At 52.4% G+C, this 59,936-nt stretch overlaps 2 long non-coding RNA genes across 2 annotated transcripts; one reads left to right on the top strand and one right to left on the bottom strand.

The window, feature by feature from the left end:
- Window positions 1-28,447: 28,447 nt before the first annotated feature.
- Window positions 28,448-32,108, bottom strand: LOC147649922 (uncharacterized). The gene is made up of 2 exons (XR_015277606.1): window positions 31,711-32,108; window positions 28,448-31,342 (listed from the first exon to the last, which is right to left on the bottom strand). It is a non-coding gene; the product is annotated as an uncharacterized LOC147649922 (long non-coding RNA).
- On the top strand, window positions 30,751-38,822 carry LOC147649923 (uncharacterized). The gene is made up of 2 exons (XR_015277605.1): window positions 30,751-30,846; window positions 33,838-38,822. It is a non-coding gene; the product is annotated as an uncharacterized LOC147649923 (long non-coding RNA).
- The last annotated feature ends 21,114 nt before the right edge of the window (window positions 38,823-59,936 follow it).

The raw sequence follows: 59,936 nt of genomic DNA on the forward strand, positions 1-59,936 counted from the left end.
TTACGTTCAGCTCCTCTTTTACAAGGCTGGGCTCGGGAATTTCAGCGCAGCCAAGAGCCATCTCCCCATCCATTAAGGCCCTGTGACAGCAGGTAACGGGATCACTTCAAAAGGACCACGTTCCCCATCTCCCCCTCCCCAAACCCAGCCCTGACAGCGGCACTCGAGCGCAGCCGAGGAAGGAGCAGCTGCCCCATCTCTTTGCGAGGCTCACCAGCTCCCAAACAGGTCCATTTTGGGGCTCCAGGGCGGGCTGAGCGCAGGATCCGCTGGTTTTTGGGAGGAATGCTGGGGCTGTTTGCCCAGAGCCCTCTGCAGGGCGCTCCGAGCCCCCAGGAGGGGCTGGGGATGCTGTGTTTTATCAGCTGCTGCTGACCTCTGCACCACGTCTGGGCTAATCGCAGAGCCCCGAGGGCTGCACCCACCCTGCCCTGCAGCAGCTCACTTTCTCAGCCGGCCTTCCCTTTTTTTGGGTTGTTTTATCCTTCTTTGTGTATTTTCCCTCCCCTGCTCCCCGCTCAGCCTCACGTTTCTCACAGCGCTCCCGGCTGTCCCCAGGCCGAGCATCCTCCGGTCCATCCCGGGATGGATTCAGGCTCGCTCCTGTGCTGCTCACCTGGGACAGCAGCGAGGCAGGGAGGGGACACCCGCCTGGAACTGGGGTGTGTGTGGGCTTGCATGATGCTGGGAGCCTGCGTGGGGAAAGAGGTGATTCCTTTCGTTCCAAAAACCTATTCATTCTGCTAAAAACAAAAACAAACCAAAAAAAAAAAAAAAAAAACAAAAAAAAACAAAAACAAAAAAACCCAAAACAACAACAAAAAAACCCCAAAAAAACAAAAAACCCAAAAACAACAAAAAACCAAACAAAAAAACAAACAAAAAACCCAAACAAAAAACAAAATGAAACAAAAAAACCACACAAAAAACCCAAAGCAAAACCCCCAAAACAACAAAAACAACAGCAAAATAAACAAAAACACACACAAAAAAAAAATCCCTGACAAATTATTTATTCATTTATTAGGTTATTTAACCTTGCTATTTTTTAAGTTACTGAGAAGTAGTTATAAAGATATCTGGAAATGTGAAGGTATGAACACACAGAAGATCCCAGGCTCTGCCTGCAATTTCTTTTAATTATTAGTTTTTCCCACAAATAATAATGTAAAACCCTCATCTTCCTCACAATCCTCTTGCCAAACCCATTTCGTCACAGAACTGGCTTCAGGTACTGCAAAGCCCCAACACAAACCCCTCACCTGGGTTCAACTTCAGCTCATTTGGTAAATTACCCCTCGATTTCCAGTGAAATCCTGTCCCAGGCGATGATGAGGAGCTGCAGAGCCTCGTGCCTGCCCAGGAATGCTCGGAGAGCCTTGCAGGGATGAGGGGCTCAGGTTTAATTTGCATTAATGAGTTACAGAGTGATTGGGACCGCAGAGTGCCAGCTCACCGTGGGGACTGGCGTGCCCAGGGCTGTGCCACTGCTCCCTCTGCAATTCCAGAGCTCACCTTTATGGCTTGGCCTTGTAAATCAGCACAAAAGCAGTCCCAAATGTCCAGGGAAACATTCCTGAAGGGCAGGAAAGGCCGGGCTGAGGGGTGGAGAGGCACCTGTGGTTGTGTTCTCATCCCAGCCCCTCTCCAGCTGCACCTGCTGGGGAGCTCCTGGGGACATCTCGTGGCTTCTGCTGAAGTCCCTCTGTCCTGGAGGACCCGACTGCTGGGAATTTCTCCTCCAGGAATAGCTCCTGTGGAATTGCTCTGGCAGGATGGCTCTTAATGTGGGAATAATTACAGCTTCTCAAAGGCAGAAAGAGATTTGGACCCGTGCAAGCCCCTGGGGAGCTCTTCCAATCTCCCCCTAGGTCTTCTTGTATCTTTTTTTTCTGTGCTTTTAAGGGGAATTATCCAAAGGAGGCCACTCTCAATTTATGGGATCAGCGTTTAAATACGGCTTGACTGATAATTCAATTAATTGATTCAGTTTGTGGCTGGTTTGAAAATGGCTCTTTCAGGGCTCTCCCCAAAGCTGTGACTTCTCCTCTGCACTGCCCCAGCACTGATGGCTCTGAGCACTCCGAAACACAGGACCCTACAGCACCCAGGCTTGTGTGGGGTGACAGGAGGAAAGCTGAGCAGCGCTCCCTGCTCCAAATCCCTCCCCCAGCACCTGCTGGATCTTTTTCACCCTGCTGATCCCCAAACACACGCCGTGGGATGTCAGTGGCAGCATCCTCCCTCTCCCCAAATCCTATTTTCAGGTGGGGAAACTGAGGCACTTGAGAATGAAATGAGCCTTTTTCACCACACCCAGGGCATTGCAGGCAAAGGCAGGATTTAGCCATTAAAATAACTCTGATTTCCAGTTTTTGGGATTTTGAAGACACAGATCCCTCCACAAAAATGAAATAACATTTCCAAGGAGATCCTTGGCAACATTCTTGCCAGCTAAACAGCAAGAAATCCCAATTTTGGCAATTAACCCCTCCAAAAACTGAACATTAAGGAGACAAAAAGGCAAAAATTGAGCCTTGGATCTCAGAGTGCTGAGGCTACATTTTGCTGAGCGGGGGCTGCTGCCACAGCAGCCATCCCAGAGAGCCCCTGTCCATCTCCATCTGCCCAGGAGTGACAGAGATGGATGATGGTGCTGCCCAGAACGTGCTCTCAGGCTGGGGCTGTCCTCCCAGGAGAAAGCTGGAGGCTTTAGGAGCCCCTGATGAAGATGTAAGAGCCGTGTTTGACACGCCAGCTCTTTTGTTGGGGCGCTGGTGGCTCGTGCCATGCGGCAGCCACCACGCTCCTGCCAAAAAGGGTCAGCGGGACTCGTGGCCCTTTTTTCTGCCTACAAAAAAAGCTGGGGCAATAGGAAATCTGCCCAGGGAAAAGCTTCAAGAAGCATTTTTTGAGGGGACATGGGTTAAAAAGACCAGAAAAGAGCCAGGATATGGAACAGCAGGGAAAGGTGAAGGGAGAAACGTTTGCTCGTCCCACCAAAGCGGGGAAGGATGAGCGAGGAGCAGATAAACCCCAGATGGGCAGAGCTGCTGCCCCTGAAGGAGTTAATTCCCCAAGGAGTGCACTAAGTGGTCAGCAGCCCAATAAATTATGGCCTGGAAAGACAAACCCCAATCATCATTAGTCACGGCTCATTGGCCTGTTAAGGCTCCTCAGCCACGTTTATCTCTTCCCTCCTGTCCAGCCGCAGCCATATTTCATGCTCCGAAAACAGCTGACCCCGGGGGTCAGCCGAATGAAAGCCCCATTCAACAGGTCCTCCCAGGCCTGGCCACGGAAAAAAACGGCCGAGGTCAAAATAACAGGGAGCTGCAGGCAGCCCTCGGGCCGCTGCCCGCCCGGGACAGACGCACACCACACGCTCAAGTGCCCAGGACATGTTAATCCGCCGCAGGATCACGCGGGGTCAGGCCGGGGCTGGGAGGAACAGTGGCATAATTAGGTGAGGGTGACCTCCATAAAACAGTAATGGGCTTCCAGGGGCCGGCACGGAGCGGCCCGCGGCGCTCTGCGCCCACGGCCCGGCTCCTCGGGAGCTGCCGTGGAGGGCGTCCCACAGGTAGGCCTCGCTCCTGCCGACGGCCATCGCAGCCCAGGGTTTCACCAGCCAGGGAAAGCTCAGTGAGAAGCATTTTAAAAGAAAGGAGTGAAGGGGAATGTCTTCATTTCCGTTAATTTCCATTTTAAACTAAAAACCGACAGGAAAATATTTGGAGCGCCCGCAGTCGGAAGCTGCAACAGGTGGTGTGGGAAGGCCCTGCCTGCACACAGCAGCAGGAAAAAGGTGTGCTGAGGAATAACAGGGGGTTGGAGGTGGTTTTGTAGGATGTTATTTTCCCAAAACCCTCTAAGTTCATGCATAGAGGCATGGGAAACTAGCTTGGAAGAGCTGGACAACTTGGAGTGGGATGGAGGAAAGGGAACTCCAGGCCAGCTTCCTCCACAGGATGGTTATAAAAGTTGGTACTGGAGGGCATGAGGTGGCTCAGGGTGAGCTCCTGGTTTTCATTCTGAAGCCATATGGCCAACTGAAAACTCCAAAAATGCTCTTAAAATAAAATGGAATGCTATGAAATGAAAATTCTGAAGATTAACATCAAGTGAGAATACTCACTCCTCACCAGCACAGCAGGGCAGGGTTTCAGTTCTAGTGAAGAGTTTCTCCCTGGTGGGAAGAGTAAGAAAGATGGTGAGGAAAACATCTCAAATTTTTACATTTTGGATATATTGGTTTTCAGCCAGAATGGTGTTCAGTTTTTGGCTACAAAAGGGCTTCTGACATTACAACACAAAGCTGTAAATATTTTGGAAATAACCCTCATTTAAATTGGTTGATGGAGACTCAAGGATTTGACTGAGGAACAACAGAGATCAAATCAAACTCGTGTTTTACGAGTTCCCTTTCCAAGGGAAGTCAAACTCCTGTTTTAGCAACCCTTTGGAAGTCAAATTCCTGCTTTCCAGCCCTTTGGCTGACAAAGCAAGATTGCTTTTAGGAATTTGAGGCTGTGCCCGTATCTCAGAGCAGGGAAAGCTCATGGAAAGCCAGGGTGTTTGTTTCTGGGCATTGCAGCTTTTCCTGCTGCAGCAGGAGGTGCTGGAATCCTCTTTATCCCACTTCCTGAGCAACCTGTGCACCTCCAGGTGCTAACAGGGATTTAGGCTCTGGGAGAAGATGTACCCTGGAATTTCATTTTCCTGGAGCTGGAGGTCAAATGTGGGGCTGAGCCCACTTTGCCACCCGTGTCTCTATTCAGGGAGGGTTTCAAACAGCTCCCCTATCACTGTGATCTCTGTCACTGAGCACCATAAATCAGGAGGTGCTGGCTCAGGGCTTTTCCTTTTCTTCCAGGGAAGCAGAGGGAGGGGTGAGTATCAGGGAGAGCTCTGCTGAGATAATTCCTGCCCAAAGCAGCTTGTGGGGATCACATTTTAACCCAGCTATTTGTCTGTCTATTTATTGCAGCGTGTCATGGGATGTTTTAGCACAAAGCAATAGAGATGATGTGATTTGGGACATCCAATCTCCCTGCTCTCCCTCCCTAATTACAGGGAGGATAATGATGGGAGGATGCCAGAGGCACGTGTGGAGCATCCCGGCCCTGGAGCTCTGCCACGGCTGCAGGAGAGCTCAGGCGGGGAAAAGGGAGCTGGAAAGGGGAGAGGAGGAGGAGGAAGGCTGTGTTTCCTCCTCTTCCTGGGCTGGAGATGGGGCAGCTCCTGGCTCTGAGCAGTGTTTGCAGCCAGGGCTGTGCAGGATTTGGGTTACCCCAGGCAGGAGTATGAGCTCTGCAGCCAGCAGTGGATGGTGAGCAGGGAGGGGAGGGAGAGGTGTCCCCCTGCTCTCCTGGCTCCTCTGGCTCCCAGGGGTGCAGGATGGGGTCCCTGGAGAGGGGGCAGCCTGGGAAGCTGTGCCTGTGGGATTTCACAGGGGGCTGAGGGAGGTGTTGGGGAGCTGGGGAAGGAGCACTTGTGGAAGGAACTCTGGAGTCTGTCTCTCCCCACTTTTATCCATCCAGGGTCCCCAAGCCCTGAACTCCTCTGCTGTGTGACTGGGGTGACTGAGCTGGGCAGTGTCACCCCCTTTCCTGGGTGGGTCCACCAGGAAAACTTCAAACAACCAAAAAAAAAAAGTCTGTTCTGGATAAAAAACGGTGGAGCCTTCCACAAGTTGTTTTTTTTTTTTTTTTTTCCCTTTACTTGGAGATTAAAATCTTTGCTGCAACAACACATTTTGGGGGAGTTTGCTGCAAAACCTGCATCCCACCTGGAGCTGCAGCCTCTATTCCCAACAGAGGAGCCTCTTTCTCCCATCCTGGATGCTGAGATGGCACTGAGCCTCCAGCCATGGGGCTGGGCTGTCACCCCAGGGATGCCATCCCCATCCTGGAGCAGCTCCCCACCTGCAACAGGAGTTTGTGGGAGCCCAGGGAACTGAGCTAGGATATCCCAAACCCTGAGCACTCCAGAGCTCCCTCCCCACTGGCCACCAGCGACTTCTGAGCACAAGGTGTGACCTGGGATGGGTTTGTGAGGTGGAAAGGGACAGCAAAGGAAGAGCTTGGAGCAGCAGGTAAGGCTTGGAATTCACATCCCTGCATTCACAAACTGGTGGAAAAGCAGCCCTGGGAGTGAGACAGAAGCTGGGACAGTGTGTGACACGTCTGGCTCTTTATTCCCTGCTATAGAATGCAGCCATTTGTTAAATTGAAATAATCAGCTGCCCCTGGTGGTGTTTCCCGTGCTGTTCCAAGCCAGAGGGGAGAGCTGCCAGGCTCTTCCCTCCTCTCTCTGCATCAAACATCCCTCCCTCCCTTTCTCTCGGGCAAAAGCAAAGACTATCCTATTTTCCCTGCCTTTCCCTTCACCTCGCCCTTGCCAGACTATCTGTGGGATTAAAGCTGGAGAAATCAGCTCCTTTGGAGCGCTGTGCTCAGCAAGGCGCGGTGACAGCACGGTCCCAGCGCTGGGAGCAGGCAGAGCAGGGGAGGGATGCAGGAGAAATGCCTGAGCAGGACGTCGGGCTCGGGGCTGGTGGAAAATTTACAGCCTCAGGCTTGGGCTCTGGGCCCCCTTTTTATTACATTTGACACCAAGCAAGTGAGATTGATTTACCCCCGTGTTTCCATCTGCTCCAGCAGGGCTTTTTCAGCTCCAAAGACCACAGGGTTGGGAAGAGGAGCCGTGGAGATGCCGGCTCTGGCCGTCAGCAAATCCAGCAGATCCAGGCATGAAGAGCAGGCGATATTTCATAAGCTTAGGATGGGATTTAGCTGTCCTGCAGAGCCCGGGAGAAAGGAGCACAGCCAGCATTTCCCCAGGACTGGGGGAGTTAGCTGGATCTCCACTTTTTTCCTGTCCCCAGGTAATAGAGGCATTTCTAAGCTGTGTTTGCTGGCTCCTCCATCATCCTGCCTCTACCAGCTTTGCCAGTATGGAATTATGGAATATCCTAAATGGGCAGGGACCCACGAGGATCTCTGAAATCCAGCTCCTGGCTCTGTAAAGGACAGCCCAACAATCCCACCATGTCCCTGGGGCTGTGGCCATTCCCTGGGCAGCCTGGACAGGGAGACTTGAGCAGCCGGCTTCCAGAACCACTCTGGAGCTTGGAAAGAGGATTAATCCTGGCTCAGGACTTGCTGTGGTGATGGAGAAATGAAGGTGCAGAAGAGAGGAGATATCCCTCTGAGCTCCTTGCAGGAGGATTTGCTCCTCCTAAGGCTCTCTGGGAGGATGAAATGGGGATGTTGGAAGCTGGCAGGACAAGCTGCCAGGTGCTGGACTGGAGATCTCCAGAGGTCCCTCCCAGCCAACATGCTTCCCCAGACGCTGGAATTAAATGTCCTGTGAGATGCAGCTGCCTGCAGCCACCAAGGCTGGTGTTGGGATGTTTCCTTTTGCTTGAATGATTTCACACCTGGCACTTCACCCCTGCCCTCTCTCCTGCTCTGCCCCTAACCCGGCCACTCTTCTCCCAGAGCACAACTGTGGGAAGTTTTGTTGCTCCCAGACTGCCTTCCCACCCCTTATCCTCTCTCCTAGGAAAAGCTTCCTCTTGTGTCTCATCCCCTCTCCCCTCCCCACGCTCGGGCTGTCACTCACTGTCCCATTTCAGTGCCACTATTCCCTTCCCGAGCACGCTCAGATTGGATATTAGGAAATATTTCTTCCCTGAAAGGGTGGTCAGGCACTGGCCAGGCTGCCCAGGGTAGTGGTGGATTTAAAAGGAAGGGAGGGATTTAAAAGCTGCGTGGATGTGGCACTTGAGGACAAGGATTAGTGGTGGCCTTAGTGCTGGGGGATGCTTGGATGTGATGATCTCTGAGGACTTTGGGATCACAAAAACCCTGGGATTCTGTGGGCCACGTGCAATGGTCCTTAGACCCTTTAGAAGCAGGATGGAGTTTACAATCCTCAGCTGGGCTCTGTGCTGTCCCTAGGCCCACCCTGGCAGTGCTGACAGTGAGAACTGCCTGGAGCATCCCTTCCCAACCTTCCCAAAGGTGGGAGCTCCACAGCCCCACCGTGATGCCCACCCTGCCCAACCAGGGAGCTTCTCCTGGGTCTTGCCTATTCCAGCTGGACTCTGCTGATGAAACCCTGTGATCTCAGTGTGGTTATACCCCAGATGCCAATGGAGGATCCAGAACATCCCCTCCCCAAGTCCTGTATTTAATCCCCAGCTCTCAGCTTTGAGTGGCAATATTTGCTTGGGCTCTGAGCCACCTGCTCTGCCCTCTCCACCGTGGGGCACGTGGAGGTGGCAGCTGGTTTAGCAGAGCTGCTGGGGCCCTTTCCTGCCCTGCATCCCGTAATTGGTCAAGTCTAATGTGGCTCCTCCACTTGCAATTTGTCAGGCCTTTATCTGAACATCTGCATCCCGGCCTCTTATTAAGCCCTTAGAAAAATAGAAGTGTCTGATGCCTGAATAGCTTTAAATTTGGAAGCAGAGTGGGAGTAGATGGGAGAAAATGCATTGCCCTTGATGTACTCATCAGAGGAGGACAGTTCTGAACAATGACCAGATCGTCCTCGCCCCACGATGACAGCAATTTCTGACTTATCACCCCCCAGCACTATATTAAGGCACTGAGATTACAGTGTTATTCATTAGCACCACATCTGCTGGAAATCAGCGTGGGGAAGGCTGCTGAGGGTGCTAAAAAGCTTCAGGATGGCACAGAGAGAATACTCCCCCAAAAGGGAGAATAATGTCCTTGCCCTGCTGGGCGTTGCTGATGAGCCATAAACACTTGGGGCAGCCTCGGACTGAGCTGCTGAGGACAGGGGCCACCAGAACTGCCCACCCATGGGGGCTTCCCTGAGGCTCTTCCTTTTTTCCTGCCTGTTCCAAGTGCTCTCCTCCCTTCCTGGCACAGCTCCTTGCATGGCACATCAGGTTTAAGCCATGTCACCACTTCCATGCCATGGGAGGAAGATCCTGTTTCCTGCATTTTGAGGTTCTCAAAGATCCTTGGTCTCAATGCAGTCATACAAAAAAAACCTTTGATTCATAACAAATCCAGAGTGATAAAGGAACTTTCTGCCATTTGTCCTGCCTTGCCCTAGCTGCCCCAAAAAAGCCCTCACCTTTCTCATATTCCCCATACAGGTGAACTAAACTCATGGATAACTTGAGGACTGACTTCCTGATTTTCTTTCCTGCCTGGCCTGCTGAGTAGCCAAACTCCACAGCCCTCCTGTTTTCTAGGTTGGAGAAAAACCTCCTTGCAGCAGAATTTGGTGATTCTGAGGTTCAGCAGCTGCAGAAAGACTTAAACCATTCTTTAGGACCGCTCCTTGACTTTTCCAAGCAATTTCAGTCACCCAGAGAACAAGGGATCAGGAACATTAGGGCTCCAAAGGTGCTTCATGGCCTTGTGGGTAAAAATGCAGAACAGGCTCTGAGGATCTCCTGAGGACCTGCCACGGTGGATTTTCTTCTATCCAAAGTCTGAAGGTGGTTTCTGAGCCCCCCCAGGCACCGCAATCCATGGCAGCCTCACCTTGATTTCCCAAGGATGATGTGGAGGATGAGGAGCATTGCTGGCAGGCATTGTGCTGATGTGTGGCTCTGCACGAGGGTTCAGAAATCCCACCCAGCCTTCCTGGAGCTGCCCTGCTTCCCTCAGGAGCCAGGGCCGCTGATCTGCAGAACCTCAGCTCAGGGAGCTTTCAAAGGACCGTTTCAGCAGCTGGTGTGAACCATCCATCAGCGCTCCTGTCTTCGCTCTAACCCGCTCCATTCTGGGCTGCCTTAATTCAGTTATGATGAAATTTCGAGCAACTGCTCCTGACAAATGAGACTTCCTCTAGTGGGTTGCTTCTTTAAACTGTTAACACATGCTTAAATATTGTCAGAGCTCAGAAGGAGAACGTTTAAGTTCCCAAAGATCCTTCATTATCAAAGGCAGCTGCTGGCGTGCAGTGGATCCCTGCTGCCCAACTGCGCATCCGTGGGAGAGTATCCTGGCAGGGATCCTTCGGTTATAGGAACAGAGGCTCCTGCCCTGGAAAAGGGGCTGGAGGTTATAATAGCAGGGGTGGGGAATTGTTCACAGGCAGAAGAGGAAAGTGGTGGAAATTCAGAGTGGACAATGCTGACTTCCAGGACTCAAAGGGAGCCTACAAAGGAAAGATGGGGAGGGACTTTTTACAAGAGCCTGGAGTGACAAGACAAGAGGGAATGGCTTCCCACTGCCAGAGGGCAGGGATAGATGGGATATTGGGAAGGTGTGAGGGTGGGCAGACCCTGGCACAGGGTGTCAGAGAAGCTGTGGCTGCCCCTGGATCCCTGGATGTGTCCAAGGCCAGGCTGGATGGGGCTGGGAGCCACCTGGGATGGTGGAAGGTGTCCCTGCCATGGCAGGGGGTGGGATGAGATGATCATTGAGATCCTTCCCCTCCCAAACCACTCTGGGGTTGTGTGACTTAGGACTTCTCCCCATTCCACACGGACCTCAAGGAGCTTCAGTTTCCAAGGTCCTACAATGAGAACAAAGGTTTTGTGGAACCCCTCTCCCAGCTCAGCTGCTCGACAGCCACGGCTGCTCAGCCTGTCCTGCCGAGAAAGGAGCTCCCAGGAGATTTCCCTGCTGCTCCTCCCAGCCTTCCCCGCCCCAATTTCCACTGGTGAAATGTGACAAGTCTCTCTGGAGGGCACCAGGAGCTCTGCTGGCAAATCCTCATTAATTGATTCAGCAGGACCAAGGAGGAATCCAATCCAATTAGAGATAAATAATTGATGCCGTTGAAGGCCGAGATCGGGGCGTTATTGATCAAGGGCACGAGCGGGGCCGACAGCTGTTCCTGGTGTCAGCGTCACGGAACCCGAACTGAGACAATGACCCCTCAGCAGCCCCTGGGAGTGCCAGGGGACACCAGCCCCACAGGAGCCACCTGAGGTCTCCACAGCACAGAGGAAACCACTTCAATTCTTTAATCCTTGGCCTCTGACCACACCAAGGGCCCGAAACCCCATAGAGCTCCCGAAGATTTCAAAGGATGGAACTTTTAGCCCCGGGACCTCAACTGTAGTTTTTAAACAGTGGTTGTTCATCCCACTCAAACCACCTGAGGTCTCCACAGCACAGAGGAAACCACTTCAATTCTTTAATCCTTGGCCTCTGACCACACCGAGGGCCCGAAACCCCATAGAGCTCCCGAAGATTTCAAAGGATGGAACTTTTAGCCCCGGGACCTCAACTGTAGTTTTTAAACAGTGGTTGTTCATCCCACTCAATCCCATATCAACACTTCATTCAGAGAAGTGAAATGTCCCCTCCAGAAGCTCCAGGGAGGAACTTGGTTGGACAAGTAGGACGGGATAAGAAATAATTCTGCTGCATCTTTGTGGTTTGGTGGCTCCAGACAACGTGGAAAGGAGCGAGAGGGAAAATCCCGATGAGAACGTGGCCCTAAAGGTACCCTGCCATGGGAGGAAGAGGAGGAAGAGGTTGGGGTGTGCAGGTGAGGATTGTTTCCCTGGGAATTGCTCCTCTGTGTCTTCCTAATGGAGGGGCATTTCAGGAACTGGGTCTGGAATGTGGGCAAGGACTTTTCTGAGGAGGATCAGAAAATTTGGGCTCTGCCCACCCCATCTTTTTCTGCATTTTAATGGCCAAAGAATTGTTGAAAGCTCATGAACCAGACAGAGATTTACCCCCAACTTTGGTGGAATTTGGATTAGGCCCAGCAGGTCCTTACAGAGCTCAGGGGGAAGAGGGGGAAGCTGTAAGTGGTCCAGAGAAGCGAGGATTGCTCACTGATATCCTCTTGCAATGAGCACATGGGGATTGCAGGCAAAGGAAATCTGCTATTTCCACTCTAGGACATTTATCTGGGTCAGGGTAGGGAAATTTGATTTACTTGCCAAGGTTCCACCAGGCTGGTAAAATTATAACTCCCACACATTATTCTGTGTGTATTCTGACTGTTTATTACACTTGGCCACTCAGGGAGTTTTCTCTCTGCCCCCTCCCCTAAATTCACTGGAGTGAGTTTGCCCTGCCTGCTGCCAGGACCTGTAAAACCACAGAGAGGGGCTGGGGCCAGAGGGATCCCCAGCTCCTTGCAGAGCTTCCCTGAGCACAGCCTGTGGAAGGGAAACACCTGAAGTTCTGTCCTCTCCTCAGGGACTCACTTCACACCTCACCTGCCATGGCTGGGAGCTGTTCACAGCATCCCAGAATCGTTTGGGAGGGACCTTAAGGCCCATCCAGTGCCACCCCCTGCCATGGGCGGGGACACCTTCCCCTGGCCCAGGTGGCTCCAAGCCCCATCCAGCCTGGCCTTGGGCACTTCCAGGGATCCAGGGGCAGCCACAGCTTCTCTGGGCACCCTGTGCCAGGGCCTGCCCACCCTCACAGGGAACAATTCCTTCCCAATATCCCACCTAAACCTATTCTCCATCAGTTTGAAGACATTCCCCCTTGTCCTGTCACTCCAGCTCCTGATGAACAGCTCCCCTCTGGCTTCCTTGCAGCCCCTTCAGATCCTGAAGGCTGTTCTGAGGTCTCCACTCAACCTTCTCTTCTCCAGCCCCAGCTGTCAGCCTGTCACCAGCCTCAGAGCCGTATCTCCGACAGAAGCAGGACATGGATTTCCCCCTGGCAGAGCTGAGTTTCCCCTGTGATGTTCCAAAAAGGTGGAGAGCAAAGAGGATGAGCATTATGAAGATGCCTTTCATTGGCAGGAGGACAAATTCATATTTCTCAGGCTGGGTGAGAGCAGAGCCAGTGGACTGGAGCCTGTCACCCAGGCGCTGATCTCTGCTCTCTGGTGACCACAAATACACAAAAGAATGTCTGCAGCGGTGTCAGGGCAGCTTTAGGTTGGACATCAGGAAAGGTTCTTCCCCCAGAGGGTGCTGGCACTGCCCAGGGAATGGGCACAGCCCCGAGGCTGCCAGAGCTCCAGGAGTGTTTGGACAGTGCTCCCAGGGACAGGGTGGGATTGCTGGGGTGTCTGTGCAGGAACAGTATCAGGATCAATGATCCCTGTGGGTCCCTTCCAACTCAGGATATTCTATAACCCAAACGGTGCTTTCCAGCCCTACATTCCCAACTCTGGACCACAGCCCTTCACCGTTGGCTTCCCAAGCCCAGAACAGCCTTGTAAGTTATTAATTTGAACCTGTGCCACCCCCTGCTCTCAATTACCACTGACTGAGGGCCCGAGGGTGTGTCAGCACCAGGGTGCTGGAGTTCAAGGCTCCTGCCTTACACTGGTTGAACTCTGCTGCCTCTGCATGTTAGGGTTGGCCTGGCTGGTTTTGTTTTTCCAGGCTGGAAAAAGGTTGTTCTGCTGCCCTGGGACCATCACTAACAACCCCCAAGAGTGCTGCTGGGTTAAAGCACCCGCACGAGCGCCTCTGAACACACCAGCTCCTAAGGAAGGAGAGAGTTTTCCTTTGTGTTTATTCCCCAAAGAAGCACCAGCCTGCTCCCTGTGCATTCTGCCAGCACAGCAGCCCCATGGCCAGCAGTCCAAGGGGAAAGAGGTGCTGGGATCCAAATGAAAATCCCGGCTCCCAGCATCCATCGCTGGCCGGTGGCTGCGTGCGAGCTCTGGGAGCCAAAAGCTGGTCCAAAGGCACTCCCTGCCCTGCCCGTGCTGGAGATGCTGCATTAACTCATGTTCAGGGCGCTCTACAAAGCTCTGAAAGGGATAAAAGCAGAGGGAAATCATCTCCCAGGCTGACCTGGGGCTCGCAGGACCCTGTGGACCTGCTCCCTTTTCTGCTGCAGCGGAGGCTGGCGTGCACGCTTCCAGGTTACAGCTTCTTCCAAGAAAACCCAGCACCTTTCGGAGGAGCAGGTGCTGTGCAAAGACAGCAGCAGAGCCCACAAATGGAAAACTCCCTCGCAGGCAGATGGAACACGGGTCCTGCTCCAAGGGAAAAGACCTGGGGGAGGTTTGGTCCCATCGAGGAGGTGCTGGCTGCAGAGATTTGCATGTTTAGTGACTTCATGCACATCCTCACCCACTTCCTTCCCCAGCCTCGAAGGGATTGCTCGTTATTTGTTTTCACAGCTAATTAAAGCCTCCCCGAGCTCAGCCCCCTGATGAGGGAGAGAAGGCTGAGCCTACAAGCAGCCACAGTGGAGGATGCCCCAGCCCACAGGCTGACCCCAGGCCACTCTGCAGACCCCACGCTGCAGTTGGGACATTATTTACCCTCATATTGCAGCGTTCTCTTAAAATATATTGAAGGAGAGATTGGGAAAATGAAGTGTATAAGATTTATCCTGCACTAGAGGATTTCAGCATCCAAGAAAGACAGAGAGTCCAGTCCCTCAGACTTAATAGAAACCTCCTGCTTTATTAATGTTGCCTGATTTTTTTTTTCCCCCTTGTCCACAGGTCCTGGGCAGAAAGTCAAAGCTGTATTTGAGGAGCTTTCCTGGAGGTTTTCATTAATAACAGGGCCAGGGAATCCACTGCAAATGTAAAAATAATAGATTTGAGAGCCCTAAAAGGATGGAGATTTACTCACTGTGGAAATATTAGGGAGAAAGTGGGAGTGGGAGGTTCCCAGGCTCGGCATTGCCTGGCTGTGAGCTCTGGGAGCTGCTGGGAATGGCAGAGGAGGGAAGGTTGCCTCCGAGCGGCTCAGGAAGGCAGCGGTGACTGCTCTGCCCAGCTCCCAGAGCTGGGGATATTCCTGAGAAATGGAGAATTTCCTTCTCAGGGTGACAGGAAAAGGAGGACGGAGAGCTTTCCTCAGCCAAGGTGCTCACCCCTTGGAGCTGGAGGTGCAGGGTGATGCTGAGCAGGCCAGGAGGGACACACAGCACTGGGGGTAGGAGAGAGGGATTGCTGCTTCCTGCTGTGCCTGGTTCTTGTGGGAATGCTGAAACCACGTCCCCTCCTTGTGAGGGACTGTCCCTGCACCCCACACACATCACCAGGATCACCAGCCCTGCTGACAAACCTCACTTCGCAGAGCCAGCCCAAGGAGCCCCATCAGCATTTCCAAACCTGAGTCCTCACACCTTCAGGTGGTGGCAGGTCCCATCCTGAGCCCATGCACAGGAGCTCCCACAAGGAAAGAGCCCCTTTGGCTGGAGGACAAGTGGCTTGAAGGGTTTGCCCTCCTCACTCCACTCCAAATTAGAGGAAGTAATCTTCCAAATCTTCTTGTGGTGGGTTGGTTTTACTGGAGGAAAATGGGTTTAAAATGGGTTTAGAATGGGTCTGGGTTACTCTGGAAGGAAGAGCACATCCTTTACCTCTGTGCCATCCTCCAGGTAGATGTGAAAACCCCCAGACAGAACTTCCAGCCAGCCAAGACCTCTGGGTACCAGAAGCCCGGGAGATGGAGGGAGGGAGAAGTGAGTTTTCCTTCCATCTGGGCAAAAAAAGGCAGCAAAGCCCGTGGATGCAGCTGGAACTGACTGCGAGGTCGGACACCAAACCAACCCTCCTAGGAATCCTGGGGAGCCCCTGCCAAGCCCTGCTTCCCTGGGAGGCAGCATCCAGCCTGCCCTGAAGCACTTCAGCTCCTCCACAGCTTTCAGCAGCCCCCCAGCCCCAGGCGGCTGCGCTGGTGGCCCGGGGGGCTGGAGGCATTTTCCCAGCGCTCTAATCTAACAGCACCAGTGGGAATGTTTACAGCACGCTGCCACTTGAGGGCTTATCAGCCTCGCTGCCTATCTCCCACCGCCCCAGGCTGATAAAGGGAGGGGCTGCTGGCACCCGGGGGAAGCGCCCGGAGCAGGGATGGGGCTGGGGACCGGCCAAGCAAAGCCAGCAGGGCTGCGGGACTGTTCCAGGGAGCCCCTCTGTGTCACCGAGGATGTGGTGGAGTGTCCCGTGGAGGGGTGAGGGGGCACGGAACTGCATCCCTGGGAAAATTCGGGACATGCCATGGAGCCACAGATAATTCCTGTGGGATCATCAAGTTATCCCAGCACTGCCAAGGCCACCACGAACCCGTGTCCCCAAATGCCACATCCACACGGCTTTTAAACCCCTCCGGGGACTCCACCACCACTGCCTGGGCTGGACAGCCCCCGGTGAAGCAATTTCCCCTTTTATCCGATCTAAACCTCCCCGTGTGCAGCCTGAGGATGTTCCCTCTTGTCCTGTTACTTGGGGGAAGGCTGAGCTCACCACGGCCGGCGATCAAGGACAGCAGCACTGGCACCTGCCTGCCTTAGGAGCAGCTTTTCAGCTTTTCCCTAAATGAACTTCATCAGCTGCGGCTACAGCGCAGCGCGGCTGGGGCTGCCCCCGCTGCTCGGTGTCGGGGCTGAGCTGCTGCAGCTCGTACCTGCACAGATCCCACAGATCCCCTTAGCCGCCTGCAGCGCCTAGAGCGAGCACAATCCGAAAATACTTTTTTTATTTAAGTTTCGGACTGACAGGTGCCCTGCCGTGTCCGTGTGGCCACGGGCAGCCCTTGTGGCCCCGCCGCGCATCCCTCGCTCCGGGCGTGGGACACTCCACGATTGCCCTCTAGTGGCCCCCGGCCCGGGGGCTGCGGGGTCCCGCTGCCCACCCCCCCATGTCCCCCCAGCCGGGACCCCCTCCCGGGCCAGCAGTGCCCAGTCCCTGTCCCTTCTGTGTCCTCTGGGCTGTGCCAGGGGCACACACCCGCTCCCTGTCCCCTGCGTGTCCCCTGGGCTGTGCCAGGAGCACACACCCGGTCCCTGTCCCCTGTGTGTCCCCTGGGCTGTGCCAGGAGCACACACCCGGTCCCTGTCCCCTGTGTGTCCCCTGGGCTGTGCCAGGAACACACACCTGGTCCCTGTCTCCTCTATGTCCCCTGGGCTGTGGCAGGAGCACACACCCGGTCCCTGTCCCCTGTGTGTCCCCTGGGCTGTGCCAGTGGCACACACCTGGTCCCTGTCCCCTGTGTGTCCCTGGCTGTGCCAGGAGCACACCCCTGGTCCCTGTCCCCTCTGTGTCCCCTGGGCTGTGCCAGGAGCACACACCTGGTCCCTGTCCCCTCTGTGTCCCCTGGGCTGTGCCAGGAGCACACCCCTGGTCCCTGTCCCTTCTGTGTCCCCTGGGCTGTGCCAGGAGCACACACCTGGTCCCTGTCCCCTGTGTGTCCCCTGGGCTGTGCCAGGGACACACACCCGGTCCCTGTCCCTTCTGTGTCCCCTGGGCTGTGCCAGGAGCACATACCCGGTCCCTGTCCCCTGTGTGTCCCCTGGGCTGTGCCAGGAGCACACACCTGGTCCCTGTCCCTTCTGTGTCCCCTGGGCTGTGCCAGTGGCACACACCTGGTCCCTGTCCCCTGTGTGTCCCCTGGGCTGTGCCATGGACACATACCCGGTCCCTGTCCCCTGTGTGTCCCCTGGGCTGTGCCAGTGGCACACACCTGGTCCCTGTCCCCTCTGTGTCCCCTGGGCTGTGGCAGGAGCAGCCTCTCTCGGGATCTGGGCTTTCCCAGGATTTGGTGTGCAGCACACCTGGCTGCAGCCCCAGCACGGCTGTTGTGCCGCTACCCCAACCTTTGGGAGGTTTCCCAGCCAGGGTTGTTCCCCCAAGCAGGGAATCTCAGAGTTGAGGCTTTGGAGGGTGGTTGGAATGGGGGATTCAGTTTGGAGTCCTCCCCAGCTGTATTTTAAATGCATTTTGTAGAATCACAGAATAGTTTAGGCTGGGAAAATCCGTTAGGATCGTTGAGCCCAACCATTCCCCCAGCACTGCCCAGGTCACCCCGACCCTCCAGGCACGGTGACTCCACAGCTTCCCTGGCCAGTGCTTGATAATCCTTCTGGTGAAGAAATTTCCCCTAATATCCAACCTGAACCTCCCCTGGCACAACCTGAGGCTGTTTCCTCTCCTCCTGATGGCTGTGAGAAGGGAGCAATATTTTAATTCATTTAAGACAAGAAAGCAGCTGCTGCTTCTGACAGCATGGCCAAGAGGGATCCCCAGTTCTCACATGGGATCCAACAGAGTCTCCCAGCACCAGAAAGAGAGGAAATGGACAGGTAAACTCAGGGAAGGAGGGAAGTTTGCAAAGGGAATGGACTCTGTGTAACTCCTGGGATTGATGGAGGGTCCTGTGAGTGCAGGGAGAGAGAGGCTGGAGAATCACCATTGATTTTCCAGAGGGCTGGAAGAGCCATGCACAGCACACTTTGCCCATATTCACTCTCCCCCTTTATCTTAATACATAAGGACCTTTTGGAGAGCAAAAATATCCTGCTCTTCCCAGAGTTCTGTTCCCAAAGTGTTGTTCTGAACTAATCCATCTTCTAGTGGAGCTGGATGTTGCTATTCTGGTCCCTGCAGTAACAGGAACCGTTTGCGTGACTTGTCAGGACCTGCTTCACCCCAGACATGAGATCACAGCCTCTTTTCTCATTTATAAATAAATACGGTCCTGGCAGGGCTGGAGACATGAGGGAAGCCTAAAGGAACGTTTCCTCCCTGGTGTGATCTCCACCAAAGGGCTGGGCAAGGGGAGAAGGTGCTGCAGGGAAGGGTGACGTGGTGTCATCCCATCCTCTGCAGATGTTTCTGGAGAGCTTTGAGGTTTTGGGCTCTTCCTCCAGCCCTGGTTTGTGTAGGACAGGGATGGGCAGCACTGGGATCACGATCCTGGTGTGTCCCACTGCCTGACATGGAGAAGGGAAAGGGCATTACATGAGATTTAAAAGTGTGTGGAATTTTTTAATGTGAAGCTGCCACCAAGATAAATCGTAGATAATGGTTTTTTTCTCCAAAACACAAGGGCAGAGAAGATGTGGGAGCACATCACCAATGCATGCAAACCACAGCCTAGACTGGGACACTGTGCACAAACTGCAGCCACAGGTGAGGGACAAATCAAACACTAGCTGTGGATTGCAGAGAAAAACACAAGGGCAGGGGAAAAAAACAAAAGGAGAGACTGAGAAAGTGATGTGGAAAGTCAGAAGACCATGTGGGGAAAAAAACCAACCCCAGAGCAATAATGGGGGAGAGGAAATAGTCAGGAGAAAGAAAAAGTGCAGCCATTGCAGAGGGTTTATTGTTCTCACCTGGTGTATTTTATGCCTTCCATTACCTGAATCTCTCCCTGGGTAACTGTAGGGTCCCATTAACTCACTGTGTGACCCCCTCAAGAGTTTTATGGCTCAGGACAGGCCTCAGTGGCCATCACCATTCAGAGCCCACAGATGTCCCCAAGCCACACCAGCATGGGCCCATCGTGTCTCTCCAGGCTGCAGGGCCAGAGCTGGGAGTGTTCAGGTGTCGCTGCAGGGTTCTGGGTGGTGTTTCCATTCCTCCCCTGGAAGCTGCTGCCCCATCAGAGCAGAATGAGAGCACAGGAACATCCCTTAAAGCTGATTTTGCCATGCAGGAATCTCTTGTGGCCCTTCCCACAGGCAGAGGGGAGGGAATGAGGAGCTGGGACAGGGACACCTCCAGCTGAGTCCTGTCCACACCCTGTGCCTGCACTGGAATTTTCTGTCCCAGGCAGAGCAGGGGTGAGGAAGTCTCATTTCTGAAGCTGCAGGCTCTGATTTTTGTCCCTCAGTCAGCCCAGTGACACTTGCTGCTGTGTTTTGTGCCTTCCAAACCAAAATCTGGATAACCCAGCTCCCCTCTCAGAGGCTGATCTCTCATTCCCTCACCAGCTCCATCCCCCCTGGAGGCTCCCAGCCCCCAAACCCTGATCCCCAGTGCTACCCAAGGCTCTGCCCTGCAGATCCCCCCTCCTCTGCAGCCCTGGGCTGGGTGAGGTGCCCTTTCCATGGACACCCAGCAGCAGCTGCTGCTCAAAGCCTGCTGTGATGCTGTGCCAGCCCTCCGAGCGTGGCTCAGGGCACCTCTCCTGCCCACCAGCCTGGGGGGGACCAGGAGCCAAGCCCTGGAGCACAAAAGGGGCTGTGTGGCTGCTGTTTGCCCTCCGAGGGCTGGAGGAAACTTGGCAGGGAGAAAAAAGCCTTTAGAAGCTCCTGGGATGGCCGGGATTTACGTTAAGCTGCTCTTAGGAATAAAGGGAATCTTGAGTGGGAGCAGGTATGGCAGAAGAGATGTGGGCAAAAGGGATTTGTCTCCATGTATCCAAGAGGAGCAATTCACTGTGCACAGCTGCAGTTTATGTCCTCCTGAACTGCCTTTGTCACCTGGGGGAGGCAGATCCTGCTCAACTGAGAGGGTTTCTGAGGGGGTCTGGAAAAATCCACCTCAGGCACGTCATTTTAACCTGAATATCTTTAACTTTGGGTCATGGAGAATGGTAAGAAGGATGAAAAATCCCAAAAAATCTCTGGGAAAGAGGGCATGGTGCATGTATCTGAGTTGCAGAGCTGGAGAACAAGAAGGTGGCTGTTTGGAAAGAGGGGCAGAAGCAGAGTGAGCTTAAAGGCACAGAATATGGAAAACCCTCTCCTTGGAGAAAGGAAGGCTCTATCCCTGTGACATTGTCCCAGGACTCAGGTAAGATGAACCTCCCTGGGGATGAAAAGCCTTGCTGTGAATTTATTCCGTGCAAAGGGCTGGGCTGTGGGCTCTTTTAGGCTTTGTGGTTAAGGGCAGGCTGTCCCCAGCCAAAGAACAAAATCAATCTCCACCCTGGCCTGACTGAGCGGGGCCTGAGCCTGCTGTGGGGCTGGGACATGGCCAGGAGGGTGGTGCTGTGTGCTGGCCAGGCTAGCACAGACCTGGCTTTGAGAGCCAGGAGCCTGCCAGGCAATCCCTGGATCTCAGCTGTCCTCTGGGGAGTGCCTGTCCTGGTGGTCCAGCTCTCACAGCCCCTCTGTGAGCGTTCCCAGGCAGAGAAAGGCACTTGCAGTGGGACAGAAGAGGCTGAGGAGGCTTTCCTGCAGCACAACTCCTCCAGCAGATCTATGTGAGGAGATTCTCCTGCTTGCTTAGGCTTTATACCGTTAAATTTGAACCTGTTTCGCCCTTAGAGTGTCTTTTTCTCCCAGTCCTGATCTCAACTCATGAGCCCCTCATTAATTTTTAAATTCTCCTCCGCCCAACTATAGCAGGAGAGGGTAAATGAGCAGCTCCCATGGGTGCCTGCTGTTTGGCCAATGTCACACCACAAGAGCCTCTCAAGATGAAGATCCCTTCTGTCCTGCTGTTCCTCCATAATCTTCAGCTTCATCCCAGTGGTTCTTCGAGGTGCTGGCTCAGGAGCCTCTGGTCTGAGGAGCATTTGTGTGTTGGAGCTGTACAAAAGTGCTCTTCTTCTGCCTCATTCCCTGCCTAGCTGAGTGCTGACGTTCTCCAGCTGTAACCTCAGCCCTGGGCTCCGTGGGGGGAAGGAATCCCAGCCTGTCCATCCTCAGCCCTGGGAGTGACACAACTCTGGGAGCCAGAGCCAGCCCAGCAGCTGGGAATGACGGGACCCCCATGAAAGGCCTCCTGTCTGAGTCCCTGGGAGCTCCAGGGAAAGCTTGGAACCACCAACTGTCCTGGCCATGGTGGAACAGCTCTGCTTCAACACCCTGGAGTGCTAGGGGTACCCTGTGGGGCTGCTCTGGATGTGGGTCCTGCCCAGCTCTCCAGCCTTGTTGGCCAAGAACATTCCCTGGGGGTCACCAGCTCCCCGCTGCTCTCCTGGCTCTTGCTGCTGCCCAAATTCCCTTTGCCCCCAAAACCCAGAGTGTCCCTTCTTGCTTTCAGACATTGCCAGCTGCCCAGACTGCCTGAAAGTGTAAAATAAACCCAGAATGACACCATTCCCTGGAAGAAAGCAGCTCATGCCCCACGTGCTCTCCCTTTTCCCTCCTCCGCCTCGCTGCTCTCCAGGAAATCTCGTGCCTGGTGATTTATGGGCAGTAAAAGGGAGAAGGAGCCTGACTTGGGACCTGCTTTTGCAAGGCCTCAGGGGAGTTCTGTGAGGCTCAGCTCGCCTGGAAGGTGTTTCTTGCTAGTGGCTGCAGGTGGGTGAGCCTTGCCAAGCTAAGAGGGGCAGCAGAGGAGCGTGAAACCATGGGATTAGTTCAGGCACCTTCTGGGGGCAGAATGAGAGCAAAACCAACTCGTGAGAGCTCTGAAGTTGAGGATGGCTCCAAGCACAGCTGGCCCAGCTGCAAGCCATTCTCAGGACAAGCTCACTTTTGCCACCAAATGTCCATATAATTTTATGGCTCTGGTCTATCCATCACGCCTAATATGTGGCTATATAAGCCAGGCTTAGGTAATGAGTTGTGACAGGCTGTACATTTCTTGGTGATTATGGCATGTGTCGTAAAGCAAAGAGCTGGAGGCAATAATCCCCTGGAAACACATTGCCTTGGGGTGTCCTGTTACCATTCTGAAATAAAATTACAATGAAAAACTAATGAAAACAGTCAAGAACTCCAGCCATAGGCAGGGCAGGACTGTCAGGGAATCAATCCTCCAGCCCCAAACTGTGGGGATCATTTTGGTCCGGTGTCAGCACCCACTGTCCCACCCCATGGGTGTTGCTGACAGCCAGGCCCTGGATGCTGCTCCTTCTGCCTCCAGGATCCTGGGAAAAGCAGCTTTTCCCTGGTGTGAGGGGTTCACCTGCACTCTGCTCACCCCCAGCTCACCTGGGGGATTTGCAGGTTCTGGGAAATGTTGGAGAGGTCTGCACTCTAAACCCATTCAGTAAAAGTTTCCTATTGAATGGGCTGAGGTTTGATGGCCTGATTGGGTCCCTTCCAGGATATTCTGTGATTCCTCTTTTATTCCCTGCATTTAAGGTGGAACACGTTAGTAATTGTTTGGGATAATAATCTCTCCTTTACTAACTGGGCTCCCGGAACTGGAGCCTGAGAGCTGGAATCTCAGAATGGAGAGGCTGGCACTTGGCTTTCCCCTGGTTTTCCTTCTCCTGCCCTTCACACCTTCACCTACTCCTTTTCCAGGGAGCAAGAGGGTTTTCATTCCAGAGAAAGTTGGGAAGAACTGCAGGAGCTGCCTGGAAGCACAGGGATATGACTGTCCTGCTTTTTGGACAAAGCCAGGAGTGACCCAGTTGGAGCTCAGTGAGGACCTTGAGCACGAGGTTGGACTTGAAACCTCCCAAGGATCCTTCTGAACCGGAATTTCTGTGATTCCATGGGAATTCAGTGTCTTTTGGGGTGTTTGGGAGCACAAGCTGCCTCTCTTTTCCATGAAATCTCATCCACGAGGAAATCACTCCCACCAGTACAAGGCAGCAGTTGTTCCATGGGGTTTTCTCTCTTTTCTCAGCACTAAATAAGGGATTGATCCAGCACCACGATCCTGCAGCCAGAGGTTTGTGGGAGGAATTTCAGCCCCACGTGTGTGATATCGACAATAATTCCTGTGGCTGTGCAGAGAATTCCAACTATCCACGATGAGCCCAGGAATGTCACCTGCTCCCAACAGAAACAGGAGAAGATGCTGGGAAATTACAGCACAAGTTTATTTCTTTCCTCTTTCTCCTCTTTTTATTTTCCCCAAGCTAAAGAAAAACACCCAACAAAAAAAAACCAACTTCTTTTTTTTTCCTCTTCTCACATCAACAGGATTTGCCAGTAATGAGGGAGGAGCAAGATGTGTCAAATGCCATCCCAGAAAGGTAAAATTGCTCTGATATTCCACAGGAGCCAGCTCTGTTTGCAAATCTGGGGCTTTTCAGGAACAAAATCTTTGTCACCATTTCAATTTCATCGGCTTGCCAGGAGTGGAGTCTTTTCTATCCGGTTTTTGTTTAAGAGAGAACTCAAAAACACTGGTGGAAATGAGGGTCTTTTCCTCCTCTTTTCCTTCTTCCCACTTTTTGTGGGAAAAATACAAGCTGAGGAATTCCAGTGCCTTGAGAGCTGACTGAAAACTGCAGTTTTGTAGTTGGAAAACAACAACATGAAAATTTCCCCTTCTGCAAAGCAATTAGAAATCAGAATTTCTCATGCAGGAAAATTGGAGAAAAGCAGTTAAGTGCAGAGGAAGTCTAAAATGCTTCCTAACTCTGGGATTGTTAAAAAAATAAGCATTTATTTCAATAAAAAAACTGACATTTTAATAGGAGAAAATGTTTTGTTTGGATTTTTGGATACATAGTTGAAATTTACCAGCATCAAAATGGATTATGACATTTAATATATTATTATATGACATGATATATTTTAATATCCTTTAAACAAAATGGTCCAGGGAAATACTGCCCAAACTGAAATGAAATATTCCAGCAGTGACTCTGGAAAACTCGAGAAAAGCTTTGTCCCTTTTCAAAAATTTCAGAGAAATGGAGAAGTTCTTGCAAAATATTCAGATTTTTATTCCAAATGTGGGTTTGGAAGGAGCAAGAACTTCACCTCCAGGAACTCTTTGATCAATTCCTTTGGATCCATGGCTCTCTAGTTGCACTTGGAACTCCAAAATGTGCTTTTTTTGTCATTTCCTTAAATCAAATTATCTCATCCCTCCAGAAGGAGAGGAAAAATTGGTCATTATCCTCATTTTACTGCCCAGGAAGCCAAGTTTTAGGGGAGAACTTGGAGGGAGAGCTTGAGGGGAAGCCAAGCTTTAGTGGCCAACTCGTGGATGTTCCTCCAAGCCCAAACGAGGCACGTCCTGGATTAGGGATTGTGGGAGGGACTGTGGGAATCAACCTCCCTGTTAAATCCACTTTTGGGGGGTTTTGCTGTGCTGTATCCCAAATAAACTGGGATTTTTACACACTGCAACTGAGCTTACTTACTTACTGCCATTTCCCAGTTGAATTTTTGCCATTTCCCGATTTAATTTTGCCATTTCCCAGTCGAATTTTGCTATTTCCCAGTCTAACTTCTCTGGCAACGAGCTGCTCCCACCAAGAATTCCCCGAATATTCCCCAGTTTTCTGTTTATTTGCTGCAAACTGGAAGCGTGGCTGAGCCAGGGGAGGCTGCTCAGGGTTGAATGAAGGTTGTGTACCCTTTCCTCAGGCTCTCCTTGATCCTGATTTTAGGAGAAGCTTCCTGAAAACAACATGACAAGTGTCGTTTGTCCCATCACAGTCAGGCTTTGTCCCATCAAGTCACCCTCAACTGATCTGCAAGCAGATTTGAGAGTTAAAACCTGTTTCTCTTTTATTTTTAAAGTGCCTGGTTTCCCCTGGAGGAGATCTCTGGAGTCCTTGGGAAGACTCAAGAGTGACTGAATAAACTGGGTTTTTTAATATTAAAGTGTTAAAAATGGATTCAGGCTAAAAGGGAACATTAGGAACATTATTAATTTAATTTTTTTTCCAAATTCCTTTGAAAACAAAATGTTCTTATGGATTGGCATCCATCATGGATGCCATATTTCCAAGGAAACAAATTTTAATAAGCAAGATATTGATGTGTGAGTTCCCTGCAAGCTAAAGAAAGGTTTCTAATGAGCCAGTTTTTAGCTTGGAATAGGAAATAAATATAATTTCCAAACTTCAGTTACTCACAGTAGCTTTGCCCTTGCTGCACGAGGCCCTTTGACCCAAAACTTTGGTGGAGGTTTGAGATGAGCTGGGATTAAGGTCCCTGGAGCAGGATAAGGTCCCACTTTCTGGATTCCAGGATCTGCTCCTCTCCCCGGAGAAGCCAACAGGAGGAAGTCTCCACAAGGTCAGGAGAATTCAAATATTTCTGCATTTTTTTTGTCCTTTTCCAACTGGATGTGCAGCTGGAGTTGTGTTCCCATCCCACTGATGAGTTGGAATCTGCTCCTTCCCAAATCTTCAACATCCCAACGCTGTCCTTAGAAGGACCTGATTCCACAGCTTCCAGAAATGGGAATAACCAGGGCGGCTCCGAGGTTTCACCCAGCTGGAATTACAACAAAACCCTGGAAAAGCGACCCTCCAAAGAAATCCCTGATCTCCTGTGACAGGGACAACCCTCATTTCCAACCTGTTTCCAAACGCCCTGACAGTGGGCGAGTCGGGAATGAGGGAAGCAATAAACTGGCTCCTCGGCCACAAATGAGGAATTAATTAAACACTTGCTTTTCATTTCCCCCCCTCCTTGCCCAAGGCTGAGCAGATCCCTTTGACAACCCCTTCCCACTGGAGGAAAGGTGACATTTTTTCCCTGCTTGACTTGGGCAGTTTGTTGCCAGCTCTTTTTTCCCACCGGCTCCTCTCTTTTCCCGAGCATGGTGAGCCGGGAGGAAGATTTGGGGTGCTGCCTTTAGCAGTGGTGTCTGTGGAAAAGATGCCAATGGTATCAGGGAGAGGCAATATTTAGTCAATCCCAGAATTCCAGGATGGAATTTGGGTGGAAAGGGACCTCAAAACTCATCTTGTTCCAGCCCCCTGCTGGTTTTCACTGTCCCAGGGTGCTCCAAGCCCCATCCAGCCTGGACTTGGACATTCCAGGGATCCAGGGGCAGCCACAGCTTCTCTCAGTCACTTCAATTCCTTGGTGTCACATCTTGTGCAGCACCTGCACACCACGGGCTGGATCATGATTTAGGAGTGTTTCCCATCACATCCCTGCTTGAATCCTTGGGTACTCCATGTCTGGAGTGACTTCAGAGAGGTGCTGTGATCCCTGAGAGCAGGTAAATCACAAATGCACTTCCTTTTCCCAAGGGATGTGTCCCTTGGGACATCTGCTGCTGTGGAAAAATGAGCTTTTTCCTCACCTTTTGGTGTCCCTGGCACTGGGAATTCCCCAGTCCTGCTCCTCCCTGGTTTGCAGCATCTGCAAATACGGGAAACCTCCTGAAAATGATGACAGAAATATTTCTGTGCCCGAGGAGAAACAGGAACGTCGTGGTCAGTTAGGGGCTGGTGTTCCCTCATCAGTTCTTGGTAGAAAGGACCCATGGACAGCTCTGTGTCCATCCCATGGATCTCCCCTTCCAGCTCTGATCTTTTCAGCTGAGTTAATCTCTGCCCTCAGGACTGGCCTTTCCTCAGCCCTTCTCCCAGAGCAGTGGGACCATTCCTGCATGGGGCAGGACCTGACCTTCCCCAAGGCCATCCATGGCCTGATGGTCACCACACTGCTCCTGATTTCAGGGATCGTGTTCCAGGAGCAGAATTTGCAGCAGAATATGGAATCACAGAGGAGATCTGACACTTTCCTTGCCTTTTTTTTTTGTCTCTCCCTCTCTTCCCCCAGCATGGCCCGGCCCCAATTACAGCCCGGGGCGCTCTCGGAGGGGACATTCAAACCCAACAAAGCCCCGTCCCCCCCCTACAAAGGCGACATCTCCTGGGCCTGTGCCCTAATGAGAGCAAATTTTTTGTCCAAACATTTGAAGCGAGGAGGTGCCTTCTCCTGCCACCCCCTGCCGGGGTTAATATCATTATCCAGTTGGCTCTGGTTGGGAATTAAAACAAGGGCATTCCCTTCTTTTAATGAGAGCTGACAGTGGCTCCAGCACTTCAGAAGGGAATTAAGGAAGGAGGGATGGCTGTGGAGTCTGTCTCCCTGGAGCCTTATCCACCAGCCCTGCTGCCCCGTGGGATCAAAGGCCACTTACCTGCTGCTGAGCACCAAATCCCTTGGGATACCACGCTGAAAATAACGATTTTAGCAGGCAGAGCAATCCAAGGATCCGCTCCGATGGGGCAGGAAGGCAGAGAGGAGCCCTTGAGGTTTTGGGCATCGTGGGCAGATCTAAAATGGGATTTTAGAGTGTTAAACCTGGCCAGGTTTTGGTTAGGACTTGGTGGAAACAGAAAAATTTTGGTGTAGCCAGTCTGGTGAAAGTGAAATGTTGTGGAGAAAATGATGCATATATATCTTTTTTTGATTTTTTTTTTTTTAAATTGAAAACTCTAAGTGCTTCAGAGAAGGGGTTTTATTTTTAGAAATTAAAAAAAAAAAAAAAAAAGCTGATTAGAAATAGCCACCAAAACCTCTCCATGTCTTATCACTGAAAAACAGCAAGTTCAGCCCATCCTCCTCTCTGTCTCAGGATAGGTTTGATTAGAAACATCAAAAAAATGCAAGGCAAAAATGTGAATTTTTAATCCCATTTTAAAGGACCTTTACCCATGCGTGAACTCTCCTTTTGAAGTGCTGCAGTGGCTCTTGCCCAGTCTGCTCTGAAGAAGAGATGCCCAAACAAAGGGAACAAGTGATCTTAATTGTGACAGGGTTCCAGGATTCCACTGCTGGGACATGATCAGGAAATCCATTTCCTGGGATGCCAGGGGAATTGCTGGTGCTCTGGAGGTGGGGAGGAGATGCTGAGCCACACAAAGCAGCCCCCAGGGTGTGAAAATGGATTGAACAGGCCGATTGCAATGGTTGAAGGGAATTTTCTTGGAGTTTTTTTTTGCGTGCTGGAACGGTTTCTAGCTGTCCTGTGGAAGGGATTGGGTGGAAAAGGAATTCCTCCTTCATGGATCACAGAGAGGATTCTCGCTACACCCCTGTGCCATGGAGCTTCAGGTGGAGCTGAACGACTGCAGGAGCTGGTACAGGAGAGCTTCAGCCCAAATCCCAGCATTTCATGGAATGGTGTCCTCCTTAGGAGCATCCCAGCTTAAAAGTCATGCTCTAGCATATATTCTTCATCTAGGAATTACTAGCATGGATCTGGGGAGGCAGGATGATTGCTGGAAGAAAATGGGAGAGTTAATGCCTCTGGGGATATTTCCTTCCTCAAAAGGCCAGGTCAGAGGTGCTGCTGCTGCTGGGGACCTGGTTCTTGCTGTCCCCTTGGTAGCACTGGGGGACAAGGGACAGCAAATAAGAGTTTTGGGGCACTCACAACACTGGGGAAACCTGGACAAATGTGTTGCAGTTGCAGCTGTGGTAGGGGAAAAAAAACCACCCCATTCCTTAATGTCCATCACAGAGGAAAAAATCTGTTTTTTGGTTTTTTTTTCCTTTAATTGGAAAGTGGAAAATTAATAATTAATTTGAAAACGAATGCACTTTTAGGCTTCTGGGTGAGAGGTTTTCAGTTTCCGATGGACAGGTGACAGAGCTTAGGGAAAACCAACACTCTTAGGGGGAAATCAGCCTGTTTTGGTGCTTAGCCCTGGAGCGGGGCAGGATCACGTGGGAGCTGCAGGGAAAGGCAGCATTAACGACCTGAAGCCACTCATCCATCTCCAGCAGGGCTGGGGGTACAAATGGAAGTGGCTGGGGCCATCCCAGCCCATTCCCTGCAGGCTGGGAGGGGGAGCCAGGCAGGAACCCCCGGGAGCAGAAACGCCGCAGTGCAGGTAGCGCTCGATAAACAGCGAGTGAGAACCCAGCCATCTCCATCAGGAAATCAATTCAATGGGGGCCTTTAGGTTGGCTTTTTCCCTGTTTTCCCTCCTCTCTTCCCCTCCTCTTTCCCATTTTGCAGGCAGGTGTCTAAGGTGAGGGTTGTGGGAGCAATCTCTTCTCGAGGCAGCTGCTTTGCTGTTCCTTCTGCTCACAGCTGAAGGGCAGCACAGCCCGTGGCTCCGGGGATTTGTGCTTCTCCCCGTCCCCCCCATCCACAGGGAAGCTGGGGATGGAGCTGGGAAGGTCTCCATGGTCCCATGTTGGAGCTGTTTGCATCCCAATGGAGGTGCATTAGCCTTGGAGTTGGTCCTAACCAGCAAGACCCAGAGCAGGGCAAGGAGGTTTTCAGGCTCAGGGTTTGGAAGGATGTGCTTGCTCTGGATTTGGCTCCTGAGCTTGATCAGCGGTGAGGAAAGGCTGGGAAGGGGGTTAAATCCAGCTCTGCTCAGGAAAAACCACTGGAAGTGGAGGGGCAGCATGGGGGGTTTGGCAATAGGAGAGCAGAAAATTGATGGGTCAGGCTTGATGGATTCAGCAGGTCTGGCTCAGTTTGGGAGCAGCCAGGGGTCTGGATCTGGGATTTGAGACCAAATCTCTGATCTTTATATCCTCTTTATCACTTGTGGTTTGGGACTTTGCTTGCCTTGCTCCTCACTTAATCCCCCAAAAATCAAAACTGCCCAACCTGCTCCACTGCTGGCTGCACAGAGACCTGAGCATGGGAGGAAGAGATGGCATTGGCTTCACCAGGAAGGGCCAAATTACATCTTTGCAAAGATGGAGATGGGTTTAAGACATCAAATACCACCAAGAAACTGGATTTCAAAAGCTTTTTGCTTTAAAAAGATCAGAATATCCGGTGGTCTGGGCTGTAATGTCATGTTTTCATAAAGCAAAAACTGTCTGAGACAAAATATCAGGTCTTAAGTGGCTACTTTGGTCAGCAAACACAGTCATTCAGCCCAAATAATGAGGAGGGGAAATGCCACTGTGAGGGCAGGAAAGGGGACAGAGCAGGGACTGATGGCCTTGAGACCAGGTCCATATCCCTACATAGGTGCTGCCAGAGGCAGAGACCTTGATATATCATCTGTCCCTTTGAACAATCCCAGGTCAGCCATGCAGCTTCATTCATCTTCTCCCTCAGGCAAGGAAAGGAACAAATTCTCTGTCTGGTCTGGATTCCAGATGTGTGCCAGTACCTGGGATGCTGAGTCTCAGCAGAGCCCTGGGAGCTGGAGAGCACCGGGCTCCTGATAACAGCAGTACATCCCTGGGGACAGCCAGAGCTGTTCCATCCCCTGGAGCATCCTGCTCCACCTCCTGGTGGAGTTACCACCCCTCACCAAGTGGATATAACCTGCTGCAAACATGAAGTGTTATTTAAATTATTTCCCTGACCAAAAGCTGAAGGAGAGAACTTCACACCATGATCATTAAGCCCCAGCTACCAAATCTACCTCAGCTGCTTTTAATCATCTGGACATCCCCTGAGCTCCCAGATGCCAGGCTTGGGTTTATTCCCCTGCAGGAACTTGTTAGGCTGTCAGCCCTAAATGTTCCAATATCCCAGGTGAGGCACCTCCCATCTTCATTTAATTACCTATCTCCCCTCCTACATATATATCCAGTCTCCCAGCTTGTAGGCTGAAATAGATGACTGGGAAAGGAATGGATTGAGGAGCGTTTGCTTTGCCTTTTGTTCTCCAGCCATCAGGTCTGGATTTGAAACCACAAGCTGACAAAAAGGCTTCCGCTCGATACGGGGGGCTCGTACATCTGCTGCTTGCATGTCTGATCTGTTCAGGGCTGGGTTGGGCAGGTTAAACCTGTGGTTTTCTGCCCTGTTAACAAGTCTGATGTTGGGAAAGGAAATGTCATCCTGGTTCATCATTTCAGGGAGGGGAATCAGGGCAAAGAACATTGCCTGGCTTGGGCAAAGGGGACAATTTTCTCTCTCTTTTTCTGGACTTCATTTGGATTCTGCAGAAGGAAACTGCAGTTTTGTTCAAGCCAAACCTAAACGGAAATATTATCTATAGAGGGCTTCAGAATGCTGTGGATTGGTTTGTGGTTTTTTTGTCTGCTTGCACATGATGTCATCTTTTAACACTTGTCTGTGTCAGGCACCATATCTGCCCTCGGTGAGCCCGGTGTGGCCCCAGCACTGTCCTGTAGCTCGTGTCCAGCTCGTTGTGTCCCCAGCTCAGTCCCTGGGAAGGAAAGACAAGGCCCGGGGTTGTCTTTACCTCTTGGCTGTGTTTTCTGCCCCCCAAATCAACTGGAAACAGGGAGGAAGATCCTCCAGGGATTTTTCTCCTGTTGCCTGCGAGCAGAGACTCTGCCAGGCTGGAGCCTCCTCGCTGCAAAGCCCAGGAGGTGCCACTGGCTGTGAGAGGGAGAAGGAGGCTTTGGAAAACCAGCACATTTCTCCCAAGGCCTCTGCTGTGTGTCGCTCCCTGCAGCCCATCCTGTTCCAGCCCCCAGCCCGCCGCTCTTATTTCAGCAATCAGCTGCAAGACAAACCAGCTGGCCCCTACCGAGGTGTGGAAAGTCCACCGGGGGATTAAGCTGGTCTTACCATCAGTCCTCACTTGTGAAAATACAACCTACTAAGTTTTCCTAGATGATGCAGTTTTCAATTGCTTTTGTTTGCTTTTCAGGCAGGTCTTAAATCAGGCTGTCAGTCAGGCTCCCTTCCTCCCCCTGCCTCGCCTCCGAGGCGGCTTCCAGGCGCTGCTGCAGGACCTGCAATCTCTTTCCTATTGCCATTTATTTATGGGGTTTTCCCTTCCTCCCGCTAGGAAGGGAGGGGCTGTGTCTCTGAGCCCTGCAGCTCGTTCTCTGGAGCTCCCAGCCCGGGCAGTGGCAGTCAGGGATGCAGAGGGGACCGTGGGGACATTGCGGTGGCACTTGGTGTCTCCGCATCTCCAGCTTTCTCCTTTCTTTCTCCAGCTAACATTCTGAGATGCTACAGACTCTGAAGGGGGTCTGTGGAGGTCCTTATCAGCGTCCTACAAACCTCTCACGTCTCTCCTCACACCTGTGAGGAGGATTTCCCGTGAAAAGCTGAGGGAGAGGCTTTATCTGCCTTTCCTCCCCTCCCTCTCCGCCCTGCGCTGTTACATCCCTCTCTCAGCCACAAAACACCTTTGTGCTGTGTCCCACGCGTAGAGAAGAGCTGAGGTTTGTTAGAGCTCGTTAAGAGAGTCTCAAAAAAAGGTGCCACGGTGTTTTTGGAGGATGAAGTAGTGGCTGAGAGGCGCAGGGAGTGGCTCTGGAAGGTGCAAGCTGCGAGTTCAGGAGAGCTCAGCCTCGCTCTCCATCCCACCAGGCACATTTTCTATATCTTTAGGTGCTTGAGCACAGCCCTGTCAACACATGGGGAAGGAGGTGGTTCTGCCTGAGTGTGTGCAGCAAATCCAACACATCCCAGGCAGAGAATGACTCTGTTTGACATCTGGAGCAGGTCGGTGCCTCCGGGATGCAGCAGAGCTGCTCCGCGTATGCTCAGGGCCGGGATTTGTGGCCATCCAGGGCAAGCCCTGACCCAGGTCTCTGGGCATTCAGTCACCTCTCTGAGTCGTGGTGCACAGCTCCCTCTGGCAGAGGTTGCTGGTCTCCAAGGACCTCCACAAATCTGGCCCAAATCTTACAAAGCAGCCCCATCTCTCACCCCCACCCCGGCCTCAGTGTTCCAGGTGTTTTCTTCCGCCTTTGTCTCATAACACAATTCACAAAGGACAGAGCTCTTCCAGATATGGGAATCTGGGCGCCAAGTCCGCTCCCAGCAGCCCTCTAAATCCTACCCCTCCATGTAATTTACATTGCAGGGGTTGTGCCTAGGGGAAGGTGGGGGAGGCTGCTGGATTTGAACGTCACCTGGTTAACGAGCACACCGCGATCCCTTTTCCCCCTGTATGGACAGCAGAAGGCAGGAGATGGAGGGGGTCTGATCAGCTCTGCTAGCTGATCCCAGCTGGAGAAGCTGTTTCCTCTGCTGTGACTGGTATAACACAGAGCTGGTGGAGCTGGGAGGATGGTTGGAATCAGGGCTTGCAGCTCTCCCCAAGCTCCTGGGGGAGCCCCATGCTGAGGTGCTGGCAACTCTCACCTCTGATAAGGGAGAAGGCAGAGAAAATCCAGGGCCTGTCTCATGCTGGAGGAGCTGGATTTTTGTGTGCAAGCAGTACAGAACGGTCCCTTCCTGGCAGAGAGGTGTATCCTTAGGTTTAACCGACAGAAGAATGCAAATCCTGCTCTAACACACCCCACTGCTGCCACAGACAGGCAAGGAATCATCCTCAAATATTTTTCTTAGTGGAAAGTGTGGCTACCTGGGCAGATAAGCAAGGCAAGGTACCCTAAAGCTGCTTGTTGCCAGAGGGAGATTTGGGAGTGCTGATATCCAAGTGAATGGTGGTTTTCTGGCTGGCTGTAGGATGGGAGAAAGGGCTTCCCAGGTGTTTTTTTCTGCTGTTGGCTGATATGAAAATGGCTTGGACAACTGCAGAGCCACCCATGCAGACACAAAGCAGCAACAAGGCTGACAGTGTGGCTGCCCCTGACTTTAACTGCTAAATCCACAGGAGCTCCTCACTTCAAGCCTTCAGCTGGTTTTATATCTGATTTTAGCCAAGCGTGAACAACACTGGCACTTAAATAAAGCTTTGTTTTCATTCTCTTCTTTGCATCTCCTCTCAAGCAGCCTGGAGATGACTGGAGAGAGCTGCATCTTCCAGTCAGCTGGATCTTCAGAGAGCCAAGAAGGACCCAAATTCCTGGTCTTAGTGTTAGACTGGTTTTGTTCTGTGCAGCAGGAATAAGAAAAATCCCAACTGAAACATGAAAGTGGCTATGCTGTTAAAGACTCCAGCCCACAGAAGAAGAGGAAATACATTTTCCCCCGTCCAAAGTGAGCTGAAACACCAAAATTCCCTCATCACACAGCCCTGATGTGAAAGCCAGGTTGCTTCCCCTCCACACATCTGCAGCACTGCAGCTCCTGGTGCCTCCAGGGGAAAACAAGGCAGCCAGGAGCCCTGCCAGCTGTCTCCAGCACAGCGTGGTGCCAAGGCCTGAGGAGCTGGCAGGAGGAAGGTTGGGATGCACAGCGTGCCTGGGAAATCTTTGGGGGATGCTCTGCATGAGAGCTGCATTGCTGCCCCGTTAGCAGCATGGCTTGAGTGGCTTCATCCCCTGCAGCTTGAGCAGGAGCTTATCCAATTCCCAAACTCCCCAGGGATGTGGCTCACTCAGCTGGCTCAGCTCGAGGAAGGAAAAGCATCTGGCTGGTGTCAGAGCTGGTTGTGGCTGAGAGAGCAATGAGGCATCACTGCACCATGCCTTGGACTGGGATCTGCTGGATCTGGGACCTCCTGTTTGCTCCCAAGAGATCTCCCAGCCACTGCTGCTCATTGTCCTTGGAAAGCTGCTGGATTCATTGCTGATGCTACTTGGAAAAAGCTGCTCAAGAGTCTTTACCTGTGAGCTTGGCCGGGATTAAAATTGGAACATCTGAAGGATAAAGAGGATTCCTGACAGAACTCCAAAATACTCGCTGTGAGATCCCAAAGGGTTAATGCTTAACTGAACTCGTCTTTCCATGTACCAGCTTCCCTGGGAATCTGGTTTTTAACCTGACACAGAAAAATGGGAAAATGGCAAAGGTTTTATATTTGATCTGGATTAACCAGGAGCATCCAGAGCCAGCACCATTCCTCAGGGGTCTCTGGTGGGGACAGCTGGAGGCAAACCAGGCTGTGCTGTGGGATACACGTGGCACTGCTATCCCAGTCATTGGAACAGACCTTGCAAGGGGATTTTGGAGCCACTGGAAGCAGAGCTGGCTGGGAATCTTTCTGATAAAGCACGTGTTGGAGTCACTTGGTCAGATGGAACTTGTCAGAGCAATGTGTGACACCTGCCAAAGCTGAAGCTGAGAATGCTTCCTTCCATCAGAAGGGAGAAAAAAGGGGATCCAGGAGGAGCAATGGATTTGTGGAAATGCATGCAGGCTGAGTGTTGGCTCCAGCTCTCTGCAGTGGCCAGAAGCACAAGGAATGGCTGTCACTGACACCTCCTTGGCCACCCAAGACCCCTGATGTGGTGCCAGGACCCACCACGGTGTGGATGTCCTCAGTGAGTGCCACGTGCCAGAGCCTCTTGTTCCATGCATGGTGTCTTGGATTAAAGAATTTAGGTTGGAAGGGACTTCTAAAAGTCATTGAGTGCAATCCCCTGCCATGGGCAGGGCCATCTTCAGCCTCAGAGCCCCATCCAGCCTGGCCTGGGTGTTTCCAGGCATGGGATGAGCTGCCAGTGGGTGATGCTCCTTAATCCCCACCTTGAAGCAAACTCTTGAGCCCAAACCAGTAGCACTTCCAACCCCCTGTGCTCTCCTTTCCCTTTTCCTCTGAGAAAAACTGGAGGCAGCCACATCCATGTGGTAGGAAAGAGGAACATTTTGGGAATTTTTCAGCAGGTTATCAGTGGTCCTGCTGCCCTGGGCATAGAGAGGCTGTGCTTAGGGTGAGCTCCTCAGCTGCTCCTCGGTGTAAATCTGACCCACGAGCTCACCCAGTTCATAGACACTGCCTGTTGAAAAGGCAGTAAATCATCTAAAACCCCCAGTCAGAACTGCATTTTGGAATGTTTTATGGTGGAATTAGAGTAATGAATGGGGAGCCTGCTGTTTGTGTTTGTTTTGGCTTGTGAGCTGCTGAAAAAGTCTGGTACTGAACTTAGTGATAAAGTCTCCTCCATCTGACGTTGGAAACAACTTTTTAAAGCCTCCAAGACCCAGGAGGGTGAGAGGTTGGTCCAGCATGAGCTGTGAGAACACTAGGGCTGAGATAAGAGGCTTGGGTGTGTTTTGGGGCATGATGAGCCCTTGCTGCTGGAGGATACAAGCTCTCCAAAGCTTTGGACACTCTCCTCCTTGGGGCTGGACCACCAGATGCTGGAGGAGCAAAGTGAATTGGCCAAACCTGTGAGAATCCAGCTACTTCCATGCTCTGAGTAGCCAAACTCGCTGGGATGCTTTGGGGTTGCTCCACAGCTGGTGACAGGTCACCCCTCACGTGTCCTTGGCAGGTTCCTTTCCAGCTTTGCTCTCAGATGCCAGCTTGAGCTCACTGGTATAAAATGAGCTTCGTGCTCTGACTCTGCCAGAACTGCAGGGGCTGGAGAGAGCCTGGCTGTGATTTCTGCCAAGCTTTGATGTGGGTCTGGATGGCTCCTGGGTAAAGCTGGGACAGTTTTCTTCTGGCTGGGGGAAGGTACTCTGGAAAAACCTGAGGAGCTGCCGGTTAGTGGGACACAGTTCAGATGGACAGATGGATGGGGAGCATTTCTGTGTTAGTATGAAAGATCCAATAATGCAGTTCCAGTGCATGATCCCTAATCCCTGCATGCTGCAGCAAATTCCCATTTTTCTGGAGCACTCTGTGCCCAGGCAGCCCCTCTGATGGCACTGGGAGCATAGGATGTGCTCAGCCCCCTTCACTTCAGAGCTCAGCAGGGCTCTCCAAAGAGCTGGAATCACTTCCCTTTTCTGGACCCAGGTTTTTATTTCCTGGTGGTCCCTGATGATCCCTGCTGCTTGGCTCTGAGCAGGTCACATTTCACCAAAGATTAGGATCCTTCTTCTCTGAATCTTTACCCCAGCATATGGACCCAAATCCTAATTCTTCCACAGTGGTCAAAACCTGGCAACACTCAGTCTCATTTTTGCTTCCATGATTGATTTTCTACTTTCTAAGGGCTGTAATCAATGTCACCTTTCCAGAAGAAATCCCTGCTCACCTGGCCTTGCCATTTTTCACTTTTTGGTGTTTTTCTCCTCCAAAGTTTTGAACTTTGCTTTCCCAAATTGTTTAACAAGTAATGTTTAATGATGGGAAGCGACTTGGAGCTGCACAAAAGCCTCTCCCACCTGGCAAACTGTGAAATGCAGTTTGGAGCCTCCCCTTTGGTCCACGTTGGATAAACTGAAGCCTTTGTTGGGGAGCTACTTAAAGGGTGGAGTTTGAATTTCCAAAATGTGGGAAGGGTAGGATTTTCTGCCCTGCTGCATCTCCTGTGAGTGATCACAGGGCAGAGTCCAGGCTCGGCCTTGGCCTTTCCCACCAGCCATCGCAAGACCCGAGGACACGAGAGTCCTGTCCCCACTTCTGACACAGCTGTGGGCTTTGCACTCCCATTTTGTGCTCAGAAGGATTAAACAAGCTCAGCTCAGCTCACCTGGCTGATCCAGCCCCTGTCTGTCACCCCCAGCCAAGGAAATTCCGTGTGGGATGGATCCGGCTCAGGCGGGGAGCGCTGAGGGTGAGCTCCGTCCCTGCAGGCCCAGCACGGCTGGGTTCACCACTCGGGCTTTTTGTGGGATTTGGAGCTGCTCTGAGGTTGTCTGGCAGTTCCAGCAGGGCTCACAGGGAGGAGAACACCACGAGGGATCCCTCCGTGTCCCCCGCTGCCACCCCAAAGCGTGTCCCCACAGCCAGCAGCCAGGCCTGGCCTCACCGTGTCCTTCCATGCCCCTTCTCCTCCTTCTCAACACCCCCTGAACCTGAGCACTCGCTTCAAGTTGATCCCAGGTTTATTTTGGAGCTGGATCGACCTCCCCTGAGGCCAGGCCCGTGGCTGCCTCCTGGCGAAGTGGCTCTCTCAGGGGCAGCCTTTATCTCTTTGAAGATTAGGGGGCTTTAACATGTCTTTAAAGTGGATTTCATCCCCCCCCCCATCCTCTGTTTTATTATGATAATTGATGACCAGCAAACTTTTCTTTTCCTTTATCTCTTAAATATGTTTCTTTACCCTTAAAAATGCAATATTTCTTTTAACTGGGAATATGGATGGGTCTGTGTGGAACGGGGCTGCCTTGGAATCATCTGTCAATTTGATCATGTAAAGCCTCTGTTTTCAGCTGGCATCCAGTGCAGATTTCAAAGCTGTGACTCACCCCTTCTTTGCAGAGTTAGGAGTGAAAAAAACAAGGCAATAAAAAAAAAATTAAAAATAAATGTTTTCCAAGTGGTCAATTACTGAGTTTTAAATTTGAGCCTCTGTATCAGGGAGTTTTGGGTGTGTGTGCTCAGGAAGGATTAAAAGCGCTAAAAGATTTCAGTAGCAGGGCCTACAAAATGAATGGTTGGCCTTGGAAAGAGGAGGTTAGAAGAAATAAAATTATTGTAAATGAAAGGGCAAAATTCAAAGTTTTTTAACAAAGGATAAGGCAGGAAAGGGGAAGTCATGATAATAATTTAATATATAGTCAAAACATTGTATTTGAGTATAATGTAGATAAACTCATCCAGTAAATGCTTGGAACTGAAACTGCCTTTTCCCTCCCTGCAATAACTGTACAAATAACTAAAGGAACAATACAATAACTAAAGAAATCCATATCTAATGGATAAATATATAACTATAAAACTAAATAACTAAAATAAACCCATTCTCAGACACAAAGGATGTGTTAAACTGAAACCCAGATATTTACTCTGAAAATGTGAACATGCACTTTTTTAAAGCAAATTTTCCCCCCCAGTTTATATCACTTGACCTAAAATGCCATTTTCATCAGTGTGATCACAGCTCCACTGGGAACCAGTCTGTGTTTGCTGGGCCTGACACCCCAGCCCAGAGTAGCCCAGGGCTCTGAGGGCTCCCAGGAGGTGACAGTGGCTCTGTGCTCATGCCACCAGTGGCTTCTGTCCCAGAATCCCAGGATTTCCCCAAGCCAAATCCCCAAACGGTGTCAGGAGAGAGGGTGAGCAGCAGCTCTGGCTTGTCAGAGATTTTTACCTTATCCTGGGCATCTTAAATCCATGAGGAGGCATTAAAGATGAGCATTTGTGAAGCCTGAGGAGCACCAGTGATGCTTCTGGGGCAGGATGATTCCAGCAGCAGGGATGATTCCTAAGGGCTCGGGGCTTGGCATGCCATGGCTGGCAGTGCCAACTTCCAGTGCCTTATTCCAGAATATCCCGCCCCAGAATGGGGTGAGCCCAGCTCCCTGCAGGCTTTGGGAGCTGGAGATGGGGTGAATCCCATGGATGTTCGTGTTTGGAAGCTCCCGCTGGGATCACGCTGCACTGGGAGCACGTGGGACCCACCAAGGCAGAGTCACCTCATGGTTAAACCACAGAATCACAGAACTGTTGGGTTGAAAGGGACTTCAAAAAACATCTTGTTCCACCCCTGCCATGGCAGGTGCACCTTCCACTAGACCAGGCTGCTCCAAGCCCCATCCAGCCTGGCCTTGAACACTTCCAAGGATGGGACAAACCACCTCTAACACCTCCAAAGACCCCAGAAAGACCGTGGGGCAGCAGAGCTGGGGTGGAGCTGGGGGTCAGGAGGTGGGTGGGATGCAGGAGCTCTCAGAGCACAAATCAGGATGTTTTAACCCCAAATTTGCAAGCAGCTGCTGATGGGAAGCCCTTCATGATGCTGAGAAAAGCTGGGATTTGATGGCTGCTCAACCTTTCCAATCGAGTGAGAGGGATGTGAAATGGAGAGATCCCACGTGTCCACTCTCATTTACTGAATTTACCATTCCTTGCACCAAGGCAGTGTCTGGAATTATTCCTTTCCTCAAGCAGAGATGTTTTCTCAGGTGTTTTGCAGGTTGGCACCTCCAGCCTCTCTTCTGGACCCGTGTGGGGATTGCTCCTGCCCATCTCTGCCGGCTCCTCAGCCCACGGTGATCACCTGAAGTGAGCCCCACTCACCTTCCCTTTGCCATTGCATTGCCAAAGGCTGCTTGCTCAAAAATTCACACCAAGCTCCACTTAGAAGCAGCTTCAATGCTTTCTGAGCTGGTCACCAGAATGTGCCAGGGGTTCTTACACCCTCTGAATGCTGCCTAGACCTGCTGAGAGCAGCAAATTAGCAAAATGAGTATTTTTCAAAATATGGTGCACCATGGCTGGCAAACCCAAAGTGAAGTAGAAGATGGGATGGGGAGTGCACATTGGAAGGGGACAGTGGGGTAGACAGAGAGGAAGGAGAGCAGAACTACCAGACTGAGCCCAGAGTTTGGGTCTAAGAACAGGATCTTTGTGGTGACTCTGCATTCTCTGCTTTCCATGAGTGAGCTGTTGCTACTGACATGGCTTGATCCTGCACACACCCATCTCCTCTTGGGAAAGGTGATGGAGGTGGAACAAGAGTTTGGAAAGCAGAGCCTGTGTCAGGCAGAGCTGGGAGAAGCTCTACTGAAGTCCCCCTGAGCAGTGAGGCACCCCCTGCTATCAGGAGGCTTTTGGGGGCTCCTCCAGCAGTAGCAACTGGCTCAGGCTGGATCTGAGCCTGTGGAATTAGGGATGAAAAGCTGCATTACAGGTCCAGGGAGCCCACCCAGGGCCCTCCAGCCGGCAGAGTGCCAGCATGAGGATGGATCCAAGGGCCATTGAAAGCCCTCATCCAGCGTATATTTGGTTTGTCTTGTGTGACACAGAGAACCTGAGTTATTATTTGATCCTGCTCTGAGTAATAACCAGATAAATGGGCCTGCGGATTTCCAAATAAACATTTTAATAAATGAGGGGGGAATTAAAGGAGAGCTGCTCCCCCCCTCTCCCCTGCTGCCAATATTAATGTTCAAATGAAGGCAGGCAGTGTCTAACAGAGCCCCGTGTACTGTAAATACATTTCTTGCACTGTCACATATAAACACAGCAGAGACGGAGATCAAAAGGTCTCGCTGTGCCGAGCAGAGCCGTGTGATGAAGTGAACATGTTGCTTTGTGCCTGGGGTGGGGTGATGGGACGCCTGAGAATAACAGACTGGCTGGAGACGGAGCAGCCCAGAAGGCCTGGGGGGCCTCAAAGGGGGGAAAAAAAAAAAAATCCCCACTAGCAGCAGGAAAAATAAATAATTCCGTTATCTCTGATGAATTTCTGCCTTTGATCTGGCTTTTCCTCTCCCTCGCGCTGCCTTCTCGTTCCCTCTTCTCCCCCTTGCTCGCAGCCCCCCCCAGCTCCCCTTCGGACAATTTTTCCCCCCCTTTCCCCTCTGGGTTTGATTTATCCCACGGCCGGCTCGGGGAGCCTGATGGGCTCTGATGGATGGGCAGAGCTCGTCTGCCCAGCCCTGGCCCCGGCGTCTGCCAGGACATCCCCGGCTGCCTTTCATTCCTGGAGACCCGGAGAGCCCCGCCGGGCAGCCCCGGCCGCTGCATTCGCTCCGGGGCTTGTGCTTCCCCTGGCGAAGATGCTTTAGAGCCTCTCCCAAAGCCCAGCCTTCCCCATGTCGGGGTTATTCAGCTTAACCCTGACAGATGCTAAATAATTGGGTGTTTCTTCCACGGCCAGTGCCTCCTTCCTGCGCCACATGGGTGCCTCTGATATTTCCCTGCAGCATTTGCCAGCAGAAAAAGAATAAAGGTGGGGTTTGGATGCGGCAGAGCGGGGTTGGGATGGTGGAAGAGCCTGCTGAGGGGATGGATGGGGAGCAGGGATGGGATGTGCTGGGATTCACTCCCCTCAGGGCTCACCAAGCCACTGGGATGGTCCTTGCAGGGAGAGGACAGAGGAGCAATGCCAAAATATCGCTTGCCCGCACCTTAGGCTCAGCTCAGCTCTGAAAGTCAGGTCCTAGAGAGGCCCAAATCACAGAAAACATCAGCACAAGGGAATGACTCAGTCAGTGCCCAGGTGGAGATGTCCTTTAAAAACCTGAATTTTTCTCTCCATGCTTAATAATCCATCAAACCCCCACCCCTGCTCTGCAGCTACAAAGGCAACAAAATTGTGTGGCTCAGGCTGGAAGAAGCTCTCGGGAGATGTAACAGCTCCCCTGGGCAAATCCCTCGTGCTCCATCCATTGTCCCACCCCTGTCCTGATGCATCCCCTGTTTCCTACGACTCAAAGCCAAAATTCACACAGAGCCTTGACTACTGGCTTGATAAAAGGTTCATTAAAAAAAAGCCTTGCAGCTCTGCTTTGACATCTCCTGTCTCCCAGCCCAGCTGCTTAAACCTTTTGCTTCTACCTCACATTTAATATTAACCATTTTCCTAAAAATCCCTGTGGAATACAGGACATTTCTGATTCAAGCCCACAGATCCAGCCCAGCTTGGACAGATGTTCCCTCCCTCTCTATTTCTTCATGCCTGTGGTGCTGTTCTGGTTGAACATTCCTGATTTTCCATCCTCTGGAGATGTCTCAGCAATGGCAATCTCACCCTTTGGGCTCTTTGACCCTAAATGAACATAAGTTCATTTTTTCAGAAGATGATAATTTTAAAAATTGATACTTTAAAAATCATCTTTGGTGATTTGTATTTTAAGATGCTTACATCAATACAGAGTTCACTCATCCACTCCCTTTTGCAAAATCCTCTGTCCTCTGATCTTTTTCTTTATGCAATTCCCTATTTTTGCTACCTATGAAAAGAAATTTCTGCATGGAAGAATTTTAAAGATTTTTCTCCAGTCAGTGTGCTCATGGAACCTGCTGGCAATTAAATCCTCCCAGACTTCTTATCATCACCAAAAACTACATAACCCTTGAAAATTCCTACATAACCAATATTATAAAACCCTAAAATCAGTCTCACTGATCCTGCTGAGCACCGTGCAGGCCCTTCCTGCCCTTAACACTCCCAGCAAGGGTGAAGAACAAAAATCACAAGGAGAAGAAATAACTCCGGTAAGAGCCCGGAGCAGGTTGGAAGCAGAGCTGGGAGGAGAAATTTGGTCTCTCCAAGTATTTTTTGCAGAGCTGCAAGGTGAACAGTAGCAATTCCAGCGCCAGGGAAGGTCACATCCAGCCCCTGGAATCATCCAGATGTGCTTTGAAGACATCCAGAGATGGCAAATCCATCACTTCCCATGGAGAGCTGTGCCAGAGTTAATCACCCTCACTTAAATATGCGTGCCTTGGCTTTGCTTGGAATTTGCAGGGCTTCAGCTTTTGATTTCAGTTTTCCTTGCAGAACACAGAACCTTCCTGGCCTGACACCCTGCCTTGGAGAGCTTTTCTGGGCTGCTTATCTTGGATACTTGATTGATTCACTTTTTTTCTACAGATTAATGCAAAACTCTGCTCTCCCATCACGACCTCCTTTTATTAAGAAGGAATCAAGAATTGCCCTTCTAATTTAAATAAACAGATATATTTCCTTACCCATGAATATGAATTTTGCCATTTAAAAAAAAAAAATAATTCTGATTTAAATAGATTTCCCCAGCCACGGGATTTCCCTAAAATGATCATTTGCAAAAAAACACCCAACAATCAACAATCAGGGAGGTGCCCACTGTGTTTGTGTGGCATTGTTTTGATTCTTTGGGTTTCACTTGTCCATGTTTCCATGGTAAATACAACACTATTTAGGGAAAATGCTTTTTAAATGTCATTTTATTTCCAGCCATGCACCACAGACCAACTGTAGGACTCCACACACTGGAGAGACATGAGGAAGTTGATCTCCACTGATTTTAAGAAGAAGAATGGGATGTCCTGATGAGCACAGCAGGTAAAACACCCAGGAAGGAAGGAGAGAGAATTAATTAGCTGGACAAGCTAGCAGTAATTAGAGAAAGGGCAGGACTTTCCCTCCCTGGGGTGGTAAATCCTATGTAAAGCCCTGGGACTGCAGTAGCTGTGGAAATGCTGCATTGGGTGCTGGCAAGGTGAGCATTCCCTGGGCTCGGTGGAATTCTTTTCCACAGGGAGAAGGGGTAGGAAGGTGTTGTTTGCTTGGCTGTGTTATTTTTTGGGGTAGAAATGCCCTGCCCTGGGTGCTGCTGGTGTTTGGGGAGCAGCATTCAGAGGGATGCCCTGCAGGAAATGCTGGGCCCAGGGATGGAGTGAAGCCATTCCCTGTCCCGCTGAGTTGATTCCGTGGAGTCCCTTCCTCAGGCAGAGGCTGCTTCATGCTTTTTGTTCCTGTTCCAGCCAGGCCAGGAGCTAATACACAAAACCAGCTGGATAATCCCTAAAATTCCTCAGAGCCTCTGCCCTGGGGCTCGGCTGGCTCCAGAACGACAAGTGGGAGGGCAACATGGATGTGTTGAGCTCCAGTTTTGGGGTATTCCCTTTCTTGCTCTCCCAAATCGAGGTGAAGCAGGTTCCAGGGGCCGAGTGAGGCCTCTGCCCCAGCGCCCTTCACTCAGCTGAGCTGGGTCTGGCGTGTCCCTGAGCCCTGCTGGGGACAAAAGGTGACCACGGGGAAGGTTTATGCCTTCCCTCCCCACCTTCAGAGGTCTCCTGGTTTTGGGAAAAGCCCTCAAACTCTTCGGATGAAGCAGCCCTTGGTGAGCAGAGCACTCAGGGGCAGCAGCAGCAGCACAAGCCACTGCCTGTTCTGTGAAATAACTCCTCTAGCACAGGTTTCTTGGGAAGTGACCTGAAACCTCTGAGGTTTTAACTCCAGAAGGTTTTCACTGTGCTTTAACTCCCTGAACCTGCCTGAGGCTTTGCTGCCCCTGATTTTCAGGCTCCATCACGCAGTGGAGGTGAAGCTCTGGGAGATGCTGGGGACCAGCTGAGCAGGCTGGAGCTCCCTCCCAGCTGCTGAGGAGGAGATCAAACATCTGGGAAGGACCAGCCTGGTGTGCACTTTGCTGAGTGACTCTCCTAAAGAGCCCAGGGCCTGGCGGGGAGCGGCCACGCTCGGCCACCGCGCCGGCGCCTTATCTCTCCCCCAAACATCAGAGACCTGATCTTGCTCCTGAGGCCAGGACCTGACAGCCTTGTACATTAGCACTTTTTTAAAGTGATGTCCACTTTTGAAATAGTACCTGTCCCGAGAGTGGTCACTTCATTTGACAAATGCCAGTGATGACAGCTGGACGTTACAAACTCCAGCCCAGCTCACACAGAGCTGAGGGGGGAGAGCCGTGCTCCCCTCGGCTGGTGGAGTTATTTGGATGTGGTGCCCAGCCTGAGCCCACAGCCATGGTCTGAGGCCAGTTTGGACCTCAGATAAGGACAGTGCCCATGGGATGGGTGCCTGGATCCCACCAGAAGCACAGTGCAGGGAGCATCATCAAATGGGGCAGCTGAAGGCAGGCTGAGAAGGTAAATGGGGATTTTCCTAAAAGAACAATGGGGTTTTGCCACCCCTCTGTCTGCTCAGAGCAAGGAGTGAAGCCAGGCAGAAAACCCACTCATCTCCTCCTTACACAGGAAGGTTTGAGCTGAAAGTTTCTGGATGAGGCTCCAGCTCCAAAGCAGTCCCTGGATATGTTTTGCCCTGGAGAGATATGGCTCGGGTGGCCAAAGGGACTTGTCTGGCTCCATGGGGTTGCTGTGGGCACTGTGCTGAAGAGCTGGGGCAGCTTGGGTGAGCAGAGACAGAGCTGAGAGACCCCACAGCTGAGAATTCCCTCCCTGCTCTGCACAGCCTGCCAAGAGCCCTTGTGCCATTGCTGGCCCGTCCAAGTCAGCACTAAAAGCTGTGCTGAAACAGCACGACTGAAGTGACAAATGAAGAAAGCTGGGAAACACCACAATTCGGGTTGCTTGATTAATTTTCTGCCTTTTATTTAAATAGGAGGTTAAATACATCCACTCCCTTGGACTGTGGTGCCCTGCTGAGGATTTCTCTGACAGATGCCTGGGGGTGCCGCAGTGATGTTCAGTGTGAACGGGCGACTCACAGCCCCTGGCTGAGGGGTGCTGGGAGCAGCTGGGATTTTCTGGCCACTTGCCTGCACTGTGGGATGCCCACCCACTGCTGGAAAAGTGAATTCTCAGCCCTGGAATTCAGCCCTGGAACAGGCTGTGGATAGGAGCAGAGGGAGCACCTGGCTGTCAGCAGTGCTCGTTGGGGTCTTTTCTGTGGCTACTGAGCCTCTCCCCAAAGTTTTCCATATTATTCCCATATTCCCAGCAGGATTTCCTAGAGAACAAGATGAGGCTGGGTGTGTGAATGCTGTGCTCTGGGAAACACCAGCTTTGCCCAAAGTCTGTGTGTTTACCCCCGCAATGCTGCGGCTCACGGGCAGCACCAGCTGGACATTGGACACCTCAAGGCAGCCAGGGACTCCTCCCAAAACATGAGCATAGAAACATTTTCAGATAGAAGCAGACAAAACCAATATTTTTTGGGAAGCTCAGGCACAGCTGAGCTCTTCTCTTGCTGATGGACAGAGGGAAAGGATTTAAGTGTTCTTTAGGCATCTCCTTGGCCACCATCTCTGTCCTGTGGGTTGATGTTCCCCTTTTCCCTGCATCTCTGGCTCTCCAGTTTGGTCCCACACTCTTTCTCCTCTTGCAGCCCTCTCTCCCCTTAAAAAAAATGTTCATAAAGAACAATAAGATACTCAATAAGAATATCAGAAGCTGATAAAAGAAAATGATCCACAAGGATCTTCAAGTCCAGCTCCTGGCCTTACACATTTCAGCCCCAATAATGCTACCCCATGTTGGACGGGGTGCAGCAGCTGCATGGAGAGTTGTCACCCTGAGAAAGGATGGGTGTCCCTGCTCCCAGCTGGCCCAGGAAAGTGCTCCAGGCTCCTTTGTGCCCCTGGCAAACAGGGACTCTCAGAAACTTGTTCCAAACCCATCAGCTTTTGGGAAATTGTGGGTGGGAAGTGGGAATTGCATGAATTTGTTCTCCCTTCGCAGGCTCTCAGATGTTTTCCCCAAGCAGCAGCTCGATGTCTTGTAGCCATCCCTGCACCTCTTGGTGCCCACCATCCCATGCAGCTGCCACATCTCCCTCCACCTCCTCACCTCCACCGAGACCCAAGTTATGATGTGAAACTTGAACACTTCTGGACAACTGGCACAGCCCAAGCTGAGCCTGCAATTTCCTGGCTCATAAAAACATGAGCTTCCTTCAGGCCCAGGTCTCTGCCAGGTCACACTGATCCAAGTCCCACACCACCTCCCCAAGGCCTCTCCACCCCCAAAATATTTTGTGACACCAGCTATGAGCTTGATTTTTCCTTTTTTTTTTTTTTTTATTGTTCCATATGTTGGAGACACATGGAAAAACGCACAGGAGAAATCCCCTCAGTCAGGGAGCAAAAAGCCCCCAAGTTTACAGGGTGTTGCAAATAATCTGAGGCAAAACAAATGTTTAAGGCTGCCTCAACTGCCAATTTTGAGTGCATTGTTTTAAATCTGGGAAAACAGGCCAAGGGGCAGTTGTTAATGGGCCAGTAATTTTCTTCCTTTCTAGGCACCCCAGAGCAACGAATATCAAATATTCCTTGGGAAAGGAATCAAGTGTGGGGGCCTTTTTTATTGAACATCTCCAAAGCCTTCATTGCCTCGCCCTCGGAGCGCTGCTGCTTCCAGCGAGGAGCTTTTACAAGCAATAACCTGTTTGGGAAGCAGAGCAGGGAAGCCACACGGCCCAGTTTGCAGCTCATTGTTGGGACTGGCTTTTACAAGCCACAGTGGGGGCTCCCAACAGCCGAGCTTTTTGTAGCCCAGTCCATTAAACACGGCAAGCAGAGCTAAAGAGCGGCGGGGGACGGAGCCCCCGGGGATCCTGCTGAGCCAAGCCCTCTCCTCCTGTAATAAACTCAGCAGCATCCCTCTTAGCATTCCAGCAGCGAGCAGCCTGGCCACAGAGGCTAATGTATTGCTGAAGGGAAGGTCAAGTGTGAAAAGAGCCAGGCTTGGGATTTTTCCACAGGGTTTGGTTGCTGCTACAAGAGCGGTTGGCCAAAATGCTGCTGGTTCTGATAACGAGCCAAGCTTTGTGTGTGTGACTTTGGGATCCTTGTTGAGGTTTCTGTTTCTGAGATCTTGTGGATGTTACATCGGTGTGCGGTCCAGGAGGTGTGACAGGACCCAGGGAATGGCTGGAGCGGTGTCAGGGGAGGTTTAGGATGGATTTCAGGAGCAGGTTTTTCCCTCCAGAGGGTGCTGGGCACTGCCCAGGCTCCCCAGGGAATGGATACAGCCCCAAAGCTGCCAGAGCTCCAGAAGCATTTGGACAACGCTCCCAGGGATAGGGTGTGATTATTGGGGTGTCCTGTGAAGGGCCAGAAGTTGGATTTGATGGCTTTTGAAAGTCCCTTTGCACTCAGGATATTCTGTGTGTGCTGGGCAATGTCCCCAGCCCCGGCTCCCACAGACCCATCTCTCCCTGGACTCAGCGTGGCTGTGCTGGCTCTGGGCAGCCAGGAAAACCAACATTTCCTGCAAGGTGCCTCAAACAAAGCCAACCTGAATTTTGGGGATCTGTTATTTCTCTTTGGGGCTGGAGGAGAAGGAAGGGCTGTTGTGTCCCAGCACCAGGTGAGGGGCTCTCGCTCTGTGGTGCTGTTGGTGCTGTGAGAGGGGTGGTATGGGAAAGAGGGGAGAAAAAGGGATAAAGCACTTGGTTTTTACAAGTCCCAGGTGCCCTCCCTGTGTGCCAAGGGCACAGGCACTCCCTGCCTTGCTCACTTGCTGGATTTGCTGGAGTTTTCCCAATAAAGAGCCACCCAGAGCAATGAAATTCTTCCCTCAGCTCCAGCCCTTCCCCTCTCAGGCAGCAGCATGGAAATCCTGCATGCTTCGCTTGGAGATCACCTGGCTGAGACAAAACTGATGTGGACTTAGTGGGGGGCAGAAAAAACAAACAAACCACTACTTTTTGCATTAAATTTGGCCTGGCTGAACCCTCTGGTGTCCTTCCTCTGCAGGGGCTGCCCTTGGTTCTCAGCTGCTGTCACTTGAGCTGAACATCTTCGTGTCATCAGAAGAGGACCTGTGTCTTCTTGTCCTTCCCCCAGAGCTTTTGGTGTGTCACATGGAGGCTTTTACCTGTTGGCAGCTCCTCTTCTCCCTGCCAAGGCTGGGGGAGGGAAAGGAGTCGTTGGACAATGCCCAAGGACTGTGGGCTAACAACAAGGCTGGCCGAGTTTTCACCAGTGTTTTTAGTCAGAAAAAACAGAGATCTGACAACCTGGGAGTGCTGTGGGAGCTCCAGGCACATTGCTGGAGAAAAGTGAATTTCCCCTTGAATCCAAACTGTTCACCTCTAGTGTTTGCAGAATTGTCCTGTCTGCTTTGGGGCAACCTTGTCATTTAATTGCTTTTTATATTTGATTTTGAGGTTTTTGTTTGAATTACATTGGATAAAAATACCTTGAGTCTGTGCTTTAAATAAATTTCTTATTTATTTACTTGCAAGCCCAGTGTGTTCTGGTGTGAATTGTGATAATTCCACTCAACCTGTGGTAATTCAGCTGCACATTTTTCTGTACAGGTACCTGCTATTGTCCCATCCCTGGAAGTGTCCAAAGCCAGGTTGGACAGGGCTTGGAGAAACCTGGGATAGTGGAAGGTGTCCCTGTCCATGGCAGTGATTGAAATGAAATATTTAAGGTCCTGTCCAATCCAAACCACTCCATGATTCTATTGCACTCCTGAGATAGAAAGCTTAAAATTACGAATCTGAAAACCGCTTCTTTTTTATCTAAAAGAGTCTGGGTTGCAGTTCTCCGTGCAAATGGAAATTTAAGGAGGAATAATTGCCCTTCGGGCCTGGGTTCAGGACTGGACAGGGATGCTGTGCCGAGCATCCCGCGGTCCAGCGCTGGGCACTGAGGGCCGCGGCCGGGGGTTGCCATGGGGACGGGACAAGAGCCAGCCTGGGATGCGATTGGGTCCCCCCCGATGCTGCCGGGGAGGAGGGGCCGTGGCCGGGGACCCCTCTGGAGCCGCGGCCCCGCTCTCGGGGGGCTCGGGGCGAAGGGGGCGGGTGACACCTTGTGGCGGCAGCTCCTCGCCGGGGCTGTGCCGGCAGAGCAGAGCCTGCCCAGCCATTCCGCTCAAATCCCGGCGGCTCCACGGGAAGACATTCCCTGGGAGCTTTCCTGCCCGGGCTCAGCCGCGGTGGGAGGATGGAGCTAAGCCAGGAAGCGCCGCTGTCCTGCAGGAGGCTAAAAGCCATTTTTTAACCCCTTGTGCCAATCAGGATCTGTGCCGGGGAGTGAAAATTTCAACCACCCTGACCAGCACAGCTGTGGATGGATTTTCCTGGGCTCCTGTCTTGCTGGGAACACGAGGTGCTCAGTTTGGCCCATCCTGTTCCCACACAGGGGATCCAAACCTGCTTTGGCTCTAGGATCCAACGGGACCTGTCTGCTGTGGGATGTCAGGGAAGCCAGAAATATCAGCTCTGGAAACCCTCAGGAGGCAGAGGGCTGTCTGTCAGGGGATGTTAAACACCAGAGCTTGGAGATAACTCGGGATGAGATGTCCCTGCATCACCAGCAGCTGAGGCTGGAATAACTCTGTGCATGCATCGCTTCCTTGCCTGAGTGCCTGATGCTGGCTGGTGTGAGGAGGATGCTGAGCTCTCCAGGTGTCCACACTGGCTCCTTGCTGCTTGTTTTTATGGGCTTTGTGTCTTTTGGGAAACTGTTTCATTCCCAGAGGCTGAGATAAAACATTAGAGCTCTGAAAATTCCTCAAACTGCAGGCAATTCCCTTCCCTGTGCTCCAGCATGGGGAGGAGGGACAAGCACTCTGCTTTCCTGGGAAATGGGGAGGTTTGGAAGCATTTGGCTCTTTGAGGTGCTTATCCTGTGTGGCAAAATGTTCATCCGTGGGAAAGGGAGGATGGTTGGGACTGGGAATTTTTATTCCCCTCTAGTGTAGTTTGGCTCCTGGCTCCCAGCACCCTCCTGCCACTGTTGTGGTCCCCGTGAGTGACAGGGACCTGCCTCCTCTGGGATGCTGAGGGAGCAACCAGCAATTCCTAGTATGCCCATCCCTCCAGCTGCAGAGAATTCCAGCAGGAATAAAGAGGCCCAGGGGGGTTTGGTACCTGGAGGTCACTGGGCTCCTTCTCTTTGGCTCAGACATCCCTTCCCTGGCTGCCAGCAGGTACCTCCCCTGCTCCATGTGTGAGTTTGGTGGCACAAGGTCCCTGGTTTGAGTCTCTTTTTGGGGTGGGACCTCCCTGGTTCACCCAGCTCCAGGCGGGAGCAGGACGTGAAGTGCAGCTGGGATTTTGTATTTGATGGGGGAACTTCAATGCTGAATTAATCAAGTGGATTTTGTAGTGCTGGAGGGAAGGAGATATGGAGTGAGACCCCACTTTGGGGGTCGTGGTTCTCCTTGCCCTCATGAACCCCTGATGGGGGGCAGGTTGTATCCACAGAGGCTTTTGAGAGCTCCTCTCTGGGCAGCTGAGTTGATGGGCAGTTAATGATTCGAGAGGGATGGAAAGGTTTAACTCTACCCTGCCTCAGCCACCATTTTTCTGGTCGGGTGGGCAGGAGGCTTAAAATGCCACTTTGGCTGGCAGAGAGATGGGGGCCAAAGGAAGGGCAAAGAAAAAAGCTTTTATTTCCAAAAATAACTCCAGAACAAAACGAAGGGGGCAGAGGGCAAGCAGGGAAACGGAGAAGTGCCTTCTCCAGGGACCAGCCCTGGAGTTCTCATCCTCTGAGTAGGAAAGCTTGGCTGTATTAAAGACAGTCCCCAGCTGCAGAGCTAAAACAGGCACGTGTGAGAGCAGCGGGGGACGGTGGCACCGCGCTGCCCTTCCTCTGCTGGATGTTCCAAGCTGAGCATCCTCCCAACAAACTCTTCTTTTCTGGTTAGTCAGGGCTGGGACACACTGGGACGTGGCCATGGCACCTCTCCTTGCCTTGCCTCTGGTGATGACACAGCTGCTTCTCACCCCCAGCACTGCTGTGACTCTGGCACAGGGCACGAGAGGGGGCTGAGCAGCTCTTGTGCTCCCTGAGCCATGGCTGTGCTGCTCCACGCCCATGGATGTGGGTCCTGGAGGTGAAGGACAGCATTCCCCGAGGCTGGGGAAGGGTTGGGGTGTTCACCAGGCTCGGCAGACAGGGAGGAGGAGTTGGGCTCTGCTGGGCACAGATCCAAGCAGAACTGGGGACCTCTGAGGACATCTGAGGGTTGGGGACACATCTCCAGCCCCCTCACAGAGCAGGGTTTGATTTGGACAGAGGGAAATGCCTGTGGTGGTCATGGGGAGCTCTGGCTGGAAGTGTTGCAGGTGGGACAGGAGGAACCTCATGCTTCATTGGCTTTTTTTTGTCCCACCCCATTTGATCTAAACACTCATTTCCCCCCCTCAGGAATGCAGGGCTCCTTGAAGAACCCGTTCCCTCCAGCTTGGCACCGAGCCTGCCACATCCCCCCTGTCAGAGGGAACAATCCCTGATCCCTGAGACCCAGGAGCTGGCAGCTTTTGAGCACCAGGACACAGGGGAAAATGGAAAAATTCCTGCACCAAAACAGCAAAAAGTCAGAATAACAGAGAGGATCTCCTGGCCAAGAGCAGCATCCCTGCAGGGCACTGAGGCCTGGTGAGCACAGGGGCTGTCCTTGCTCCCTGAGCCCTGCTCCGTGAGTGTCCTTGCCTGTATGTCCCAGTGCCTGATCCTGCAAAAACCTCTTCCCTGCACAGAGCCCTCCCACCACAAATGGGACTTTCAAAGGGAGATGCAGGGGGTATTTCTCAGTGCAAGTGTTGGTTGGGTATTGAATTGTCAGTGCTGGCCAGGAAATGCTGCTATTCCTTCCCTTCCCAGAGCTGGGAGATGATAAACACCGGGGACTGCCTCCATTCAGCTGTGATCCATCAAAGAGGGGGGGCCTGGCCCCAGAGAGGGGGTGAGGGGAGGTCAGTGATTGTGTAAACAGGCACTTTAGAGTTCACCCCGAGCTGGTATTACTGTAATTCATTAGAGGTGTCAGCCTGCTTTGTAGTTCCTTGCTTGGAGAGCCTCTTGCCTGGCAGCTTCCAGCATCCAGCCTTGCCAGCAGAAAAATAAACCTTTGCAGGAGGCAAAGTTGCAGTTGCAGCACCACCCTTAAATAAAATAAAAATGAAAAAGTGAGGTTTGGTGTCTCTGCTCATTTCCTGGCCAGGCTTTACTCCAGTCACAGAGGCTCCTCCTGCAGTGGGGAATCTGGGCTTGGAGAAGGCTCTTTGCTCCTGCCAAACACATGGAAATGAGGTGCAACGTGGTGCCTGACCGCCACTGCTGGAATTAAGGGGTTTGTTTAGGGGAAACAGCACGAGGGCACAGAACACACTGTGCTCTCCTACAGCCAGCACTAACCTCGAGGAATTCCAAACCCTTTCTAGGCAGGACCTCGGGGACCACAGGAGCTTCTCCCTGCGGGCTGATCCACCTGTGTGGAGCCTCTTTTCCATCTTGGAGCAAACCACCTGCACCAAACCTCACCAAATCAACATCTTTGTTCTGCCCAGGGTGAGGAACAGGCTCCTCTGCAGCCCCACCTGGATGCTGGGCTTGGCAGGGAGCTTGGTGCCACATCTGGGGATGGAGCAGGGAGCCTGCCAAGCCCTGGAGGAGGAGAAGGGCTGGAGCTCTGTCCCCTGCTGGAACAGCTTGTTCTGCTCCCCTCGCCAGCTCACACTGCTGCAACGCTTCACCAGCACAAAAGGACACTCCAATTCCCCCTCCCAGCAGGGAGGAAACCCAGCATGGGATATAAACTATCAGAGGTGTCCAGGGAGGGGCTCATGTGCAGGCTACAAACCCTGGGGAGGATGGAGCACTGTGGGGGCAGCTCCACCAGCTCAGGTGGGTGTTCTGGCACAGGGGTGGTGATGCTGAAGACAAAGAGAGACAGAGAAAAGTGATGTTCCACTCTGCCCAGAGGGCAATAACAGCTTCCCTTCCAGCCAAAATATCCCTGCAGGTGTGGCTGGTACAGCAGAGGCAGGGATGCTGCAGATGGAGGTGCTGGCTGGCTGCTCCTCCCTGGATCCTGCACCTTTGCCCAGGGTGCAGCACTCTCCCCAAGAGGGATTAAAGCCTCAGCCGAGTGCTGGCAGGACATGAGCTGAGGACTGGGAGTCCTCTGGGGGTCCTGCTGGGCTCTCCAGTTTGGAGGGTGTCCCTGTGTGCATCCTAGTCACATCCAAGGTCACCTCCCAGTGATGGTGCGAAGATCTGAGAGGAACAGGGAAAAAAAATGCAGAGAATTTGGCTCTGCAAATGTGAGGGCCTGGTGAATCCCTCTACAGAACTGGACTTCATCATCATCCTCCAAGTGACACAGCAGCCTTAGGTTTGCAGGTTTCAGGCACTAATGAACTGCACTAATGAAGGTTTCTCCTCCCCTGAGGTACCTGTTTGCTCTCACCAAACCCATGCTAAGGGAGATGCAATGTGGTGCCCGACTACGCTGAAGAGAACAGAGCTCCACCACTGCTGAAATTCCAAAATTGGCTCAGTTGAAGGCTGGATTTCATGATCTTGGAGGTCTTTTCCCACCTTAATGATTCCATAATGCCAAACAAATGACTATTAACTCAGGTGACAATTTCCATTTCTCCCTTATCTGCCCCCTAAATGCCACAATCTGCTCCAATCCCCCCTCTCCACTCACCAAACTCATTGCTGTGGTATCAGAGTGCTGTATTCCCAAATAAATCCAACCTCTCCCGCCCTGCTGCCAGGAAACGTGTGTGAAACATTCCGAGACAGACCCATTCCTGATGCCTTGGAGCTGGAACGAGAGAAGTGGCAGTTCCCAACTCTGTAATTGCTAATAAACCATCTGGCCTTGCTTGTTTTAATTGTGTGCTGCTCCCACGGAGGGTCACTGAGGAGAGGGGGTGCCCTACATTCCCACACGTGCCGTTTCCCCAGGGATAACTGTGCCGTGCAGGGATCCCATCACCAGGGCCTTTGATTCCCGGCCAAGGCAGGCAGGTGCTCCCAATATTCCCCTGCTCAGCCTCTCCGAGAGGGAAAAGCGTTTGTGAGACTCATCTGGTGGAGGGGAGGCGGAGGAGGGAGTTCAGCCGGGGTAGGTGGCGAGTCCCCGGTGGGGGCTGCCCCGTGGCCTCGTGTCACAGCCGTCCCCTGTCACATCGGGCCCTTCCCGCCCTGCTGTCACCGAGTGTGGCCCTCCCGAGGTGGCAGCGGTGGCCTGTCACCCTGTGCTGCCTCAGAGCAGCCTGAGCAGTGCCCAGCGCTGTCCCCTCGCCCCCCACAGCTGTCTGTCCCTCACTGCTGCCTCTCCGAGATTCCCCCTGCATCCATGGTGTCAGCTCTGCTGTGCCCGGCTGGGATGGATGGGATGCCGAGGGTTGATTCCACAGCTCAGGAAGCCTCTGGTCACTTCCATAACCCCCACAAAAGTGAGGGTCCTTGGGTTGTCCTCAGTGCTGGAGCACAGATAGTCCAGGTGTGGCAAGGGGAGGCTGTGGTGGCACTCTGGCTGTGTCACCCTGTGCCTCAGTTTCCCTCCCTGCTCTTTGGTGCAGGACGTGGCTGTAGTGGGGGCTGTGGATCTCGGTTTGTGGGGGATATTTTGGCAGGTGAGCCCTTTGGGCTGGGGCTTGTATGATGTGACTGTGTCTGTGGGGACGTGGCAGTGCTGATCACAGCGTCCCTCCTGCCTCATTGAGGCTTTCTGGGGGCTCATTTTTCTGGCAAGTCTTTCCAAGGAGCCTTCAGGTTCATTTGCTCCCTGGGAAGACCCAGCACCTTCTCAGCCCCATATTCTGTGGGTCTGGCACAGGGGATCCCTATTCATTCCCTGCCTGCTGCTTATCCTGGTCTGGAATGGGCCACCTGTGGGAAAAAGGAGCCTCAGGAGGAGCTTCCTGCTCTCCACAGCTCCCTGAACAGAGGCTGGAGCCAGGTGGAGGTTGGTCTTTCCCCCCAGGTAAAAACTGACAGAGAGGAAACAGCCTCAAGTTGCACTGGAGGAGGTTTAGATTGGATGTTAAGGAAAATTTCTGCATGGAAAGAGTTGTCAAGCACTGGCTCAGGACACTGGTGGAGTCTGGAGGAATTTAAAAGATAGGTGAATGTGGCACTGCAGGATGTGGTTCCCATGATCTTGCAGAGTTTTTCCAATCTAAATGATCCCATGAGCTCAGCCATCCCCACTCACCTGGCAGCCGTGGGGGATCCCAATCCTCAGCCACCACTCCCACTGCTCCCTGCTTCCAATTTCCCTCTGTGTCACCCCCATCAGCTCTTAAACCCCAAACTCTCCATCCACCCCAAAAAAAATGCTCATCCCTACCAGATTCCCAGCCTGCTGCACGAGCATTTTCATGCCTTTATTTTCCCAGGGTTTGCTGATAAATCGTGTCTCCGTCCCCCCGGCCGCGATGGACTCATTATCAGGCACCGCAGGGCGAGGAAGCGACCTGTGACCCTGCCGGGGACACGGGCTGACCCCGAGGGAGCCGCCCTTATCGGCCCTTTTTAAAAGCTTCCCTTTTTAACATGCCAGAGGAGCCTCGGCCAAGCCTCAATAGGCACGGGGAGGATGAAGGTGTGTCCAGGCAGGGCGAGGGGCTGGGATTATTCCTGCTGGGAATGGAGGGTGTTCCTGAGGCTGGGAAGAGCTGGAGTGAAACCCATCCGCTGGAAGAGCAGAATGGTGCAGTGGAGAGGGGCTGGGTGTAGCTCGGGGGAGGCTGGGCTTGACAAACGCCTTGCCGGGGTCCACCTGCTCCTCCAGCCAGGCTCCCCACCGGGATTATCAGGAAAAGCCGCCGGGAGATAAGAGCGGCCGCGGGGGAAGGTGACACGGGACATCCTTGGCACCGGGGCCCAGCCACACATCGGGGCCGTCCTGCACCGCCACCCACACACCTGGGAGGGAGCGGGGGCTGGGCTGTGTCCCCGCTGTCCCCAAAGCCCGGCTGCCTGTCAGGAGGGGCCGATCTGTCTTGCCTTTTCCTCCCAGCTGTTTTTAGAGCAAATGACCTTTCCATCCATCTTTTTGGAGGTGATAAAAGTCTCAGGGCATCGCTGCCCCTCTTCTCCTTCAGCTCCCTCTCCAGGGAGGAGCTGCAGGGTTTGGAGGGTGCCGGGATGATGGAGAAGCGAGGCAGAGGTGGGAATCCCGTTTGTTGTTGCAGAGAGGATAACGCCCTGCTCAGGACAGAGCCCTGGGGCAGATGGAGCAGCCCCGCTCCCCTCACCCCATCACGGATCCATCCCCCTGACGGGCTGAGGGCTCTCCCTGTGTGGGTCCCCGAGCGACCCCCCAGCTCCCCAGCAAGGATTAGCCGCCATGGGTTTTTGCCAAGTCCCGGCTGTCACTGTGTTCCCACCTTTGATCAGGAGTCAGCATTCCTGAAGTGCTCCATCTCCCACATGTTACGCTGATCAAAGGCAGCTGTTGCCTGGACCCTCCCCTGAGCCCGTTTGCACACACACACACACACCCCCCCAAAAATACAGAAATAAAGGAAACTCAAGGCGGTGGAAGAGGTGATGGATGAAGGAGAGACCCAGCAAGGGCAGCAGCAGGAAAATCCCTCTCCTCATGGAGGCTCCCATCCACACCCACCAGGAAGGCTGGTGAGGAGTCTGTCAAGGTCTGAGGGGAAATGCTGCTCGGGACAGCTTGGAAAATGAGTTGGACCTTATCTGTCACCTGGAGGAAACAGTGTGCTGGGTGGGTGACAGCAGCAGCCTGGGCCAGCTGCAGCAGAACACAGCCAACATCTCCCCCAGCCTTAGGTGGGGTCAAGTGAGAGCCTGGATCGAGCTTTCCTTTAATCCCACCCCAGTCCTGGCAGTGTGTGTGTGTGTGCTCGGTGCCAAAGCCCAGCCCAGCCCCTCTGGAGAACCATGGAGGGCTCTGCTGGGAGACCTGTGGGCCATGATGGGCGGAGTGATGCCAGGAGGGATTTGATCTCATGGATCATCTCCTTCAGCTCTGCCAGCCACCAGCATCCACTGCTCCAGAGGGAGAGGAGGAAGGTCTGAGACCTGCTCTGGTGGTGGCTCCTCTCCTGGGCAGGTGTGGTCCCATCAACTGTTCTGGCAGATGAATTAATTATTAATTATTACAGACGGGGTTTAACCTCTGTTCCCCAGCTGCTGTAATGCAAAGCACTCGGATTATCTGGATTTCCAAGTCCTTTGTGAATCCCCTTCCATAGCAAGTCAAGCTGGCATCAGCAGTTTGTTTGAGCCCGATGTGAGGGGGGAAATCCCTCCTGCCCTTCCTCATCCTCTCCCTCATCTGCTGATCCTCAGCATTGCAGTTCAGCTGGAAGGCTTTGAAAAGACACAATCTCCACCAAAAAGCCTGCAAGCAAAAAGAGAGCAGAGAGCAGGAGCATGGACACACTTCCAGCCTGTCCCCTTAGCTGCAGGTTCAGGTGAGGGTAGGTGTGCTCGGAAGCCAAATTGTGCTGCCCACAGTGACACTGCAGCAGTCACACCCCCAGGCAAGGACAGGATCCTCACAGCATCCTGTCCCTCTAGCAGAGGATCTGGCAGGCCAGGCTGGGCACAATCCCAGGGATGAAGCCCTTCACAAGGGCAATTTCTCCTCCTCCTTGTCCTTCCTTGGCTCCATCCCGTTGTGCAGCACACAGTAGGGACAAGTGTTCTGGGCACTGCCTTTCCAAGCACCTGCTGTATCATTAAAAGCAGCCCTTTATCTCCTTCAGGACCATCAGGACAATTTGCTCATACAAGGAGGCTCTGGCCATCTCCCCTCCCAAAATTTAATGTCTCCAGCAACAAAACTGAGGAGGTTCAGGCAGCATTTCCCATGGTGCTGTTATTAAAATAATGTTACCCACTGACACTGTGCAGGGTCAGCACACCAAAAGCAGGCTGTGAGTGTTGCTGGGTCCCATTCATCCCTGTCCTTGCTGCTATCTGTGGGTTAATTTAGCCACCAGAAGGTCCCCAGCCAGGTGACAGCCCTCTGCAGAAACACCCTGAGGCTTAATTCTGCTTATTTCCTATATCTAAAAGAAAAGGATTCAAGGTCTGGGTGCCAAGGAAACACCTTGGGTTTCTACCATGGAGGGGGGTGTGGGTACACTCAGAACCCCTCACAGCCCCCAGAGCTGCTCAGCAGCATCCTGTGAGCACCAGAGAGGCTGCCTGGCATCTGTCACAGCCAAGGTGACCCAGGCTCAGAGGGATCTTTTACCTTCCCTGTTCACCTCCAGGAGCGTCCGGCGGTGGCCGAGGCACTCCCGATACGACAGGCATGAAGGGCACCCCGGGGCTGTGCTCGTCCTTCTCGGCAGGGCTGGCAGTGCCAGGGCTGTCCAGGACAGGACACCACAGCACAGCAGCTGCTCTGGCTCGGGGTCACTGCTCTGCCTGCCTGGCATGGCATGGGTGGCACCTGGAGAAGTTGGGGTGAATCTCCAGTGCCCCTTTGGACACTGTGGGTGCCACAGTGCAAGAGAAACATCTCTCCAAACACCACAGCAGCCTTTGCATCTGACCTCTGCCTTCTCATACCCAGGGGCAGACAGGCTCTGCAGCAGCTTCTTTCTTTTCTTTCTCTCCTCGGTAGCACTTTCCCCTCCCCCTTGCCCCCACACCCCAGAGCACAACACCCCTTTGTCCCTCTGCCCACACCTGCCTCTCCCCACAGAGCGATGGCCCTGATGCCGTGGTCCCCTGCTTTCCAAAGCTCAGTTCCCTGGCTGCAGGCAGCCCATAATACCAGCTTACAGCCAGGTGACCCCTGCTCTTTGGCACTGAGGGGCTGGGAAAACCCTCCAACATCTTTCCTGGCTGGAATTCACTGGCACCTCGTCCTGTCCTTCCTCCGTGGCTGATGGAGCCGTGGGTGCTCCTCTGTGCCCAGCACGGATCTGGAGAGTGGGGGAGAAGGGACAGTTGTCACCTGGACCCTGCCACCAGTCTTTGAGCACCCCACCATGGAGTGGGGAGACAGCAGACAAATGTGGGGCTCTCTCTGGACAGCACCTGGCTGGGGGGATGTGTCACCTTTGTTGGGGCTGTCACCTCCTAATCACCCTCTGCCTCTTGCTGCTCTAAGCCAGTTCAGGAAACAAAGCCTGGGCCCTTTTCCTTTCCCTGCCCCACCCAGCTGCCACCTGGCCATCTGCAGCCACCCCAGC

This window comes from Cyanistes caeruleus, chromosome 18 (assembly GCF_971803275.1).
Source record: "Cyanistes caeruleus chromosome 18, bCyaCae1.hap1.1, whole genome shotgun sequence".
Lineage (NCBI taxonomy): Eukaryota > Metazoa > Chordata > Aves > Passeriformes > Paridae > Cyanistes > Cyanistes caeruleus.